A 72,089-nucleotide genomic window follows, 5' to 3' on the forward strand; every position below is an offset into this window, starting at 1 on the left:
TTTTCATTCTTTTTCACCCTATATATCCCATAAGTGGCCAAATCTTGTCATTTCTATCTCTACAACATCTCTCACAATTTATACTTTTTCTCTATTCACTGTAATAATCTTAATCTAGGTATTCGTCATCTCTTACTTAATTTCAATGATGTGATCTAATTGTTCTCCCTGCTTTGAGTCTTCCTTCTTTTTGGTTCACCCTGCACACTGATGCCAAAGTGTTATTCCTAAAACATGAGAAACCATGTAACTCCTCTATTTAAAAAAATCCTACTGACTCAAAATTAAATCTAGCTTAAAGTATAGACTCCTTTCTTAGATTTAAAAAATATATTTTAAAGGCTTTGTCTTGGTAAAGAATAGGGACACATCACTGAGAAAGGGGTGAAGGAAGATATAGTGTCAGAATGTTTCTAAGTGTTATGAGAATAAGAAGAGTGGGAAAGAGAAAATACTTGGCTAATGTCACTAAGTTATTAAATCTCCAACTAATTTTCAATCTTTTCATCAATGGCCTTTGATTTAATATATATTTTTATTACACAATGATCAGTAAAATATGCATTTAATTTTACTGTTTTGTATATTTGTTTCTGAAGTTGTGACAATTAAACATACATACATAGATGGATAGATAAATAGTAGGTAGATCTTTTTTGTAAAAATAAAATGTACAGGTGGGGAATAGTAATTCCCCTTTCAATTCCAATTCAACAATATATATAGGGGCCTTGTATATCTCACTTTTTAAAATTCTATTATGGTCGTTAACTTCTTAATTTGTTTTTGTTATCATAGTTGTTATTGTTATATTTTCTAGTTCTGAGTAGTACACATGAAGGGTTCCTACCTCCCCTCCCATTATTTTACTTATATTGTCTCTTTTTCTTTGTAACTTATTTAGCTTTTTATTTTGCCATTTTATTCATATATATTATGTTGCAATTAGTGCATTATCTCTTTCTTTCAGCAAAAATTAGTCCCCCTGTTTATCTCTTCTAATTAAATCATTTTTCTGGTTGCTTTGTATACAATCATAATTGCCAGCCCTGCTTTTTTTTTTTTTCAGTTCAACTGGCATCAATTTTACTCCAACTCTTATTTCAACTCTTGTGTTATTTCAACTTTATGTTTCCTTTAAAAGAACACCCACACATACATATTCTATCGAGGAAGACAACAAGAACATGTAAATAATTGAGTACATATAAAATATATAGAAAATAGATGAAAGATAATTTGAAAAGGGAGGCATTAACAAATATAAGTACTATGAAAAGCCTCTTACAAAAAGAGGAATTTGAGCTTAATCTTGAAAGAATCAAGAGAAATTAAGAGCAAACAATGAGGGAACAGAGCAGTCTATGCATGAAGTGAGAAACAGTATGAGTATCCCATTTGATGAAGAATAAAGAGGCCAGTAAAGCTGGATTACAAAGTGCATGGAGGTAGCAAAGTATAAGAAGACTGGAAAGGAAAGAAGGTAGTGATGGGGTGCTTGGGATCTATGTCTGTAATATCAGTTTGTAACATCAGTTTTTAAAATAAATTGGTAAAACCAGTTTGTAAAATCATCCCCCTCCCCCAGCCTCAGAGCATTAACTCCGCCCCCCCCCCCCCCCCCCCCGCCCTGCCGCTAGCACTCTGCCCAGCAACAACTCATGAACTGTTTATTTCTGCTTGGAACAATAACAAGCTACACCTATGAATTCTTCACTAAACCATCTATAAGCATTTTAGCTTAGGCAACTGTTATCTCCCCTTAGTAAGTGGCCAGCTGCTCCCATGAATCCTTTAATGCCCTATCTATAGTTTAACTCCTTAGCCAATTATACACATACTGAGTCTCCCTTAGCCTTGGTTCCTAACATCCATCTTGTCAGACATGACACTGATGGGTGGCAGACTAGGCACTTCTCAGTCAGCCCTTGACCACTAGCTGACTTAGTGATGTTTCAGGCCTAAAACCACACCTCCAGGTAGCCCCCTCCTTGGGCTATTTCCCAGTGAATTATGGGCAATACACCTGTGCATTTGACATTAAAAGTGGATGTTCCTTTAAGCACTGACCACTCCTTAACTTCTCCCTAATCCCACCCTTACTCACTTAGTATAATTAGCATCTGATTAATTGCCTATACTCCTTAAAAACTATGCCTATGTCTTCTTAAGTTTGCAGGTTCTCTAAGAACTCTTGCCCACTATTCAGCATAACAATAAACTTGCAGGTCCCTTAAGGACCTTTGCCCACTGTAAAGCATAACAATAAACTTTTACAATCCTGACTTCAAGACTGCTTGGGCCTACTGAATTCTTTCCAGACTGAATCACAGGCATTCTGGTCATTGAAAAGGATCAGAGTTCCTGTATAACCTATTGCCATCCCCCATCAGTAGGAAGGGAACAAATTATGAAATCCTTCAAATACCAAACAGAGTTGATATTTGATCCTGGAAGTCATAGGGAACCAGTGGAACTCTGTGGGCAGGGGTTTGACATTGTCAGACCTATACTTCTGGAAAATCAACTTGGAAGCTGAGTAGAAGATGTATTAAAATGAGAAAAGATTTGAATCAGGGACAATAATGAGAAGACTATTGTCTATTGTTCAGTTGAGAGAATAGTGACAAGAGCCTGAATTAGAATTATGTCAGTATGGGTAGAGGGAAGCCTTATAGAAGATATGTAATGAAGGCAAAAAAGACAAGCTTTATCAAAATATTAGATATACAGTGTGATTGTTAGTTGAGAATGACAGTGAGGTTGAGAGTCATATAACTGGAAAGATGGTGATATCTTTAATTGTGCTGGGAAGTTCAGAAAGAGGAAGAAAGATAATGAAATATCTTTTGGACATTTTGAGTTTGAGGTAATTATAGAATATCCAGGAGGCTGTTAGAGATGAGAAACTAATTCAGGAGAGAGACTACAGGTAAACATAAGAACTAGAATCATCTATATGGAGATGATAATTGAATTCATGAGTATTAATGACAAAAACAAGTGAGATAGCTTAGGTTAAAAAAGAAGAGAACACCTTGTATGAAACCAATAGTTAGAGTCTATGACATGGATGAGGAACCATCCATGGTTTCCAAAGGAAACTGAGTAGGGTCAGATGGATAAGAGGGGATCTGTGAAAGAGCAATGACATAAAATCCTGTTTAGGAAAGAATATGTTGGAAGAGAAAATGATCAGCATTAGCAAATGTTTGACAGATGTGAAGAAAGAAAAACTAAGAAAAGTCTATTAGGTTTGGCAAATAAAACATTATCAAATAGAGGTTGTTTCATTCTTCATATTTGTATTCATAGCACCTAGCACAGTCCTTGGTTTAGAAGACACACAATGTCGATTGATGAATTACCATTTTATGATATATTACACTTTGATAATTTTTGTTATAGACATTTGATACAATTCCAAGACATTTTCTCTTATTAAATATTATTAATTATTTATAATTCCTAAATGTTACTTTGTTGTTTTGGGGAGAATTTGTATTGCTTAATGATTTTAAATACTATTTATTGGTTATATTATTTTTGTTTGACACTGCAATGTCTATACCCAGAAAAGTACTTGGGTTCTTGGGGTCTCTCATGGACATTCCTTTAAATTTGTTTTTATGAGATTTTTAAAATCAATTAACATATATCAATTCTCTTATTTAATATAATAAACATTAATTAAGCGCCTCCTGTGTATAGAATACTTTTCCAGACCCTGGATGGGAGATACATCTGTGCCTTTAGTGAGATTGTATTTTATACCCAGAAGGTGGGTTCCTGTTAGAATCATATGTAAGTTCAGCACAAATACCTGTATAAAGCCCTAATATATGGTATGATTGGGAAGAATGGCTTCATGGATGGAGTATAAAACCTAGAAAGATGGAAGATAGGGTTAGGAAGAGCTGATTTCAAATCCTACTGCTGCTATTCACTAACTGTGTGACCTAGGGCATGTCACTTAACTTCTCAGTGAATTGCAATGAGACTTATTTAGGAAGTCATGGATTCATTGAAATATGTTCTGGTAGAGTGTTTTTTTGCCATCGATAAAATCATAGAATTTTCATGTAAAAGTAAACAACAAAGTAACAATTAGGAATTCTAAGTAATTAATTTCATTTAAGTACTACTCTATGCTACCCTGGGGCTAAAACACATTCTTTTTTTAGGGCATAGACTGTGTTAGGTTTAAATGTTTTGGGATTTTTTTGTTTGTTTGTTTGTTTTTCTTCCAACATTCCTTTTAGTATGCTTTTAGGAGAATTCAACATTTGATTATTTCAAAACTGCTGATATATTCACTGGGCAACATGCACCTGGCCTGTATTATTTTAAAAATCTATTTAACCTTTTTTGTGTTACCATTTGAATTGATTTATGTGAAATGGTCTTGAATGCTCCCTGAGAAGGATTCATTGTAGTGCACATTCTTCAGGACAAGATATGTAATTGAGCTGTTTCTGTAGTGAGGTGGCAACTTTGAAGAAAAACAATGCTGAAAATGTTATGCCATATTTGAAAAATAAGAACCTTCAGGTAGAAATCACTTTGACATTAGTTTCAATTTGACCTTTGCTGTTAAAGGTCACAACTGAAAACCACTAACAGATCCCTAATGTATTTACAATAGAATTTTGGTGAAAAGGAGTTTGTAGTTATTCTCTTTGGGGGAGTTAATCCCCATTGCTGTGTGTGTGTGTGTGTGTGTGTGTGTGAAAGAGAAAGACACACAGAGAGAGGTTTTTATTGCTAAATTTATTGATAAACATCTACACACAAAAAGATATCAAACTAATATAATATATATTATTAAAATCTTGGTCTGGTTAAATTCTTTTCATTTTTCCTAGTTTAGGAGGCCGTTCATTTTCTCTCTTTGCAAAGAATTCAAAGTTAAATACAAAGTATTGTTTTATTTCTTTGGCTCTTCTCTGAAAGTAGAATTAGCCCATCTATTCTCACAAAAGTGTCAATTCCTGGATTATCTGTTTTGTTACTCAAATTTCATAGATATACATCTAAAATTAATTTTCACTACTCTGTTGAAATTTTCTTGAGGATGTTATCTTTTTACAACTCTCTGGCCTTGCAGAGAACTTTCAAAATATTTGTATTTCAAGGCCTCTGAGATCTGTGATTTCAGTGTTGTGAGTTTTTCCTGCATCATTACACATAGCAAATGCTCAACATGCTAGTAGATGGTCTCCATAATTACCATGGATGAACAAAAGCACTATCTGGTGACTTACCTTTATGCTTTGAATCTCTCTTAACTTAATTATAGTTGACAGACAGACATTCAAACAGATAAGTTCATTGTTGACTGAATCCTTACTCAGTGTCTTATCACCTTGGTAGGAAATGTCAGGGCTCAAATTTTTCTGGAATAGATTTTAAAAACCAAGAAACACCTATATGTTATGATGAAGAAATTGAGAACCACTGTAATGGAAGGTCTTGAACACTGTAGTCATTTAAAAAATGTCTGATGAATGAACTGCTACCATTTACTTAAATCATGTGTTGAATACAGTTTTCGTTATTCAATCATTTCTGATTCCTTGTGACCCTGTTTGGTGTTTTCTTGGCAAAAGTGAAGGATCTGTTTGACATTTTCTTGTCTAACTCATTTTACAGATGAAGAAATGGATGCAAACACAGTTACGTGACTTTCCCAGGATCACACAGCTAGTAAAATGTCTGAGATAAGATTTCAACATGGGTCTTCCTGACTTCAGGCCCTGGTTCCATCCAATGAGCCATCTCCCTGTCCTTTTATTATAGTACTTCATTTTAATCTTACTCCTCTGTAGTTTATATCCCAAAATTTTGTGAAAGTTTTAAAGCCTTTTTTTGTTTATTTGTTTTTACCAATCCTGATTTCAAACACCTATTCCTTCCCATATAAGGCATCTTCATGGGGCAGTCTCACATCAATTTGAGGTTTTGCCCCTCATTTCTCTCACACAATAAAGAGCAAAAGGAATCATTTCTTTCTTTCAGTTGGCATAAGCCTGTGCACATTACTGACAGTGGTATCATGTGTAACATACCTTCCAGGGCTACTTTCCCAATTGCTACCAATGTTAAGAATCTGAGTTCACAAAGAGTATCTTATAACTAAAATTTGTATATTTTTCAGAAGCAAACCCAAGGGGGTGGTTTTCTAGTTCTATCATTCATTCATTGACCACATCAATGTGTTTCCCAATAATAATTGACTAACTAGATTAATTAAATTTTAACAAAGATGTTTATTGAAAAAAATATGAGAACAATAATTTAAAACCCCAAAGTCCATGGAGAGAATGAACACAAACAGAAGTAGGGGATATACATTTCAAAGAGGTAACTCAAAACTGCTACACATATATAGAAGCTATGTTGCCCTGAATACAAGCAATGCATTATCCCTCTAATTCAGGTTGTATAAAGCCACAAAGGGGTATGCAATTTTTTTTTTGTATACATCTATATGTGTTTTCCCCAAGAGATATAATTTTATGGTTTTGGTCTATATTTGGATATAGCTAATTCACCTCAACATTGTATCTTCTGTCCTGGAAGATAAAGCTGACTAGAATCACACAAAGAAGGGATGCTTCAAAATATTCAAGCACACGTTTCCTTTACCTTTACTTTCTTGCAAAATATTTCTTTTATACCTTCTTCTACTAATATATTTTGGCAGTAAGAAGGATCAAAGCAGTAGTTCTTAATGATTCATGTTTATATTCAATGGTATTATGCATGTATATTGACTATTTGAAGTTTAATTTGGCATGTTGTTTTGCTCTATATGTGGACAGTTAATCGTGAGTTCTAGGTCATAAAATATCACACACTTTCATATTCTTGCCACCTAAAACAACATGGAAAAATTATTTAACTTTTTTAATAATTACTTTTCTTTAATTTTAAAGTAGCAAATATACTTTTATACAGGATATAAAAGGGTCCAAATACAGGAAGGAAAATAAAGTATTTTATGGTTGCATAGGTACCTTGTATATTTTCCTCTGAAGGTATTATATCCTGAATCTATAACCTGTGTTTTTTTTTCATTACTCTTCCTAAGGAAGCGAGGAAGAAAAAAGTCAGTAACTTCTTTTTTCTTCTTTTTGATCTTCATAGGACAACAGCTATGTTGTTGAAACTGTTAAAATTTCTCAGAATCCTAACATTTAAATATAAATTCAAAACTGGATCAAAAATTGATATAACAGAATTATCTACCATTCTGCATTATCTCTGAAATTGTCTTTCCTCTCTCCACACATGTTATTGTTATAAGTCTCTTGTACTTTCTGTTTGATTGGCACATCTTTCTTAGAGAATGTATACTTCATATCCCAAGTGTGCACAGTAACCATGAGGCTTAATGTGCCAACATCACTTTGTTATTGTCTGTATGTTATTGGAAAAAAACAAAACAAAACAAAAACTGTGACTACTTCTTTATCATAAAACTAACCTTAATACAGAGTATTTTCATATTTATATGACAAACCCACTGAGTAACCTTGAAGTTGTCCCATTTTTCAAACAGTAGAACCATCTAGTCCAACACCTTCATTTTATAGATGAGGAGACTGAGACCCAGAATAGGAAAGTGACTTGCCCCTTAGGTCACAGAAGCTATGAGTACCAGAGCCAAGCATTTAATTCAGGTCCTCTTTTCTCTGATGTGGTTCTCCCCACCCTCTACTTCCCCACATTATACTCCTTTTTTAATATAAAGTATTTTCACTTTCATATGTTAATAGTTTCTGGTGAAAAAGGGATCAAAGGACTTTCTCATAGAAAAAGCAAAACAGCTCATAAAATAAACAAGGAAAGAAACATAGTTTCTCTGATAAAATGTTGGAGAACTGGGCTGTAAGAAGGCCCAAACAGAGAATTGAATCTGATGGATCTATTTAAAGGACCTATTTGAGAGTATTGTTGTCTCTCAGCTCAATTACAAGTAATTGTTTTTATGGTTTGAGAGATTAAAATTCAGAAAGTGGTAAATCAAATACCTGCTTGAAAACTTGTGGGAAGATTACTTTTGGACTGTTGCTTCAAAATTAAAAGATGGGTTTCAAAAGTTTTACCTCATAAGCGAAAGTTTGAGTGAGTAACTGACAACCAGGAAGTTGTGATTTGAGACATTGTAAGTAGTGTAAAGTCAGCTTTGAAAGACCTGAGTTAAAAAGCCAGCAGAAGAGTTAATTGGAATGAATGAAGGCTTCAGCTGCTGTTGATGGAACTCTGATGATTAGCTGCTGCAAGACTAGAAGCTCACGGGAAGAGAGCTGAATTTTGCTATAGTTTTAGCTATTATCCTCCAGAACTGTCTAATGCTTCCAGATATTCTTGGTTATTTTCTAATTCCCTCTCTTTTAAGGGAGAAACAGAGGGGGTACGGCAATTATTTTAATGGCTTTACTGTAAGAAGAGATTTGGTCTGGACTGGATAAAGCAGATTACAGTTGAGCAAAGCTCTGACTGGGCTTGTCTGCATGGCCCAGACAACCAAACTGAGGAGTTGTGTTGTGAGTTCTAATTTGCCATAACATGGTAAAAGGCTATGCTGACAAAGAATACTTTTGAGTCATGAGCAAGCTGGAGTTATTTATCTTGTCCAGAGAGCCAAGCTTGGGAATCGGCTGCAGCTTAAGAGATGATGTCATTACAATACCGTGACACTTCCTCCGATTCCTTTTAAGGGTGATTGTGAGTAAAACATTTATCACTATTTCATCTGCTCAGAAGTAGAAGAGGAACAGATTTGATAAGTAGAAGGCTAGTGAATGATAGAGGAGGCATAGCGGGAAGATAAGCAGCTGAGTAACTATGATATAATAATTATTTTTACTATTACTTTATTTTTAAGTAAATATTTCCAGTTTAAGGAATGGTGTCATGGTGGCTGATTTTGTATAAATGAGGGAACACACTGGTAGGAGCTCAGGAGGCAAAAACATGAGTAGTAGGAGTCTAGGCCCTCCCCTAAAAATCCCCTTTAAGGAGTCTGAGAAAGTATGAGTTGAAGTTTTACAGAGTGGTCTCTCTCTGGGGACCCCAGATCTGACAATGCAAGAGCAGATCAATGTGAATGAATCACCCCATTAACAAGAGTGGCAGCCACACTGATGAGGTGCTGCACTAATGGTCTATTTGCCTAGGACTGAGTGTGTTTGCTAACACTGCTCGGCTAAATCCAAGTGTAAGTTATACATAGCTGCATTGCTGCTGAGAGTCAGGATGCCTTGGTGTAACTACTTTTATCATGTTTTTATAAACCATAATAAATCTGAACAAATGGATTTTTTGGTCCTTGTGTAATTTGTCCACAGGAATAAAGATATGAAATAGTAAGCATTATAAATATCCCCACATCTGTAGGCATACTTTCCTATACCTCCTTGATTTATAGGACCAGACTATTAAATGGAAAACTAGGAAGTAAATGATTTGCCTCATTATACCCTTACTTCTTTCAGTGCTTTATTCTCACTTAGCTGGATGTAAACTAGTCTGAAGTATGATTCTATTCTATGACATCCTCAACAAAATATTATCCACCCTGTGCTTGAAGACCTCCAGAGATACAGAGCTCACTGCTTTCATGACAGCCTGTTATAATTCGAGAGCACCCTAAAGGATAAGAAATTCTTCTTCTTCTTCATAATGAGATGAAAGGGACCTCTTGTAACTTCTGCCCATTGGCATTAGTTCTGAATTCCAAATTCAAGTTAAATGAACCTAATCTTTCTTCCATGTAACATTTGCCTTTCAAATGTATAAAGACAGTGGTAGATGTTCACCTTAAATATTTTATTTTTTAAATCATAGACTCTCAGAGTTAAAAGAAACCTCAGTGATCACCTAGTCCAACCTAGATCTGACCATGAATTCCCTTTTCAAAACTCTCTACTGTCAACTTCACCATTTCCTTCAATCAACCTTCACAATGATATAGTTTTTTAATTCTCTGAGAATCCTGAGTATATTATTTTGCATGCTCTTAGGCTTCTTAATACCCTTCATAAAATATGGCCTGCAAAACTTAGATTTGTGATGACCTCTCAGCTAGCTGATGAATGAATGCCGGATAAATTGTTAAGTAATTATAACTTTGTCCATTTTCCCATTCAGAATATTTGAACTTTTATATGGCAACTTTGAAGCCTGGGGAACTTTTGAGCCTATATCAACAGTGGAAATTCCTGCACAAAGATACCATTTAGATAATAAGGTACTCCAGTTACTTAAAAAGCAGGTAGGAAAAATTTAATACTCCTGGGGAATTCCAATTTAACATCCAAAGAATCAAACTCTCTTATTAAAGAATAATTTCTACTTTGATTGAAATAATTTGAAAATTGAAAGTCTTTTTCTCTTCTCATATTCAGAAGCCTCCTTAGGAAACTGTTTTACCTGCAATGTGCTGCTGAATTCCAAAGCCTTGTGATTTACAAGGGAATTGTATTACTTTTCCATTTTGTGTGGAGTAGCTTAAGCAACTGTTTCCTGATATTAATATACCATAAATTCTTAACCCTGCTAAGAGGAGTAACATACCTCATATATAGAATAAAATGACTATTTCAGAGTCAACTAAACTCTCTCTTTGAAGAAAATGAGCCTCTTTACAAGCATGGTCCATCATAAAATTCATGAGAGTTAGATTTGGAAAGAATTAGGTATATTAACAGCATTTATACTTAATCCTCATGACTAATATATTCTAGGGTTCATAAGAGAAGCTTGAAAGCATGCTATTTTGTGTCTATTTTGTAAAAAAATACATATGGTATAGATGACCAAGAAAAAATTATTATATCATCTTTATGGAATTTAAAGATATATGATCACAACAGAATTATGTGTATATTTATTCCACAATGTTCTTCCCACACAGCCTCCAATTCTGGGATGAACTTATTTTTTTTTCTATTCCTGTTAATTCACATATACTTCTAGAGGCTTTATTTTATTTTTTAATAAAATAAAAATAATATTTATGTAAGCCTCTGCAATTGGATTCAAAGCCAATATTCATTTAATGACAGGCATGAAATACATAAGAACTTGGAGTACAGTTTGGATTAGGAGAGGTACAGAAGAGAGTGAATCATTCACCCCAAAACCACTGAAGTCATTGCCTTTCTCTTTACGATGAGCATACATATCTCATTTGATCTCTTTAGTTATGTTAGGGATAGAGAAATGAAGGTTTTCTGAGGATTTGAATGGAGAGAAGACTGGCAGAATTTAAAAAATAATAATGCATACAACACACAAACATACATATAAAGGTTAGGGGTGAAGCAAGATTAGAATCTAGGCTGGGAGGAGAAGAAGGGAAATGGAGGAGTTTGGGCAAGGAACTTATCTCCTCTGTCATCTTCCTATAACATATAAGACCTTAGTTTAGGTCTTCCCAAACTATTATAATAGTTCCAAATTGATGTAATTGATCACCTTGCCTCTAATCTCTCTACACTCATCCATCATAGGAACAACCAGAGTTTTGGCACACATATGCCACTCTGCTCAAGAAGATTCACACATTCTATTGCCTCTGGAATAAAATACAAGCTCCTCTTTGATACATATCCTCCTCTACAATCTGAATACAAATTAACTTTTGAAATCTAATTCACACAATTCCCACATTCTATGTTTAAACCAAACTAGTCTATTTGTTGTTTAAAATACTCTACATTCTATCTCTTACCTTCATAGTTTTTTTTTTTTGTAAAACTGGATCCAATGCTTGAAATCAATACCCTCCCTTCTCACCTCTTGAAATCTCTAGTTTCCAGTCAAGACTCAAGTCTACCCAAGTGCTACCTCCTTCATGATGTGTTTCCTTAACCTTCCAAATTGTGTTCTCCCTCCCCCCCCCAAATTGTATTTACTGGGAATATATTATATGTTTATTTCTCTATATATAAGTTGGTTTGTTTTAAAAGAATATAAATTCCCTTGAGAGCAAGGAATATTTCTTTTTTTGTTTTTGCATCCTCAGTTTCTGGTATAAGGATTGGCAAATATTAAGTTTTTAATAAATACTTCTTGAATTGTTTAATTAAATTACAAGCAATTATAACTACAAATAGTTCTTTATACTATTTTGCCCAAGAGGAGGATAGAAGAATGAAGATATATTATAATAGAATTTTTGTCAGAGAAAAGTAGACTTAAAAATAATAAAACTGAATGTGAATGGCAAGAACTCCCAAATAAATACAAGAGAATGGCAGAGGGTTTCAGAAAGCAAATTCTAATAATTTGCTTTATATATTGTGATAGTAATGGCAATTAAAGATTCCCCTGTATTGGCTTGGTTTTCAAATTGATTGTGTTAAAACCCAGAGCTTGTTAATCCCACCTGTGGGATGGACTTCTTGATGTGAAAAGAAAGTCCTGAACTGGGAGAGCTGGTGACGTAGATTTGGAGAGACAAGAGAGAGGTGGAAGATCTTTTTTGGAAGCAGCACCTCGTGGAGAGAGAGAGACTAAGAGAATTGCTGGTGGCCGCTTTGAATTGCCCTGGACTTTTGAGACCTGACCCCTGAGCTGCCAAGGACTGAGGAGACATGGCTGTTTTGCTGGTACTTTGTCTGTCTGTTTTGATGTTGTTTTGCCAGATTTGTCCACTGGTGAAAGACAGTCCTTTTGTTGAAGAAGTCCTGGAACCTGGCTGTTCGCTAAGAAGCCCTGAGACTGTCCTGCAGACAGAGAGTGAATACTGTCCACTGGTGAAGGACAGTGCTGTTGTTGCAGGGGTCTGGAGACTGTCCTGCAGACAGAGTGAATACTGTCCACTGGTGAAGGACAGTGCTGTTGTTGCAGGGGTCTGGGAACCTTTCTGTTCGTTCAGAAGCCCTGAAGAAGGATTTTCTTGTTGCATGTTTACAGAAATCCTGGGAGAGGGTTTTGCTAATGTGTTCAGGGGTTCTAGGACTGTTCTACAGACAGAGGATGAATTCATGAAGGGACTGGCAATGTATCTTATGGCCTTGCTAAGCCTTGTCTCCCCAAGAACTAAGATTGCTGAGAACTTGCCTCGTGTCAAGATGAAGAAAAGACCTCCATTTGGGTATTAAGTGCTGTGTTTAAACTTGATGTAACTCTGGGGTAGATTCAGTTGTGATCCAGGGGTGGGGAACTTTTGACCTTATGTTTGGAAACTAATCTCCATTTGAGAAGAGGTGCTTTGTGGTGGACTTAATTAAGGTATAGCCTAGGGGTGGAGAAGTATTTAGAACAGAGACTTTGTAATTGATTGAATGATTGGAAGGTCCTGGGGTGGGGTAGTCCTTGGAGATTATTTAATCACATTTAGTAAATGCTGTATTTGGAATGATGTCATGTTTTGATCTTCTCTGTTCTTGGTTGGTCACTGAATAAAATGGAGAGCACCTATGCTGGTATTCTGAACCTTGGGAAGTGGCCTTTCCTTGGCATTATATTACATATATGAAGCACATTTAAAACATAGATGCATACTCTTTTAAATGAGGATTTGGAGTAGAATGTTATGACTCAACTGATATTTTAAAATAGTACTCCAATCATATGCTCAAAGGAGGAAACAAAAAATAGATATAGCATAAAGATGAATAGGGAATTGGAAGAATACTTATATACATTGTATAATAAACAATGAAATTTTATATATGTAAATACTAAAAAGAAAATTAATTATAAAAAGAAAATATTCCTCTTTATGCTTAGATAATTCTAACATAAATATAATTGAAAAATAGGATAGTTTTTGGTCAATTATTGAATGGAAATCTTATGTATACATATTTTTCTACATCAGAATCTCTGATTTAAGCATAAGCTAAGGACTTATATTTAAATGGTATTTAAACAATGTTCTCCTTAAAAAATATTGGTTCAAAGAACAAATGATAACAATAATAAATACTTATAATAAGGAAAAGTATTAACACAAGATAGTATACCAGTATTTCTGTGATGCAGCTAAAGTAGTTCTTAGGGGAAAATTTTTCATCCCTTTACATATATTAAAAAAAACAGAACAATCACTTAAACATACAATAAAACCCCTAGTAAATCAATAATTTAATAACTCTGCACATATAAAACAAAGAATAAATTCTCAAAATCAAACAAGAGAAAAACAATTTCAAAAGTAAAATTATTATTGATTTAATATATAAAATAGTTTTAAGAGGGCAGGGCAGAGTCAAGATGGCTGAGTAGAAACAGGACTTACACCAGGCTCTGGCTTCCACCTCCCCAAATTAACGTAAAAGGGGACTCTGAACAAACTTTGGAGCTACACAACCCACAAAATGACACAGAGAAGCTAACATCCTATAGAGGACAGCCCGGCAGACCAGCAGGAATTGGCCAGCACAGCACTCTGGGAGCAGAGCCCAGCCCCAAACAAGCCTCCAGCAGCCCTCAGGAGCTGGAGGTTTTAGCCCCAGGGCAGGCCTAACCAAGCAACAGCTGGAGGGACTTCAGATCACCACCAGCTTATGGAGGTTTCTGGAATTATCAACACATCAATGCTAAGGACAAAGTGAGAGGAAACTCCAGTGTGGACTTTGTGATCCAGCAGTTGGGAATGTGCGAAACCTTTGCCCTTGGGGCAAGAAGCTGCTGAGGCACCGTGGCTGTGCAGCTGTCCCCACAAGGGAGCTTCAGCTCCTGGCCTGCAAAGTAAAGGGAGACTAAGCACAAGTCTGAGGGGTAATCGCTCTTGCTTTAACCTGCTTGGATCTGGATTGCAGTCTAGGGTCGAAGTCCTTGGGTGTGTGTCCAGCTTGCCAGAGCATGTGGAGGCTTCAGAGAGGGCACTCAACTAATACCTTTGGCAACTGAGAAAACCCTAGCATTTCGGACAAAGCTTCCCTGTCAGGTGGCAGAGTCCTACTGTAGCAAAAAGACCAGGGGTCAAGCGACTGAGGGGCAACATGACCAGGCAAAGGAAACAAAGCAAACAGAAGATTCCAACATTAGACTCCTATTTTGGCAACAAAAAGGATCAAAGCATGGAACAGGAGTAAGACAGTGAAGTCAGAACTCCTGCACCAAAAGCTTCAAAGAAAAATACAAGTGGGCCATAGAGGACCTTAAGAAACAAATAAGAGAAGTGGAGGAAAAATTGGGAAGAGAAATGAGAACGATGTAAGAAAATTATGAAGAGAGAGTCAACAACCTGACTGAGGAAAATCACACCTTAAAAAATAGACTAACTCAAATGGCAAAAGAGGCTCAAAAAGGCAATGAGGAGAAGAATGCCTTAAAAAGCCAAATTTGCCATTTGGAAAGAGACTCTCAAAATCTCACTGAAGAGAAGCATTGCTTCAGAATTAGACTGGAGCAAATGGAAGCTAGTGACATTATGAGAAATCAAGATGCTGTTAAACAGATCTAAACAAATGAAAGAATAGAAGGCAATGTGAACTATCTCATGGGAAAAACCATTGACCTGGAAAATAGATCCAGGAGAGATAATTTAAAAATTATTGGACTACCTGAAAGCCATGATCAAAGAAAGAACCTAGAAATCATCCTTGAAGAAATTCTCAAGGAAAACTACAGTGATGATTTAGAACCAGAGGGCAAAATAGAGGTTAAAAGAATCCACCAGTCACCTCCTGAAAAAGATCCCAAATTGGGGGAGGCTAGGTGGTGCAGTGAATAGAGTGCTGGCCCTGGAGTCAGGAGGACCTGAGTTCAGATTCCAGCCTCAGACACTTAACACATGCAAACAAAAAACCTAGCCATGTGACCTTGGGCAAGTTACTAAAACCCAATTGCCCTCCAAAAAGCAAAAAAAAAAAAATCTCAAAAAGAAACCTCCTAGGAATATTATAACCAGGTTCCGAAATTCCCAGATCAAGGAGAGAATATTGTAATCAGCCAGGAAGAAACAATTTGAATATCGTGGAAACACAATCAGGATAACCCAGGTTCTAGCAGCTTCTACACTGAGGGACTGAAGGCTTGGAATATGATATTCCGGAGGGCAAAGGAGCTGGGATTAAAACGAAGCAAAACTGAGTATCATGTTCCAGGGAAAAATACGGTCATTCAGTGGAATAGAGGACTTTCAAGTATTCTTGATGAAAACCAGAGTTGAACAAAAAATTTGACATTCAGATACAAGAAGAAAGAGAAGCATGAGAAAGTTAATAGGGAAAAGAAATCATAAGGAACTTATCAAAGTTGAATTATTTATTTTCCTACATGGAAAAACAATAATTGTAACTTATGAAACTTTTCTCAGTATGAAAATAGTTGAAAGGAGGGTATATGGGCATATGAATACATATGTGAATATATATGTGTATATATATATACATATATATGTTTACAGGTATACATAGATAGAGGGCACAGAACCAATTTAATAGGAAGGGATGATAATTAAAAGGTGAAATTAAGATGTAAGACAGGAATATAATGGGAGGAGATAGGGAGAGACAGAATGGGGTAAACTATCTCATAGAGAAGAGGCAAAGGAAAATGGTTACAATGGAAGGGAAGAACAGGAAGGCAAAGAGAATGGGTCAACCGTACTCTCATTGAATTTTGCTCCGGGAAAGAATGACATGTCCACTAAATAGTGTATCTCACCCTACAGGAGAGTTGGGGGGAAGGGTATGAGAAGGAGAATGATGGAAGGGAGGGCAGGCTGGGGGGGAGGGAAGTGGGAAGCACCCAGTTTTGAAAAGGGACAGGATCAAAGTAGAGAATAGAACAAGTGGGAGGTGGGATAGGATGGAGGGAAATAGAGTCAGTGTTTTACAATATATCTACTATGGTAATGTTTTGCATAGCTACACATGTATAACCTATAGTGAATTGCTTATCTTCCCAGTAGGATGGGTGACAAGGGAGGAAGGGAATTAATCTGGAATTCAAAGTTTTAAAATCAAATGTTTAAATATATACTATTATTAATACTATTTTACATGTAATTGGTAAATAAGATATACAGGCACTGGAGCATAGATATCCACCATGCCCTACTGGAAAAGTTGAAAGATGTATAGGAGAAGATATGGAAGAGAACAGACTGGAGGAGGGGATATCCTGTGGGACTGCTCCTTTGGAGTAGTGGGTAGGGGAAAAATGGGCAGAAAATTTGTAACTCAAAATCTGTTGGAAATGAATGATGTAAACCAGAAATTAATAAAGCATTAAAAAAAAGACTTGTGAAGACACAATTACAATGGGCTCCTTAAGGAAATTAAAAAAAAACAAACACTTAAAATAGCTAGAGGAATATCCAATATATCCAATGAATATGGCTAGACTGTGCCAATATAATAAGAATGAAAATACTATCAAAATTAATTTCCTTAATGTTAAAGATGACACTATGAAAATTTAAAGAGAAATAGATCATATCCTTCTCACAGCTTTTCACAAACTATGGGTAAGAGAAGTATTCTTAACCAAACAAGAGACAGAGGCAATTACAAAAAATAAAATACATAAATTTGATTACTCAAAACTGAAAAGCTTTTCCATAGACATCAATTCATCTAAGATAATAAGGAAAGTGATCAAAGGGGGAAAAATCTTTGTATTAGATTTCTCTGAATAGGGTTTGGTATCCAGGATATAAATGGTCAAATGATACTGACATACACTCTTATATTATCTCTGGATTTCTGAAATGATACAGCCATTTTGGAAAGCATTTGGAATTATGCAAAGTGACCAAAATGTCTATACCCTTTAAACGAATGACTCCATTCCAAGGAATGGTTTATATTCCAAGGAAGCCATCAATAAAAACAAAGTCCCCATACACTCTCCAAAATATATCAGCACTTTTTGTGATAGCCTAGAATTGGAAGCAAAGTAGATGTCCATCAATTGGAGAATGGCTGAAGAAACTGTGGTGAGTGTAAGGGAATATTACCATGCTGAAAGAAATTATGTGTGTGATGAATGCAAAGAAATAGGAGAGGATCTATATGAATTGATGGAGAGTATAATAAGCAGAGCAAGAAATAATATACACAGAAACTACAACAACTTATTCAAGGAATAACAACACACCAGAAAATCAAAAGTAAAAGTAAAAAAAAAAAGAAAATGTAACAAAATTATAAAATCAAACAGGACTTGGATGAAGAGATATGAGAAGACACCTTCAAACTATCCCTTTGTAGGTGGGAGGGGAAATTCTACAGGTGTTATACATTCCACATTATTTTTTACTTTTTTAATGTATCAGTAAGGTATGTTGTTTTCTCTCTCTAAAAATACTGTATATTTTATGTTATACCCACACTCCTCCAGACACACATATATGTGTGTGTGTGTATGCATATATATACATATATATGTATATATATATATACACACACACACAAACATATGGTGGCTCTCTGGAAGGGAGAGGGGAGGAATACTTGGGATAATTACAATGACGTAAGAAAAAAATGCCAATTAAAAAAACTTATTTAAAAAAATAAAATAGTTTTAAGACCAAAAAATTAACCTTATTCAATTTCAATCATTTTGTTTAATCCTGAAAGTTGATTAAGAGTCCAGTCCAACTGAACTTTCTTAATAGCTATCTGGGACTTCACTTCAAAAATGAGTAGGGAGTTCTGTTTTGTTTTGGTGGGGAGGAAGGACATTTCTATCTATGTACTGGTACAATTACTGGTCATTCTACCTTGGGAAGTAATGATAAATGTCATTTATACAGTAATTTAAATTTCACAAAGCATTTTACATATATAATCTCATTCGATTCTCATATTTCACCAGTGAATTAAGTATTACTATCACAAATATAAGGAAACTTATGCTTAGAAAGGTGGATTTGTTTATGTTCACACAACTAATTAATGTCAGAGGTGGGATTTGTATCTGTCTTCCTGATTTAATATTTAGCATTTTTGGCCCCTATGATAAACTGATCCCCTAAACTATCATTGTAAAAGAGTTTAGAGCCAAATCGGGATCTCCCATACCTGTGTAAATGCTATTCATGTCACTCACATCAATACCTATTCTGTAAAATAGTTGTTTGTTCAAATTTTTCCTACATATATTCTATAAACATTTCTTGACTTTTAATGTGATCACTTGGGGTGTGTACATGGACATCAAGTAGGGTGTGGTAGTTACTAAATTCAAGTTAGTAGGGTTTCCCAAATAAACTGTAATACTTGCATTCATTGCAGGATGAAAAATCAGTGCTTGTTAGTATTTGTAATAAAAAGTAAGATTTTGACACTATTCAACTGGGAACACATATTGTGTAATCGTCAGACTTGGAACTGTATCCTAATTTATGTGTATTTGTGGTTCATTTCAGAATCTACACCTTTGAATTAATCTCAATACCACTACATATGAAATGGTCTAGTTCCATGCTGAGAAAAAAAAAGAAATTCATTCAAGCTAAACACGATTGGAGGAATAGTCTGTATACTTTTCAGCTCAAATGATGGGACTATTCATACCATGCATTTTTAACTACACATGTATTTTGTAGATCTTTTTAAGACGCAATGGGTATCATTGATGAGCAACAGTACCTGCACAGACGGTATAATCATCACAGCTGTCAGTAAAGCCGACACTAATGTGTCCTGAAAGAGTGATTAATGGGTTTTGACAATATCATTGCATTGCATATTTAATCAGATTATACATCTGTTAGAAATGGTGTGCTTTTAACATCTGCAGTCAAAACCCACAATCTGTATTCAGATCATAGCCTCAACAGAGGCACGCAACACAATCTATGTCAGTCTTTTGTTGACAAGTTAAAACTGCATGCCAGAAACAGATGAATCATGACATTTTCTGGATTCATTTAATTTTTTTTCTAAATTTCCTAGAGGTTTATTCTCTCCTTAGTTTATGTACATTAATAATGAGGATGAGATCAAGTATGTAGAGGTGTGTTAGACTCTAAAGTCAAGAGAAGCACAATGATTTAATTTTCGTAAGTAAATTGGCCCTAATTGGCCATAATTTTATAAACAAGCATTTCAAAATGATATTAATTTAAGAAGGAAATACAGTATGGGGCAGATTGTCATCTTACTAACTCTATGGTGGTAATTATCATTGTCATTTATGATATAAATCTAATGTATAATTTTATAGGATTTAATTTTATCTTCTCTCAATATTATTAAGTGAGTTCTTTGGGGAACTTTTGCTTTTTCTAAAGGAACATTAAGGACTGAGGTGCTGATATACCAGAAAGTGAGCAATGCTTATTAATTTATTGATTGATCAAATATTTAAACATGGTGGAATATTAGGAGTTGTACTGCAGCACAAAACAGCATGTGTGTGTGTGTGTGTGTGTGTGTGTGTGTGTGTGTGTGTGTGTGTAGGGTGTGGGAAGAACAGATTTTTTTTTTAATCAGAAGAATAGCCAGATGTGACCAAGTCATAATGGAGGTGGTCCAGGCTGGAAGTGACACAATTTTGAGGGCATTAAGCAATTGTTAAAATCTCAGAAAAGTGAGGAATTCAAGTGCATTGAGGAAGATGAAGGGATTATAAACTTTATGTTTACAAAAAAAGAGTAAAAATCAAACACTAAATCCATCTCTATGCTTATTTTTCCATTTCTATAAAGTTTTTGAGAAGAATATATGTGTGTGCCAGTGTATGTGTGTACATATATGTGTGTGTGTGTATGCGGACTGAGATCATGCTTCATGAAGGTATGAAAAGGGAATAAACAGGATTTTATAAATAATATTCTACAATAAACTACATCTTTGAGGTCACACAATTGTCTTAATTTTGCAGAAAGTAACAGATCCCATGGTATTTACAATTTGTTGACTGTTTTAAAGAGAATGTTTGTTTTGGAAGAACAAAACATTATCTTAAAGGCTTTTCTGCATCAAACAGTCTCCTTAATGACCATGTCCAAGTCATATAAGAACCTTTGATAGATTTATGACTAGAAAAGGATTCTGAATTACCATGCAGTATAAATTAATAATAACCAATGGACAGCTCAGTTACTTCACTGGTATCCTTGCAATATTGAGAGAGCAAGAGAAAGACTTCTTAGTTCAACCCTTTGTGAAAGATTTCTAGAAGGCTGTAGCCAAGATTTGCATGAGTAAGAAGGCATGGATAGGGTATTATATACAGAAGTAAAAAAGGAGGGCGTAACCATATTATTGTGATTATAGATCCAGATAAGTATCCAAATTAGCATTTTACTTTATTTGCACTTAAATTATCTTATTAGATCTAAGTTTGCCTTGTGGTTCATCTTGGTAGACCTATTTTTACTCTTAAAACTATATCAAATTAAAATAAGAAACATGTGCATATAAACATATATATATACTTGTATACATAGATAATACATAGTATATATTATAGACACATTCTATATGTGTCATTTATGAGTAACATATACAATAACTAAAGTTTGGGGTTTCTGGAAGACCAAGATTTAAGTTCTGCTTTTGATGTATTCTAGTATAGTTGTGTGATCTAAGAAAAATTATTAATACTTTCAGAGTCCTTCACAATCTGCATTGCTGGAGGAATAGAGTTTCTGTACCTGAAGTTGTTCACAATGATGAAATAATGGATCCAGATATGAACTAATAAAATAGAGTGATATATAAATAAATAAGCAAACAGATAAATAAATAACTAAATAGATGGATAATTAGACAGAAAAGAAAATGAATGAATAAATAAATGTAATAAACCAAGATATTAGTACACTGGAAAAATAAAATATGTAGAAAAATGACCAAAAATGAAAACACTTTGATATGGTGTGATCATAGAAGTTGAAATTTTAAAAAGTCTCATTATTAAGCAATAGTTTAATGGCAATCTTTAACACAAAAAAGGTTTACATAAAGAATTATAATCTATGTTTTAAACTGTAAAATTTTTGAGAAATTAGGGGCAATAAAATATGAGTAATATATAGCATACAAAATATATGTAAAAATTAAAGAACAAAAGCTGTTACTATATTTTTATAAAATTAGAAGATTTCTGTAAAATAATATTCCAAAAATTTCTCAGAGTTAAAGTGAGGCAAAACAGAACTACTGATGGTTCTCACATTAAAACTTTAAAGAAAGGCAAAATAATACAAGTTCTCCTGACTTCAAAACCATATCTCTACCTACCTTCCAGGTGTCTCCACATGGATAAATAAGTATGTTGTTCAAAATATCCAAAAGCAAACGCATTCTCCTTTTCCTAAAAATTGTCCCTTTTGCTGACCTTGTATTTTCTGTCAACAATACACTTATTCTCCTAGTAAATCCACCTTGAAACCTTGAAGTTATCATGACTTACTTTCTCTTCTTCTTCCCCCTCAATACCTAACTAGATGCCAGAAGAAAAACAAAATCAATCAACAAGTAATTTTATGTAGTGCCAACTATGTGTGAAGTATTTATTAGATTTGGGAGATACAAAGACAAAAGCAAAAGACACTTACCTTTACAGGGCTTTTAAATTTTTTTAGGAGGAACTTCTATAATATTTCTTGCATCCAAAACTTCCTTTCATTTTTCACCACTGTAATACTACTGTAGGTTTTGAGTAATTCTAGCTTGGGCAAATTACAATAGCCTCAGCACTTTCCCTAGTCTCCAGTATTCCCTGGCCCTACATTCCATTCATTCTACAAAAGAATTGTGAAGTTTCACCTGCATGATCTTGGGCAAGATAATCTCTTTGTTCATCAGTAAAATAAGGTTGTTGAGTTAGATGACTTTCAAGTTTGCTTCTGACTGTATGTATATGACCATATTTTATTTCTTTGCTCAAAAATGTTAAGATGTTACCTACTGAAGTTACCTTACTCTTCATTCTGCCTTTACTCATGCCATTTCCCCAGCACAGAAATCTCTACATGAGGAAAATGTTCCCATTTTTCAAGATCTTCAAGATCTGGTATCATGAAGTGGCTGAGGTGCCACTACCTCCAGGAAGATTTTCTTGATTTCCTCAACTCTAACATTCTCTATAGACTAAAACTTTCCATTACTACTAGGTTTCTTACAGGGCATTTGCATATCTCCTAAGCACTTGACATAATCAAAATTTTCTATTGTAATTATTTGCATATATGTTCCTATTTCTACTACCAGACTGCAGGTAGAGAAGGTTTTATTCATCTTTGCATGACTCAGGGGCTAAAACCTTTGTGCATAGGTATAGTGTTGTTGTTGTTCAGTCATTTCAGTGGTATCCAAATCTATGTTGGATTTGGGGTTTTCTTGGTAGAGATACTGGAGTGGTTTTCCATTACCTTCTCCAGTTCATTTTAAAGATGAGGAACTTAGGCAAACAGGGTTAAATGATTTGCCTGGGGTCATACAACTAGGATCTGAGGATAAATTTGTATTCAGGAAGATGAATCCTCCTGAATCCAGGCTCAGTGTTCTATCCACTGTGCCAATGAATAGAGTTCCAGACTTGAAGTCAAGAAGATCAGAGCTCACATCCTTCTCTGAAACTTAACCAGCTGGGTGATCATGGACAAATCATTTCATCTGTCTGACCCACAATTTTTTCATCTGTGAAATTAAGATAATTTCACTTACTTTGCAAGGGTTTTGCAAGAGACCAAATCAGACAAAATACGTAAAACCATCTATATAGCTTAAAGTATTACATAACTGCTAGTATTACATAACTACATAACTGTTCAATGTTTGCTTGTTTGTTTTATTTGGGAAAAAAAAGTAAACAGCAATGATAAGTTAAAATCACTTATGATATCTGTAAGTGAAGATATTAAAGTACAATGATTAATACATCACAAACACATTGATCATATTGATGAGGTACAGGATCTGGGAACCTCCTCTGAGCTCTCCTTGAATCTTCCCACATAAGGCATTTGCCTGGGGCCATAGGCCTTTCATTGTGGCTCTGCCCAAATTTTTAGCCCAACTTTGTCCAGCAATTTCCCACCCTTGATATCTATACCAAATACTATTTCCACCAAAATATCTATACCCAAATCAACTGTTAAATCCTTGAACTGGCCTAGCCCACCATCGTCTGTCTTCTCCAGGTAGCCTCCAGCAAATTCCCACCCTTAACCACTCATTTACTGGAGACCAATCTCATTGATTCCTCCTGAAGACCCTCCCCAAACTCATTACTGGAAACTGACCTCATCTGACTCCTTCTGAAGACTCTCCCCAAACTCCTCCCCTAGAGTCCTCCCACAACCTTTCTGTATATAATACCCCATTTTGCCTCCATGTGGTATTATGATAGCACCATAGAATTTTCTAGCACAGACTTACTCTGTGTCAGATGATTCTGGCCCACCTGCCTAAGAAAGCATCAGATACCTAGGTTCCTTAAGAGTCTACCCATCATGGTGAATCTTTAATAAACTTTGCTTTTCTTTGGCTGAGAGAAGACTTGAGTTGAATTCATTCAGCAGGAACTGGTGCATTGGTGTTTTGGGGTCTAGCATACCCCTAACCCTATACCTCATAACTTTATGGTAAAGCTCTTCATTTTTATGGTTCCTTGATCCTCTTCAATATTATCTGATGATAGAGAATGACAAACTTTCAGGATCGATATTTTTTTTAAAGGAATAGTCATAAAATTTGATATATGTGATTTGGGGTGAAACCTACAAAAACCCACCATGTTTTTTCCCCACTGGCACTCCTTCAGAAATTACTCAATGACAGGTGCTACATTTTTTTTTAAATCAAATTTGTATTTTCTTATTGGCTGATTCATTTTCAATTTGAGAGACAGATGTATTAAAACCTCTGAGACCCCCTTCTAATTTATCACTACCTTTCCTCTATTAACATTTAACTCCTTTTTAATCCCTGTGGATATAATTAAAGTGAAGCAAATTTCATGTCTGAAATCTCTTTTGAGAGATATAATGGGGTCTATTTGATGGCAATCTTATTCTAAAGTTAGATACACTTGAGTTCCAAACTTAACTTAAGCCACTGAGAGATATTGCCAACAAATGGCCTGATCATCGACTTAGTTTCTCCTTTGTGAAATTGAAAATAAAATACTATTACTAATAAGTAAAAATAATCGTTTTCAAAGTGATGTTTTAGATATATTTGATAAAAAAAATCATTCAATACCAAAATTATCTAGGTAATTAAGTGATATCTAGACCTAAAAAAATTTGATTACAATCCAAATAGTGTGGATTGGGCCTACTCTCAGCATGAACTAATTTTCTAATGAACTGTGTATCAAAAAAGAAAAAAAAAGCTATTAAGCTTCTCTAGCATGTCTGTTCTTAATAAACCTCATGCTGCTTAATGTTCAAAATTCCATTGTTCCTTAATATGTTTATGCATTTTTATAGGATCAAATATTGATGGTGTGTTTAAAATATGATTGTTTCCAGGCCCACTTTCTGAAAAACTTCATCCGACATTTTGTTTTTCTCCTCACTCAATAAAAATATTCTTCTTTCTTACTTGTCCATGTGCTTTCACAGAAATTAAATGTCATTTCAGAAAATACATTCAAATTCCAGGGTGTGGCTCTCAGACTAATACCCTAATCTCTTCAGCATATGTTCAAATTTCCCAAAGTTTTGTTAAATAGCATGTCTAGTCAATGTTTATCTTTTTAAAAATGCTTTTAGTTTATAGCCTTATTTGATTTCAGGGAATATCTGCACAAAGTAATAAAATATGTGGCACGTAACACAAACCACCACCACTATTTAAACATACCTTATACACCAATAAAGCTTAGGACGTTGGGCCCAAGAGCCCAGGGATTAGCAATGGCATTTTGGTCATAGGTCTACTTCCAACCTGGCCCTTGCAGCCATTATCTAGGGGAGCAAGCAACTTTTGTGGAGAACGCATCAACGACAGTTGGTCAGTAGTTGGTGTTAGTGGTTCCAAAGTTGGCAGGTGCATATGCCTGTCAAATTAAACCCTCATATCATCTTGACCATCATTTCTCCTTAAAGAGGGACCCTCAGTGAGGGACCCTGAGATCAGGAGCTTAGGAAATACTAGTACAACCCTGCTACCCCCAGAATCTTTAAACAATCAGTTTTGCTTCTATCCCAATCCATGCGGCCATTGACCAGAGAAGCAACTCTTGTGGAGAAAGGACCTGTTACTGCAGGTTCTTTAAGCACTTTACCTACTCTCACCATTCTGGAAAACAGGGCTGGGAATATCACATTCTGGAAGGCAAAGAAACTAGGATTATATCACCTATCCAGAACAAAGAAGCAAAAAACAACTGAGTAAACTCCTCCAGGGGTGAAAATGGACATTTACTGAAACTGAGGATCTGCAAGCATACCTGATGAAAAGGCCAAAGATGAATAGAAAATCTGACTTTCAAATACAAGATTCAAGAGAAGCATAAAAAAGTAAAAATGAAAGAGGAATTGTAAGGGACTTAATATTGTTAAAAGGTTTACCATTCCTATATGTAAAGATGATTCTTGCAACTTCTAAGAACTTTAGCATTATCAGGTAAGGGGAAAAGAGTATAAAGAGACAGAGGGCATAGATGTGAATTTAATATGATGGGATGATAGGCCAAAAAATAAAATTAGCAGTTAGGAAAGAGGAATGCACTGGGAACAAAAAGGAAATAGAAATAAAATGGTTGGTAAATTATTTCACATGAAGAGGCATGAAAGACCTAGTATATTAGAAGGGAATGTGGGGAGATAGCAGACAATACTTGAACCTTAGCCTTGTCAGTATTGGTTCAAAGGCAAATAACATACACACTTAATTGGGCATATAAATTTATCTTACCTTACAGGAAAAAGAATTGGAGAGAAATTACATTATTCTTTTTAAAGTCTTTATACAAATAAATGTAATCAATATCAGAAGGAAAGCAGAAGATTGATGGGGTGGGGATTGTAGACATATTCTCAGATAAAGGTCTAATATCATAAATATATAAAGAACTTTGTCCAATCTATAATATGAAGCATTACTCAACTGATAAATGCACAAGTATATAAACAGGCAGTTTTCCTATTAAGAAACAAAACAATCTGCAGTCATATAAAAATGCTCTAAATCATTATTGATTAGAGAAATGCAAATTGGGTGGAGCCAAGATGGTGGCATAGAAGCAGGAAAACTCTATGAGCTCCCCCAATAACCACTTCAAATACCTATAAAATACGATTCTAAACAAATTTTAGAGCTACTGAACCCACAAAGTGACAGAGAGAAACAAATATCCTGCTGAAGGCAGCCAGGCAGGCCGACAAGAAGGGCACATCACAAAATGCTGAGAGCCGAGCCCAGCCCCAGGTGAGCCAGTGAGTTTAGCCTCAAGCGGCCCCAACCCAACGAGCAGCAGCTAGAGTGGACTTCAGGAGAGTGAATCACCAGTAGCTGTGGTGGTTTCTAGAATTATCAACCCATAAATGACAAAGAAAAAGTGAGAGGTCAGTGTGGAACTCTGTTGGAACTGGGGGACATGGAGGAATGAGGTCTGGTTTCTGCCCCCAGAGCAAGAAGCAGCAGAGGCACTGTGGTTGCACAGCCACCACCGCATGGCTGCTTCAGAGCTCCTGCCCTGTAGATCATAGGGGAGGCAAGCAAAAATTCAGAGGGTAATTGATCTTGCTTTAACCTGCTTGGATCTGGATTGTTGTCTTGGGTGGAGGCCCTGGGTTGTGTGACCAGTAAGCCAGGGCTTGTAGTGTCTGTAGAGAGGGTGCTCAACTAATAGCTCCAGCAGCTGCAAAAACCCAGTGATTTGGGAAAAGCTCTCCTCTCTGGAAGCAGAGTTCTACTGTGGCAAAGAGCTCAAAAGTCAAATAATTGAGTGGCAACATAAGCAAGCAAAGGAAGCAAAGCAAGCACATCAATCAAACCTTAGATTCCTTTTTTTGTGACAAAAAGGATAAAAGCATGGAATGGGAGGAAGACAACGAAGTCTGAACTCTTGCATCAAAAGCTTCCAAGGAAAATATGAATTGGTTACAAGCCATGGTGGTGCTCAAGAAGGATTTTGAAAATCAAGTAAGAGAAATGGAGGAAAAATTGGGAAGAGAAATGAAAATAATGCAAGAAAATCGGGAAAAAGTCATCAACCAGACTGAAGAAAATAAAATGTTAAAAAAATGGAGTAATTCAAATGGCAAAGGAGGCCCAAAAAGCCAATGAGGAGAAGAATGACTTAAAAAACCAAATTTGCCAGATGGAAAAAGAATTTCAAAAGCTCACTGAAGAGAATAATTCCTTCAGAATTCGATTAGAGCCAATGGAAGGTAATGACTTTATGAGAAATCAAGATACTTTTAAACAGATCCAAACAAGTGAAAAAAATAGAAGGTAATGTGAAATATCTCATTGTTAAAATAACCTTGAGATACCATTTTACACCTATTGGACTGACTAAAATGATTGAAAGGGAAAAAGACATATAACTGAAGGGAATGTCAAAAAATCAGGACACTGATTCACTGTCAGTGAACCTATGAACTGATCCAACCATTATGGAAAGCAATATGGAATCATCCCCAAAGAATTATTATGACAACTTTAAGTGACAATGTCATTTTTACTATTTTAAATACCCCAATTAACTACAAAAAACATATGGAGGAAGATCAAATCTATAGCCAAAAAAAGAACTGATAAACAGATTATAGAATGGTTTCACACACACACACACACACACACACAGATACATAGATATATTTGTATCTAATGGTAGCCATTTTTAGGGTGAGGGAGGGTGAAGAAAAAAGAGGAGAAAAGAAAGTTACATAAAAGCTTTATTATACATTTAAAAAGAATAACAACTTGTACATAGTAGATTTGCATGTTCATGAAAAATCATGTTATGGACATGTATGTTTTGTTTCTTAAATCTTGTGTTATCCTCACTGTGCCTCCGCAAATCTGAATTATTTCTTTCTGCTCCTTTAAAATATTTTATCCTCGACCTGGGAGTTCTGGAATTTGGATTTAATATTCCTGAGAGTTTTCATTTAGGGATTTCTTTTAGGAAATGAACACGGATTCTTTCAGTTTCTATTTTAATGTCTACTTCTAGAATATCAGGGCAGTTTTCCTTGATAATTTAGGATTCCTTAATATCAGATCCTTGATAATTAGGAACTCTTGACCATGGCTTTCAAGTAGTGTGATAATTCTTAAATTATTTGTCATCAATCCTTTTTTTAATGTGAGTTGTTTTTCCAGTGAGATATTAAATTTTTTCTTCTATTATTTCATGTTTTTGATTTTGTTTTTATTGTTTCGTGATGTTTCATGGAATCATTACTTTCCACTTTTTCAATTCAAATTAAAAAAAAAAATATTTTCTTCAGTGAGTTTGTCTATCTTCCTTCCCATTTGGTCAATTCTGCTTTTTAAGGAATTTTTTTATTCAGTTAACTTTTGTGCCTCTCTTACCAGCTGACCTATTCTGATTTTAAAGGTGTTATTTTCTTTTTTGTTCTCCTTTAGCAAGCTGTTGACTTTTTTAGGGATTTTCTTGCATTATTCTCATTTCTTTTCCCAATTTTCCTCTGTCTCTCATATACGATTTTTAAAATCCTTTTTTGAGATCTTCCAGTGCTTGAGAGTATTGCAGATTTTTATTAAAGTTTTTGCATGTATCTGCTTTGATTTTATAGTCTTTTTCTGAGTTTGTGGGTTGATCTTCTCTGTCAACATAACAAGTTTCTATGATCATTTTGTTGTTGTTTGCTCATTTTCCTGGCTTATTTTTAGACTTTTAACTTTATATTAAAGTTGATCTATGCTCTAGGGGTGAAGGTGGTATTGTTCCTAACTTCAAGTTTGCATGCCAATGACTCTGGGGGTCTACAACTTCTCAGTTCTTTCAAAATGGTTTGATATAAGGAGGAGGATGGTCACTGCTCTATTGGCTGGTGCTTTTGTTTGTGAGTGACTGTAAGTACTCTTTTCTGCCCTGGAACTGTGACCAGGATATCTGCTCCAGCTTGTCTTCCATTTTTGTTGGAACTGTGATCAAGAACTGTCTAAAGGCAATGCAATAGAGTCCTGCTAGTGGCAGCATCAGGTCTTTGATAATCTCCTGCTCATCAGTTATTACATTTCCTTACTGTATGTGGAACTAATGTGCCTGAAAACTGCCACCATCATCTAATCATTCATTTTAATGCCTTCTGCTGTATTGATGGGCATGCCCTACACTGGTGTGGTCTCCACTGAACTTTGCTCCACTTTCACCTCAGTGAGACAGATGTTTTCTACCAACTTTTCAGGTTGTCTTAGGCTAAGTGGAAACTGTTTCACTCCACATCCTTTTTTTGTTGGCTCTGTTCCTTAAGAATTTTTTTGCAGCATTATTTTAATATTGTTTGAAGATGAATTGGGGAGGGCATAGGTGAATACATGCCTTTACTCCACCATCTTGGCTGTGCCCTGAAAAGGATGTTCTTGACACAATTTCCTTGACACTGCTGAACAGTTCAACACTAGAAATTCAAAAGTTATTTTATGAATAAGAATAATATTAAAGATTATGCACTATAATCTGCTTTGATGCTATATACTAAGGACTATGAATCCTTTCCTTCTGAAGCCCCGTTACATGTGTTACTACTCCATTAGAATTAGTTCTTTTAGAGCAGGATTTATCTTGCTTTTCTATTTGGATATATAGCACTTTGCATGGTGCTTTATATATAATAAACAATTATTTTTGAATTATTCATTGTCAATCAAGCAATGAAAATATTGCTTATTCTAACCCTGAGTATAATTTAAAATTAAATATTCATATGTTTCATAATTCAGTTCAAAGTTAGCAGTATAGAAGAGAGACAGGATTTTAGAGCTGAAGATTCAGACAGTATAGGTAGAATTTTAGAGATACTTGAAAATATGAATGTGATCAGGTAATATAGTTCATGCCTGTAGTACCTGCTACTGACTGATCACTTGAGTTTGTGAATTTTAATCTGCATCAATGCAAATTGTGTGTCTACACTATTTCTGGCATCAATATGATAAGCCCCCTGGGAATAGAGGACCAAGAGCCCAGTTAAGAAAGGGTAAACTGGCCTACTTTGGAAAAACAGAGAAAGTTAGCACTTCTATGCTAACAAGTATTCAGAGTAGGTCCATTAGTGTACTCAGGTACTTTTTGCCTAGGACAGGGACAGGAAAAGGAAAAGAAACTGATTTTAACTGAATCTTTGCTACTACCTCGACTTTATAAAACCTGGTGATATTTCTTCGTATTTCTCTTAAAGATAGAAGCTATAGTCATCCTGATACAATAAATTAAAGTGATGTCACAAATAAATGTCATACTTTAAAATTTGAATTTCTAATTGAATTCTAATTTGAATTCTTCCTTTGTCCATTTAATTTATTTTAATACAATTACAAAAAAAACCCACCATTCTCTTATAATTACTGTAGGTCAACAGAGGGTCATAAATAAAAGAACTCATGTATGCATATACCCACAGTGAGGGACCTATTCAAAACAATAAGCTATATTACAAATGGAAAATATGTTCAAGGCTTATGATTTAAATATTTTCAAGCTGTTTTCCATGTGGACGTCCAACATCTATTGTTATTTTAGCTAATCCACAAACTGTTTTTCCTAAAACATTTCTATTAAAAAAGGATTAAGAGTTAGGTGTTCCATATTGCCTTTGCATGTTGCAAGGTGTTTAATCTTTATCCAATATCGGGTCTTAGTTGAAATATTCCATATTACAATGGACAAAGAGTGATCCAACTGCTTGCTTTTCCCATGATATTTCACCTTTCATAATGATTAGTACCATTGCTCTCTTGAATATATAATTCTTTTATATTAGAATATGACTGTAAGCATTTATTGAACTTTATACATTTCTTAGAAATGTACTAGGGCTAGATAATGGATCCAGGAAGATAAATCTTAGTTTTTCAATTAACAAAAAGTAAAAACGGTAATATGATGCTTTAAATAGTCTTCTAAAATCTCTGATACTACTTCAAACATTTTCATTTTTTTTCTTTAGTGTTTTAATATCTACTACAGAATGTTTAAATGGATTCTGGTTATGTCTAATGTCATAGTTTAGACCTTTCTTAGACTAAGGCACACTGAAAACCAAAGAACTAATCACGATTCAGATGCCCTTCTATGACATCTTCAATCTCCGAGAAAATCTCAGTACAAAGATACGGACACTGGTCTCGACATCCCAGGACAAATAGGCTTCAGTTGTATCCAAAGATTCCTTGAGTACAAGCATTGATAGTGTATTATATATGAGGAATATAGTTTTTTGGGGGCAAAGTCATAGGGGTCTTTGACAGAAAAACATTTTCCTATTATTTTAGAACTAACCAAAATTGTAGATAGCTGGAGGTGAAGCAGGACAACTGATATTCAATGAGATGAAACTTGTAGTTCAGACATGTCATTTGGCACCGAAGACAGCTAACAGTTTCCAACATCTAATTAGGCTGAACCACTGTCTCAGGAAAAAGTAATAAAGTGACACTTTCTCCTTAGGAAGAACCAAAAAGTAATGTGGTGACACTTTCTCAGGAAGTACCAAAAATGACAAAAACTCCTCATTTTTAGATGCCCTGGCTAATAAGTGAACACAAGTCTTGTACTTATATGCCCTGGCACAGAAGCTAACAACGCCTTCTCAGAAGCCCTTAACACAAGACCTAGTACCTACAGGCAACACTGTGTGTGTGTGTGTGTGTGTGTGTATGTGTGAGAAAAATAGACTTTACATAATGACCCAAGTTATTTCCCACCTAAGAGTCCTATGCTAGTCAATTAACTCCTGGTATAATCCAGTCAGTGGCAGAACCTCAGCAGCATGGGGTAGCCATGTTTCTTTAGCTACATAATGCAGGTACCCAGTAGCCTGTTACTGTTGTTTTGGATAAGGTGCTGCTCAGAGATTAAAGAGCATCCTACAGAGTTTTGGGGAGGACTAATTGAATGCATAATTCTTAGTACATGAAGTACTGTGCCCAAATGCTTAGCCAAATGAACATTGAGGGACCTATGCTGGCCAGCTTTTATTGCCATTTTATCTCTGCTTCAGACTCTTAGATCTTTGATGCCATGTATCAGCTGCAGTCTCACTCTGGGACTTCCCTTAGCAGCTGGGCCCCCTTGACTCTGGAATAGCAATAGAATTACCAGGCCCTCTTTTCCTATTAGAACATCCCTCCTGGCGATTCCACTTTAGGAATGAGCACAGGTTGAACAACCTTTATTCGCCTCCTGACTATCTATACTTTTGACTTTCTGGAAGTTGACACCATACCAACATGAGAGTACTTTACCCAACCCCTTTTCAGCTACTTGAAAGGAAAGCAGGAACTGCTTTTCTTTTTTGCTTATATTTGTATACCCACAGCTAAGCAAAGTGTGGGGCACATAGTAAACACTTCATTCATTGGCTTAACATCAGCTGACATGTCTTATGTAAGCTGATGTTAAGTCAATGAATGAACTGACTACAGTGAAATATAACAAATAACTCGTCTTGTGATGTGTTAACATTGGAAGCAGTGTGACATAATTAAGAGAGTACTAAATTTGGAGACAGATGACTTGGGTTCAAAGCTTGTCTTTAGCACTAATTAGTTATCTAATTATGAGAAAGTACCTTAACATTTTTTATCCTTTTCCCTCTTTTGTAGATTGGAGAATATAATAATGGCATCATTTACATTACAGGGCTTTTATGAGACCCCAGTGACATAATTTTTATGAAATATTCTGCCAACTTTTTTAAAGCATTATAGAAATGTCAGTTATTATTAATAGAACCTAAGCATATGAAATAGAACCATTCATATTCCTACAAAGTTCTCCTTTGGGATAGACAATGTTTATTTTCATTCATTCTTTTAACTACCAAAATATTTAGAATGTGTGTATGTATATGCATACATACATGTATATATGTGAGAAAAATATTAGATAATGAATATATGTGTGTGTGTAAAGTATGACAACAGAAAAAGTAAGCTGGTGAGGGATGGCAGAAAAGGTACATATACATACAAATATATGTGCATATATAGAAGAAGAAGAAAAGGAGGAGGAAAAGAAGAAGGAAGAGGTAGTAGAGGAGAAGTAAGAAGAAGGAGGAAAAGAAGAAGAATCAGGAAGAAGGATGAGGAAGAGGAGGATGAAATTAAACATTTATATAGTGCTTAATATGTACCAGGTGCTGTTAACTCCTTCACAATTATTATCTCATTTCCTAAAACACAGGTCTGACCATATCACCCTTCTACTGAATAAACTCCAGTGGTAAATACAAAATCCTCTTTTTGGTATTCAAAGCCCTTCATAACCTATCCCTCTCCAACCTTTCTAGTCTTCTTACACTTTACTCCTCAACACATACTTTTTAATCCAGTGACACTGGCCTCCTGGATGTTCCACAAACAAGACAATTCATTTCTCAGCTTTGGGCGTTATTTCTGGTTGTCTCCCATACATGGAAAGCTCTCCCTCTCTCTAACAACTGACCTCTCCGGTTTCCTTTAAGTCCCAATTGAAATCTGACTGTCTATATGAAACCTTCCTTAATCTCTTCATTTCAGTGTTTTCCATCTTTTAATTATTTATTATTTATCCTGTATATAGATTGTTTTGTTTCTATTGGATTTTATGTTGTCTCCCCCATTAGATTTTAAACTCCTTGAGAGCAGCTCTTCTTAATCCAAGGCTCTGTGCTTCCCCCCCTCCAAGATTACATAGTTTCTTTTTCTATTTATAATATAGTCATCTTAATTCCTGTGAACTCACAGTATAGAACATTTCACTAAGCAGTCACAAATCTACTATACATGAGACTACTACAAATGAATGGTTTTATTTTTGTTGTTATTATTGTTTATATGTCATCTTTACTATGTAAATCAATAATCATTTTATGATTTGTTCCTATCAACAATGCTAGGGAAATATTTGGAAATACTATGCTCTGTTCATATAGTGCGACTTACTAGGAACTGGGAAACTGAAAGACTTGCAAGAAATTGTATAGTACATTTGTGGTTGGAGTGTGACTAAAATAATTCATCCAATTATTTAGCCAAATTATATTGAGGACCCCCTATGCTTAATGCCAGGCATGCTGCCAGATACTAGAAGTACAAAGGCAAAGGCCAAAATACCTCCTGTCCTCAAGGACCTTACATTTTACTTTCTACTGAGAAATTTGTTTATTTATTTGTACCTAGACATGTCCAAGGAGAGATGCATTTGCAACAGACCTGACCTGCATCTGTATACTACAAAAGACTAAAAATGACTAACCTTCTCCATTTTATATGGCAGAATACATAGACAACTTGCTTGGAGTCTTGATGAACTGAATGACACAATACTGGCTTTTGATGTCACAGTCAACTCTTTGATACTCAAAATCACACACTAAATGTTCATTTTTGTTGGCAGATGGAGTTTCCTTACTATAATTTAACTTTACCAATGAAATCATTGGCACAGTATAGTAACAATAACAATAGCTGTTGTGGTACTACTACTACTGCTGCTACTGCTCCTGACCACGACTATGACCACGACTATGACTACTACTACTAGCCTATGAGGTAATAAAATTCCACTTCCTCAGGAGAGAGATTTCATGCTTACTAGACCTTGCTGAAATAATGCACTATTTTAATACTGGCTGTCATCTCATTACATTCATCTGATTAACTATTCCAGCAATGTAGTTTTTCTGACTTTTTATGGCTTTTGAAAATTTTGAAAATAGAAAATTGTTACTCATATGAGAAGAAAAATGAAGCATACAGTTTGGAGATGTGTAACGGTTAGGGAATTTGAAGATCTTCCCTGCCCCTTAATGGGCTTCAAGTGGAACCCAAGAGGAAGGGGTTGAATGAGGAGAGAATTGTTTTTCAGGAAGGCCCACACTTCTTGTTACTTTGTAATTAGGCAGTGGGTCACAAAGTTTGTGATGTCCTCTGACCTTGAAGAAGGTTATATACACCCTGAGGTACATATTTTACTTTGGGGCTCACTTATGGGAAGAGTTGTGTAATTTGGTCAAATGGGACTCTGAGTAGCCATTAAAGCCCTCCTAGCTTTAAAAACCCAGATGTTGGTACCTCTCTCTCTGGTACCTATGTATGTATGTAATGGTCAGACAGCTAGAAGCCCTGTCTGTTGGTCTGTTGAGCTGTTATTTTCTGCCTGTATTTTTTTGTCTGCTTTTAATTTTTGTTTGTATTTTCTGAAGTTCAGGGTGCTGACATTTTCCCCTGAACTAAGTGAATGATATATACACATACACATAAATACACACACATATGTGTATAATATATATAATATGTATAATCTTTATATAATAAAGATTACTAACCCCTTTAAAGTTGTTTTCCTTTAGTAAAACAGAACAAATTACCTATACTAGCAGCCATCCTGGGTATGCTACAGCAAGCACCCTAGGAAAAAAAAAAAAGGTAAGTTTGTTCTCACCTATAAGATAAGATATTATTGTAAAGGCAAATTAACAACAAACTAGGAAATGGGACCAATACCCAATCTTTAATATAATCAATCTAGCCTTTGCTTACTAAATTAAACATTACTGATCACATGTATATAATCTTCTGATTAAAATTAAGTAGTCTTATTCTTGGTAGCTTAAAATTTGTTGGGTACTTAAAAATACATCTTCATGTGCCTAAAAATACAAAATAAAATATCACACTGCTTAATCTTTCCTAACTATGGTTGGGAAAATAAGTTATAATTGCTTAGTATTTAAATCCTTAAAGTACTCTCCTGAAATGTAAATTCAATACAAGTGTTTTCACTAGCTAAAGTGACACAAATCTGATTTGTATATAGTAATGTATGAGTTAGTACCTGTAATTCCATCCCATCTCTAGTGGAACCACAGTACTTAAAGGGACCATGGATGTGCATTTAATCAATTCTCTTCTCCTTAGACAAAACCGTATATTATTAGTCAATCACAATAACAATTTATAAGTATGGGATAAGCTATTATTATGATTGATTAGTAATTAGCTTGTAGTTTTGGGATGGAAAGCTAGGTGGAACAGTGGCCAGGCCTCAGGACAGGAAGACTCATCTTCTTGAGTTCAAATCTGGTCTCAGACACTTGCTAGCTATGTGACGCTGGGGCAATCATTAACCCTGTTTGCCTCACTTTCCTTGTCTGTAAAAGGAAATGGCAAACCACTTTAGTATCTTTGCAAAGAAAAACCAAAATGGGGTCACAGACCCAACTGAAAATGATGGAACAACAATAAAAATTATATATGGATGGAACTGATCTATAATTTCATGGGAATAGGAACTCCAAAAGAGGAAACTTCACATCTCTATTCAGATTGTCATCTGTTCTATAATTTGAAATCTTAGATCTGCTTGAAAAGCTGTAAGGAAATGACTTGCTCATTTTCAAACAGCCATTGTATGCTAGAACCCACATTTTCCTGAATCCAAGGTCAGATTTCTATCTATGAAACCACCTTGCCTTTAAACATTTTGAAGCTTTCAATCTTTTAAGGTAGCTGGAGCTACCCAGAGAGTGACTGGTCCATAATCACAGAGGTAGTAATTAAATCTGTTCTTTTTCACTTTTTATATCTTCAATAATTATCCAATCAAAAGAAACCAAATCAAAGGAACTTAAAGACTAATCTCAGCAACAAAGTAATTATCTCACTCTGTAAATGTTTGACTTTTTGGAAGAATCTCACAGGAAACCTTTTTTGCATTTTCACATTACATGTATATGATTACGTGTGTATATATGTATAAACATATGTATGTATACACAATACATTCATGTGTACATATGTACACATAGGTACACCATGTATAGACATATAATGCATTTACATATATAACAGACTCAAATAAATAATATAGTCTATATATATAATGCTAAGATATTATACATGCATAAGTGCGTATACCATAATATAATAAGGAGAGATATTTTTACTTTTTAACTATGCACAACCACTTTCTTCATTCCATAGTTCTAAGCCATATCCATGCTATATATTTAGATAATGAAAATGGAGGTAATATTATTATAGAGTTGGTTCACAAAGTAACACAACTGACTAAACTTTGGAATATTTGGAACAATGTGCCTGATGAAATGAAAAACATCTTGATATGAATATATAATATTGTATTTTTCCTAGGAAAGTAGCCTCCAGAGTAGTATATTTTTCACTTGTTGCTTTTATTATGCACCTCTCTTACTTGGAAGCAAATGAGAGAAGAAAATTAAGAAAAAAGTATGACAAAATGGAAAAATTCTGCATTAGGAACAGTGATGTCCCAAAAAAGCTACCTCTTTCAAGTTTTAGAGCATTCATTCTAATTTTTTTGAATACTAGGTTTTTTAGGTTCATGAAAATAATAAAAAAGAACTATTTTTATTTTCAATAAAATAACATAAATTCAGATCATAGAGCAATAGTGATACATGCTTTAAACTTCTGTGAGAAGAGAATAACAATGTATCATTCAGGGACACTAAATTCAGAATAACCACATCTGTTCCAAGTTATTTTATGTTCTCTTAGAGGTTTTCCATTTTAAAAAAAAGGTTTCTTTCTTATTATTCTGCTACTTACTGTGCTGGAAAACTTTGAAAAAGAATATGAAATAGATTTGACCTTAGAAAAGAACATGATGAATTAGAATTATGCTTAAGAATTCAAATTAGTTCTACAGAGGAGTTAACTTGATATTGAGCCAGGATGAGCTGGTAGATGATGGGGAAATGACAGGGGAAGGTTCAAAGTGTGGTTGTTGGACTTTCCTGAAGGCATTTTACAATGTGCTTCTTTTGGTAGATTTTCTGGGAATACATGTTATAATATGTCATCGCATGCCCTATGCCTTTTCAATAGGTATGAGGGATATCTTTTTTCTCTTCCTAGAGGACAGGGGGTAGGCATCTATTCTGCAGCATTAAGATTTTATTGTACTCATCAAAATGGTATGATTTGTGAGCCATTTTTGTAATTAACTTTAGAAATATATGCTTGATTTGAGTAAATGGTAAAGAAAGAAAAGTAATTTGGCCTTCAAAACTTTCAACTGTTGTTTCAGCCAGTTATTGCAGCAGTCTATTGGGAGAGATCATCTATTTTGGGCACTCTATTGTGACATCAATTTTGGGGCTCTTATATATGTGTATCTTTTTTTTTTAGAAATATGATAAGAGAAGTAAAAGTAGGTAAAATTCAGGTATCACATGTATATTAATAGTTCTGGCTAAGATCTGGGAGAAATATAGCTCCTTTAATGATACAGAAGAACATTATTTTATATTAAGCATGTTTCCCTCAGTAATACCCATTCTCTCTCTCCCCTCCTCCCTATAACAATCCCGTCCTTAACCATCTCTCTTTCTCTCACTCTTCTTTGTCTCTATCTCTACCTTTGTCAGTTTCTCAGTCTCTGTCTCTGACTGTCTCTATGTAAATGTCTGTTTTGTTTCTCTGTCTCTGTCTTTCTGTTTCATTTTCTCTGTGTCTCCTTATCTTTGTTTCTGTATCTGTCTGTCTTTCTCCCTCAACTTCAGGCTTTTTTCAATCTGTCTCTGTTGGGTTTTTTTCCCTCTGTGTTTCTGTCTTTCTCTCTCTGTCTCTGTCTGTCTGTCTGTCTATCTCTCTCCCTCCCTCCCTCTCTATTAGAGTCTTAGACATTAAGAAGGTATACTAGGAGGTTAAGCTACTTACTCAGGGTCACACAGCCAATATGTATAAAAATCAGAAATTCTTCCTGACTCTGAGGTCAGTTTTCTATCCTCTACACAATGCTGCCTCTGAGTCATCTTCTCAAATCCATATATTCATTAGAGGAATACCATTTTAGTGAAAAATAATTTATCAGAGAGTTCACCTCACAGGCTTGCAACCTGACAGTACTGACTGGGTCCAGTCTGAGGCTGGTTGGTGGAATACAGAAAATGGGTAGCATCACTAGAATACTTCCTCTTCTTCAAAATTCTGTAATGGGTGAGAAAAATGAAAATGAAAGTAAATACTGAAATTAACAAACAACTGTTTGGAATATGTATTAGCGACGTCACCTTCTAAACTTTTTTTCTCCCAAGGTATGTGATTTAGACTGCAATAACAAGCAATAATCAGACATTGAACCTGTTTTTGCTCAATCTCCATTTTGTCATGGTTGAAGAAATACTTTAAGTACCACGTATTTTCTCCTTAAGATTGGAACTTAGAATACTTTTAAAATATGACTTTTTTTTTCTTCCAGGAAACTATTTTTAGTTATTGATAAGGATAAGCTGTATCTGTAATGTAAATCAGGAGTTGAGATAGACAATTTCAATTGGAAGATCAAACTGAACATGATTCAAGTTGAAGTTTTTTGTTTGGTCAAGAAGAATATATCTAATTGCTCACTGCAAGATGTAATAAACTAGAATCTCACCCTAATCAACTGTGAGACAATAGTCACTGAATTACAAAAAACTGAATGTGGCACAATTTTAATTGGCCCCTTTGTTCCACAATTAAAATTTTGAATCTTTTGCTTTATAGAAATGTGTGTGTGTGTGTGTGTGTGTGTGTGTGTGTGTGTGTGATATATCACTGGTCAAAAACTAACTGGTAGAAAATACAGTCTGATTATATAGAATTTTTATTTTTTGAACATTTTATCTTAATGAAAGCTATATACACCATTATAAAAGAACATAAACTTAAGAAACTAGTAATAGGTTCTCAAATCAGGAAACTATCATCTATACTACCAGTTTTTTAGGCCTCTTTCTTTTTTTACAATTTGTAATATTTTATAATGATCTGAATTTTATCAGACAGTTAAAAAAATAACTTTGACAAGTCTCTATGTTAAGAAAAAAATATTCGACAACTTTAATAAATCCCTCCAACATGAGTTAGGTTTATAACACCTCAATTTTTATTTTTAACTGACTGTTATCTCTTGAAAATAATAGCAATATATTGAAATATTTCATCTTAGATTCAGAAAAGACATTTCTTGTCCCTTCATCATATTTATCATTTTCTATAACACTCTATTTACCAAAAAATAATTTTTCTGGATCAGAATATGATCCAATATTTCTATTTCATTTGTGGAATTTATTGACTGTTTCCACATGACTTCAAATTTCCAGAAGAAAACAACCATTCAATCATCTGAATATTTGCCTAAATCTGAATGTCTTCTGCAGGTAGCTATTAGAGGTTTTTTTTTTTCTTGTAATACTCAGCAACAGGTAAATATAGCCATTGTTCAGAGAAGATTGTGGATCTGTAAAAAGGATTTTTCTGTTGCAGTGTAGAATTGCAAATGTGAAAGTGAATTTTTAAAAGGCAACATGGAAATAGTACATAACAAAAGAGATGAAAACATTAATGGACAGGACATTAAAATACCCGATTCCAATGATTCTCAAAGTGAACTTTGGATAGGTAGAGCAAAAATGGAGGAGAGGAAATTGCCCGAGATATACCAAGTTCCCCTCAGAAATAATGTTAACTCAAGCCCTAAAGAGAATTTTGGAGTAAGAGAACTCACAAAAAGATGGAGTGAAACAATTTTCTAGCTTAAGATTACTTGGAAGGACTTCAGGAAAGGGTCTGACTTGGGTGTAAAAGGAGAGCAGCCCAGTGTAGTTGATGCCCAGGAAAGCCAAGAGGAAGCTCTTAGCTGCAGCACAGATCAGCAACTAAGCCCCTGAAATTCTGGCTTAGCAGGTCTGCAGTGAGGTCTCCAGCCCAAGCTCAGAAAGCAAATTGTGAGCCCCAGAACCCCAGCACAACAGGTATATGTAGGTGGGACCTCTCCCAGCACAGTAGTTAAGAGGCAAAGGACCAGAGGCCTTGCATGAAAAACCAGTGACCACGTCCCTGGCCCCCAGCATAAGAACCTTGGGATAGTGCTCCATATGCCTAAGGAGCAGAGCTCAACTTTAAAAGTCACGAAATAGGCTGAAAAATGACAAAGAAATAGAAAAGAACCCTGACCATAGAAAGTTACTGTAGTGACTGGGAAGACCAAAAGACAAAATCAGAAGAGAAGGTCAAAATGCTTAACAGTGAAGCCTCAAAGGGGAATGTGAATTGGGCTCAAGCACAAAAAGTTCTCTTGGAAGAGATCAAAAAGGATCTTTAAAAAAAAAAGTAAGAGAGGTAGAATAAAAATAGGAAAAGAAATGAGAGTTATACAGGATAGTTACGAAAAAAAGAGTTAACAGCTTGAAAAAGGAAGCACAAAAAATGACTGAGGAAAAGAACTCAAGTGAAGAAAGCAATTAACTAAAAGCTAGAACTGGGCAAGTGGAAGCAAATGAATCTGAGAGAAGTTCAACAAAATAAAAAGAATAAAAAAAAGAAAATGTAAAATATGTCATTAAAAAACCTGGAAAATAGATCTAGGAGAGAAAATTTAAGAATTATGGCCCACCTTAAGGACATGATCAAAAAAAGAACATGTACAGCATTTTTCAAGAGATTGTCAAGGAAAAAATTGCCCTGAGAGCAAAATAGCCATTGAAAGATTTCACTGATCACCAACTTAAAGTTATCTCAAAATGAAAACTCTAAGGAATACTGTAGCTAAATTCCAAAATTATCAGGTCAAGGAGAAAATACTGCATGCAGTCAAAAAGAAACAATTCAAATGTCAAGGAGACATAGTCAGGATTACACAGGACTTAGCAGCTTCTACCATAAAAAGATCAGAGGACCTGGAATATGATAGTCTAGAAGGCAAAGGAGCTTGGATTACAACAAAGAAGCAAATACTCAATAACACTGACCATAATCTTTATGGGAAAAGATGAAAATTCAGTGAAATAGGAGTTTGAAACTCTCCTGATGAAAAGACCTGATCTGAACAGAAAATTTGCTCTTCAAATAAAAGACTCAAGAGAAGCATAAAAAGGTAAAGAGAGAAAAAAAATATTGTTCAGTAAGGTTGAAATTATTTTCTCTACATAGGAAGAAGATACTTGTAATTCTTGAGAACAGTATCTTTATTGTAACATTTGGAAGGTGTACATATAGACAGAAAGTATGGGTATAATTTGACTTTAATGTGATGATAAAAAAAATTAAGAGGTTAAAAAAAGGATTGTAGTAGGAAAAGAAGAATGGGAGAGGCAGAATAGGGTAAAATGCATCACATGAAGAGGCACAAAAGACATATTACAGTAGAGAAAAAGAAAGGAGAGGGTGAGATTTTTTTAATCTTACTCTCATCAAAGTTGTCTTAAAGAGAGAATGCCTTACTCATTCAGTTGGGTATAGAAATTTATCTTAACTGGGGGTGGAGTCAAGATGGCAGAGTACAAAAACAACTTCTGAGTGGCTCTGGCTTCAACCTTCCCCAATCAATGTAAAAATGGGACTCTGAACAAACTTTGGAGCTGCAGAACCCATAAAATGACACAGAGAAGCTAACCTCCTGCTGAGGCCAGCCCGGCAGGCCAGCAGCAAGCGGCCAGCCCAGAGCTCTGGAAACTGAGCCCAGGCACAGGTGAGCTGGAGGTTTTAGACCCAGGGCAGGTCTGACCAGACACCAGCTGGAGAAACTCCAGATCACCAGCAGCTGTGGCTTTTTCCAGAACTATCAACACATAGATGCAAAGGACAAAGTGAGAGGTGAGTGCAGTCTGAACTGTGGGACCAAGTAAGTGGGAGTGCATAGCTTTTGCCCCTGGGGCGAGAAGCCCGCTGAGAAACCAGCACAGCCAGCCAGCACCACTTAGCAGTTACAGCTCCTCGCCTGCAGAGTGTAGAGGGACCAAGCAACCAGTCTGAGGGATAATCACTCTTGCTTTAACCTGCTTGGATCTGGATTGCAGGCTAGGGTGGAAGTCCTGGGGTACCTGACCAGCTTAGCAGAGTGTGTGGAGGTCTCAGAGAGGGCACCCATCTAATACCTCTGGCAGCTGAAAAAACCCAAGCATTTGGGATGAAAGCTCCTCTGTCTGGTGGCAGAGTCCTACTGTGGCAAAAAGACCAGGGGTCAAGAGACTGAGGGGTGACATGACCAGGCTAAGGAAACAAAGCAGACAGAACATTCCAACATTACACTCCTATTTTTGGGACAAAAAGGAGCAAAGCATGGAACAGGAGTAAGACAGTGAAGTCAGAACTCCTGCAGCAAAAGCTTCAAAGGAAACTATGAGCTGGTTACAGGCCACAGAGGACCTTAAGAAGGAGGTAAGAGAAGTGGAGGAAAAATTGGGAAGAGAAATAAGAACGATGCAAGAAAATTATGAAATGAGAGTCAACAGCCTGACAGAGGAAAATTACATCTTAAAAAACAGACTGACTCAAATGGCAAAGGAGACTCAAAAAGGCAATGAGGAGAAGAATGCCTTAAAAAGCCAAATTTGCCAGATGAAAAAAAGAATGTCAAAAGCTCAATGAGGAGAATTATTGTTTCAGAATTAGACTGGAGCAAATGGAAGCTAATGACTTTATGAGAAATCAAGATGCTGTTAAACAGATCCAAACAAATGAAATATCTCATGTGAAAAACCACTGACCTGGAAAATAGATCCAAGAGAGATAATTTAGAAATTATTAGACTACCTGAAAGCCATGATCAAAGTAAGAACCTAAAAATCATCCTCCAGGAAGTTCCCAAAGAAAACTGTCCTGATGTCATAGAAACAGAGGGTAAAACAGAGGTTGAAAGAATCCACCAATCACTTCCTGAAAAAGATCCCAAAAAAGAAAACTCCTAGGAATATTATAGCCAGGTTCTAGAATTCCCAGATTAATAAGAGAATATTATAAGCAGCCAGGAAGAAACAATTTGAATATTGTGGAAACACAATCAGGATAACCCAGGTTCTGGCAGCTTCTACACTGAGGGATCGAAGGGCTAGTAATATGATATTCCAGAGTTCAAAGGAGCTGGGATTAAAACCAAGAATCACCTACCCAGCAAAACTGAGTATCATGTTTCAGGGGAAAATATAGTCATTCAGTGGAATAGAGGACTTTTAAGCATTCTTGATGAAAAAAAAACAGAGTTGAATAGAAAATTTGACATTCAGATAAAAGAAGCAAGAGAAGCATGAGAAGGTAAACAGGGAAAAGAAATCATAAGGAACTTATCAAAGTTGAACTACTAACATTCCTACATGGAAAAACAATAATTGTAACTTATGAAACTTTTCCCAGTATGAAAATAGTTGAAGGGAATATATATATATATATATATATATATGTATGTATATGGGCATATGAATACATATGTGAATGTGTGTATGTATGTTTACAGGTATACATAGACAGAGGGCACAGGACCAATTTAACAGGAAGGGATGATACTTCAAGGTGAAATTAAGAGGCGAGAGAGGAATATAATTAGAGGAGATGGGGAGAGACAGAATGGGATAAACTATCTCATATAGAAGAAGCAAGGGAAAATGGTTACAATGGATGGGAAGAATAGGAAGGCAAAAGGGAATGGGTAAAACCCTATTCCCATTGAATTTGGCTTGGGAAGGGAATGAAATACACACTAAATAGGGTATCTCACCTATAGGAGAATATGGGGGAAGGGGATGAGAGGGGGATGATGGAAGGGAGGGCAGGCTGGGGGGGAGGGAAGTTGGAAGCACCAATGTTTGAAAAGGGAAAGGATCAAAGTAGAGAATAGAACTAGTGGGGGGGTGGGATGGGATGGAGGGAAATATAGTCGGTCTTTTACAATACATCTACTATGTTACTGTTTTGCATTAGCCACACATGTGCAACCTATACTGAACTGCTTATCTTCCCAGTAAGGGTGGGTGACAAGGGAGGAAGGGAAAGAATCTGGAATTCAAAGTTTTAAAATTAAATGTTTAAACATATATATACATACATATATATGTGTGTTTGTGTGTGTGTATACATATACTATTATTAATACCATTTTACATGTAATTAGGAAATAAGATATACAGGCACTGGGGCATAGAGGTCCACCATGCCCTACTGGAAAGGTCAAAAGGGGTATATATGGGAAAAAATATGGGAGAGAGCAGATTGGAGGAGGGGATATCCTGTGGGACTGCTATTTTGGGGAGGTGGGTAGGGGAAAAACTGGAAGAAATTTTGTAACTCAAAATCTGGCAGAAATGAATGATGTAAATCAGAAAAAAAATTAATTGAATTGAATTAAAAAAAGTAATTTATCTTAACCTATAGGAAATTAGGAGGGGAAAGGGGAAAGAAAAGGGGGACTGATAGAAAGGAGGACAGATTGAGGGATGTGGTGGTCAGAAGCAAAACCCTTGGGAGGACAGGGTAAAAGGAGAAAGAAAAGTACAAATGGGGATGGGGGGAAATAGGATGGAAGGAAATACACAGTAATCGTAAATGTGAATGTGAATGGCATGAATGTTCCCATAAAATGGAAGCAGATAGAAGAATAGATAGAAAACGAAAATCTTACAATATTTGGTTTACAAGAAACACATTTGGAGCAGAGAGACACACAGATAAACGGCAAAAAGCTGGAGTAGCATACATTATGTGTTAGCTGAAGTAAAAAAAAAAGACAGGGGTATTGATCCTTATTTCAGACAAAGGAAAAGCAAAAATAGATCGAAGTCAAAGAGCTTATGGAAACTACATATTGCTTACAGATACTGACAATGAAATAATAACAATAATAAACATGTATGTATCAAGTGGTATAGCATCCAAATTCATATAGGAGAAGTTAAGAGAGTTACAGGAAAACAGACAGTAAAACTATACTAGAGGAAGACCTCAAACTCCCCCTCTCAGAACTAGATAAATCTAACCACAAAATAAACCAGAAAGAAGTTAAGAAGGTGGATAGAATTTTAGGAAAAGTTAGATATAGTAGAACTCTGGGGAAAATTTAATAGAGACAGAAAGGAATATACTTTTTATCTATAGTATATGGCACATTTGCAAAAAGTAACCATGCACTAGGGCATACAAACTTCACAATCAAATGCAGAAAGACAGAAATATTAAATGCATCCTTTTCATATCGTGATGCAAAAAAATTACATGTAATAAAGGATAATTGGATACTAAATAATCTAAACCTAGAGAATGACTGTGTCAAATAACAAGTCATAGAAACAATTAATAATTTAATTTAGAAAAATGAAAATAGTGAGACAAGTAAAGGTTAAGGGATGCAACCAAAGCAGTCCTAGAGGAAATTTTTATCTTTAAATGTTTACAAGAAGAATGTAGAGAAAGAGGAGATAAATGTTCAAAAGAACAAACTAAAATTACTCCAATTAAATGGCAAATTAGAAATTCTGAATATCAAAGGAGAGATTAATAAACTGGAAGAAAACTATTAAACTAATAAATAATGCAAAGAGCTGGTTTAAAAAAGCAATAAAATAGATAAGCCTTTGATTAATTTCCTTTTAAAAAGAAGAAAAGCAAATTACCAATATGAAAAATGAAAAGGTTGAATTCACCACCAATGAAGAGGAAATTAATGCAATAATTGGGAGCAATTTTGCCTAACTGTATGTCAATAAATCTGACAATCTAGACTAAATGGATGAATGTCTATAAAAGTATGAAATGCCAAGATTAGTAGAAGAGGAAATAAAATACTTAAATAATCCCATTTCAGAAAAATAAATTGAACAAGCCTTTAATTAACTCCATAAAAAAATCTCTTCAGGGTCAGATGGATTTACAAGGGTTTAACAGCAAGCACCCTAACATACCCAGGATTGCTGCTAGCACAGGTTCTTTGATCTGCTTTACTAAAGGAAAGCAACTCAAAAGGGATTAACAATCTTACTTTAAATACACATATATATCATTCACCTAGTTGAGGGGGAAAAGTCAGCACCCTGAACTTCAGAGAAAATACAAACAAAACGTACAAGCAGACAAAAAACACAGACAGAGAAAACAACACGATTCAACAGACCAACAGATAGGCCTTCCAGTGGTCTGATCATTAAATGCATACACAGTTACCCGATAGAGAAACACCAACATCAGGGTTTTCAAAGGTGGGGGACTCAAGAGCAACCCAGAGTCTCATCTGGCCAAATCACACAACTCTCCCCATAAGTGAGCCCCAAAGCAAAACCTCACCTCAGAGTATATATACCCTTCTTCAGGGTCAGAGGACATCACAACCTTTGTGACCCACTGCCTAATTACAATGTAACAAAAGGTGTGGGCCTTCCTGAAAAGCAAGCCTCCCCTAAGCAAGCTTCTCTTGTTGGGCTCCAAGTGAGGCTGATTAAGGGGCAGGGAAGATCTTCAAATTCCCTTGCCATTACAAGAAGTGAATTCTACCAAACATTTAAAGAACATTTAAATCCAATGCTACACACACTATTTGGAAAAACTGGTTAAGAAGGAGTCCCATAAAATTTATTTTATGATGCAAATATGAGGCTGATGCCTCCACCTGGAACAGCCAAACCAGAGTAAGACTAATTTCCCTCACTGCCAAAATTTTAAATAAAAATATTAGTAAGGAGATTACAGCAATATATCATGAGAATAATACGATATGACCAGGTAGGATTTATACCAGGAATGCATAATTGAGTCAAGAGTAGGAAAACTATCAGCATAATTGACCATATAAAGAACAAAACTAACAGAAATCATATGATTATCTCAATAGATAAAGGAAAAAAAAGTTTTGATAAAAGAATTCTATTAAAAACACTAGAGCACACAGGAATAGATGGAGTTTTCCTCAAAATGATAAGCAGTTTCTGTCTAAAAGTTGCAGCAGGCATTATATATAATACCTGTAGGGTAAGATACACAACTCAATGTGTATGTTATTCTCTCCTTAAGCCAAATACAATGGGAGTGACTCATTCCCTTTCACCTCCTTTGTTTTCCCCTCCATTGTAACTGCATTCTCTTGTCTCTTTTATGTGACGTAATTTATCCTATTCTATCTCTCCCTTTTTCCTTCTCCCAATATATTCCACTCTCACCCCTTAAATTTATTTTTAGATATCACCCCTTCATAGTCAACTCACCCTGTTCTCTGTTTATATGTACATACATAAACACACACACATATGTACATACATATTCCCTTCAACTATCCCAAAACTGAAAAAAAGTCTCATGAGTTACAAATATCATCTTTCCATGTAGGAATGTAAACAGTTCAACTATGTTTCAGGTCAATGGTTTTTCCAATGAGATATTTCACATGGACTTCTAATTTTTCATTTGTTTGGATCTGTTTGATAGTATTTTAATTTCTCATAAAGTCACTAGCTTCCATTTGCTCCAATTCTGAAGGAATTATTGTCTTCAGTGAGCTTTTGAGATTCTTTTTCCATCATTCTGGTTTCTCTTCCCAATTTTTACTCCACTTCTCTTATTGGGTTTTCAAAATCCTTCTTAAGCTCCTCTATGGCCTGTAACCAATTCATATTTTTGTTAGAAGCTTTTGGTACAGGAGTTTCGACTTCATTGTCTTCCTCCTGCTCTGGCTCTGCTATGATTGGGTCTGTGTTAGTATAGCCCACACATTCGGTGCTATGTACTCTGTGTTCCCCTCACCTGATGCAACAAATCCTATCAGTCGATTTTCTGCAATTTCCTGAGGTGGAAATTTGCCACACTCCATCTCCCAATGGATTCTATCAATCTAAAATTTGTTTAGATTCTATTTTTAGGGATAACTGAAGGAATTCATTGGTAAGCTTAGGAAAGTCACTGCTTTCACTTCCTCATATTGGCTCTGCCCCCCAGTATTCTTCCTGCTTGCTCATTTTCCCAGTCAATTACTTGACTTTTGAGCTCTGTGCCAAAAACAGGACTCTGCTTCAGGAGTGGAGAGTGCTCTGTCCCAAATTTCTGGGGTTTCTACAGCTGTTTTCAGAGCTACTTCTAGGCACCTGTAAATTTTCAGTTCTCATAAGTTGATATGATCAAAGGAGAGGTTCTTACCCCTCTCCTGGCTGTGGTCTGGACTGTGAGTGACCACAAACATTCTTTTCTGCCTCAGAACTATGAGAAGGACTCCCTCTCTGTAGCCATCACAACCTCTGCCATGCCATAACTCCTCACCCCAAGACTGCCAACCACGACTGTGACCCAGATCCAAGAAAGGCAAAGCAAGAGAATTCTGCCTCAGTGCTCAAAGAGATCCCTACAACTGTTCTGTAATAATTTGTTTCATCTCCCCACCATTTATGGGCCTGGAACTCTGGAAGCAGCCGCTGCTGCCACGGCTACTGCTGCTGATGCCACTACTGTTGTTGCTGCTGCCACCACCACTGCTCCCCCCCTCAGCTGCCCTGGGTTAGGGTCCAGACCACACTCTTCTTTCACCCAGGTCCAACAGAGTTTCTACACTGACATTTGTAGCAGCAAGGACCCCAGCATCCCCAGGGTGGCTGCCAACACAGGTTGTTGTATCTGCTTTGATAGAGGAAAGCAACTCAAAATGGGTTAACAAGCTTACTTTAATCAGTCAAACATATATCGTTTACCTAGTTCAAGGGAAAAAGGTCAGCACCTCGAACTTCAGAGTATACAGACAGAATTATCAAGACAGAGAAACAGATCAAGGAGACAGGTTTCAAAACTGTCCAACCATTACATCCATACCAAATCAACATCTGGGTTTTTCAAAGCTGGGGGGCTCTCAACAACAGCTTCCCATAGTCTCATGTGATCAAATCCCAGAACACTTCTCAAAGTGAGCCCCAAAACAAAACCTCAAATCAGGGTTTATATAGCCTGCTCCTGGCTCAGAGAATGTAACAACCTTCTGGACCCACTGGCCAATCAAAAAGTATCTACTGAAAAACAAGTCTCCCACCCCAGGCTCCAGGTGCACTTTAGCCTAGGGGCAGGGAAGATCTTAAAATTTGCATTTCCATTACAACACTTGACTTTGTCTTTGGTGTTTGTGGGTTGAAAAGTCTAGAAACTTCCACAGCTGCCAGTGATTCAGTCCCTTGAGGCCAGCTCTGGCCAGGTCTGCACTCTACTCCCAGTCTGGTGTGAGAGACCCTTCGTGTTGGCCTGCCAGGATGTCTTCAGCTAGAGATGTATTTTACTCTGTCATTTTGTGGGTTCTGTAGCTCTAAAATTTCTTTACAGTCATTTTTACAGGCATTTGGAGGTGACTGGGGAACAAGTTCAACAAGTTTCTGCTTTTACTATGGCATCTTGGCTCCATCCTTCCTCCAGGTCATCTTTTAAGCAACCATTTTACCACCAGGTTTGTTTCATTGCCCCCCCCCACTGCCCCTATATAGTTCCAGAATCATAATTATATCATTCTTTTCATTGTTGCTTGAAAGCATCTGTCAAATCTTCTCTCCAATGGGTCTATTTATACCCTTAACCTTCCAAACTTGCAAACCAAAATATTCCTTCTTAACTGCTCCTTGAGGACAGGGACCATCTTTACATTTTTTTTATTTTTCTTTTAAATTTGTGTCCCAAGTGCTTAGCATGTAGTAAGTGCTTATTTAAGTGTTTTTTTAAATGAATCAGCCTATAGACCTTCTCATCTGCTGTTCCTTCTTTTAAATGTGCAAATTAGTGATTAACTGGGTAACAAAATCTTATGGATACTCTTTCCCACTTTCAAGACAAGTCACTTCACATTTCTCTCCAAAACTTAGTCACTTTTCATAAGTGATTTCTCTCTGACGACTTCCTATACCCAGACAGAAGTGGGAACTTAGAATTTAGTTAGGTCCAGGCTGAAGCTGAAGTTACCAAAAGAACTAATATTAATATACCTATCCTACACAATTAGGGCACTAGACCTATTTTGACTCTGCAAAAGCCTCCTCTGCTATGGACAAAGCTATGGAATGAGGATTGAATTTATTACTAGGGAAGCCTGCTCTCCAATGAGATGAGATTTGGATTTTGTTTTTCATATTTTTTGTCTGTTTAAATCCTTATCCTGGATGATTTGTTTATAGTTTTAGGATTATGAACATGGCTAAGGTTTTCCCAAAAGGAGGGAATAGAAAGGTACTTTATGTACATTATATATCAGGCAGGAGACAAGAGACAAAAGGCTCTCAAGAAGCATGCATTTACAGCAAGACTTACACTAGACCAGGAGCAGTACTATCTACTACTATACATGACCAGAAGGTTGATACTTAAAGTCATGTAAAAATAAAGTAGTATGGGTGATGGCTAATAAGAATGGGTTGAGATCTTAAGAGTCTATGTGTGTATATGAATGATTGTCTCTTTGTAGGGCTATGACCTTACTTTTCCTCAAGTAGACCTTGGTAGCCTTTTAAAATTGCTTCCTTTCAGTATATCTACTAGTCATAGCTTATGTCTGTTCCTGACTCCACTGTGTCATTCACTTGAATTCCCTTTTATTAAAAGGAAAAAGAAACAATATTTATTATTAAGTATCAACTAGATGAAGGTAAGGCAATGGTTACCAAACCAATAAGCAGCAGAACTAGACCTTGAACCCAAGCCCTATGTCTTCCACTCCACAATATTGATTTATCTACTTCATCAATTTGCTGCAAAGATCAAATGAAATATTCTCCATAATCCCCTTTGCAATTATATTGCCCTATGTAAATATGAATATTGACTAACTGCATTTGGGGTCCAAAGGCTAAAGATTATAAGAGGAGTTGCAGTAGTGGAGAGACTAGAAGCAGCAGTGGGGAGTAAAGAGTGTAGTCAATCTCACTTCTAGTTCTTTGAGATTGAGGAAATAGGAGAAGTAGTGGCTTCTACTGGAGAAGGTTAAAAAGCCCAAAACCTCTGTTGAGAAGGACCAAGATTCAGGTGACAAGAAAAGTGGAAAGAACTATGGTAAAGTTCAAATATGTGTGGAGATATGTTGGAAATATAACCAGAGTTGCAGCAGGTCCAGTATGATGGCCTTAGAAATAGGTTATCTGCAAATGTGTGTGTCTGGAAAGGAATAGGACAGATGAGAGAAAGAGTGAGACTTCTTGGTAATATTGTTAAGTAGGCTGCTGGTACACATGGCATGCTGTTTAAGCAGAATTTAACCTGTAGAGAATTTGTAGAATTAATCCACTGCAGAATTCAAAATCAAACTTGCAAGACTGGTATCACAGAGCATACCTCTATGGAATCTCTCCCCGGGTGTGCTGCTGCTGGCACTCTTTAATGGTGGGACATAGAAACATCCCCTCACAGGAAGGGTTATTAACCAAGGGAAATAAGAAAGCTGTAACTTACCAGATGGGCCTTCCTCTGCAGGCACTCAGCCCTAAAAGGACTGACTTAAAATGCATATTAAATAACAATTGCTACACTGGGTCAGACCCAGCCCCAGGCTTGTTTCTGGCAGTAGCACCAAGGGATGATTTGGAAAGAAAAAAAGAAAGAAAGAAAAAAAGGTGGGTAGAAAAACCATGGTTATCTTTTCTAAAGTCAATTCCAAAATATGAGGTATGAATCCCTAAATATTGTAATTTTCCTCAATCATTATGGATTTATTTATCATCCATCAGTTTCTCTAAAACCCTTTTTAGAAATTATATCAATCATTCAGTAATTATTTATTTTATGGCACAATGGACCAGGTACTATTGTAGGTAATGGCAACTAGGTGGCACAATGATCCTGGGTTCACGGTAGCTTACACTTCATGGTGACACGCCATCTGGAGTGTATGCAGTAAATATCCCAATCAAGGTCATGGACTTCCCTACCACCACCATCACCTTCGGAACATGCTTAAATATTCTCTGACTGATTTTTGTCCACCATAATGAGTCAGGGACTTATAGTGAGGATGAAAAATCTTTTTATGGGATACTGAATCTGAAATCAGTGGGTATATGTAAGAGATGACCCAGACCTAAATATTTTTTTTTTCTCTTTACTTATAAGCAAGAAACTGAGAACTACTGGGAACTGCATTTAGGAGAATTGGATCAGAGGAACGGTATAATCCTTATTCTTCATCCAGTACCATGTAGTAAAAACTTACTACACTTAGGTAAGCTGCTGATCAATATATGGCCACCTCCTTCTTGCATCTCCTATCTTTTCGACTGGAACTTGTGACATATAGAAAGTCAACTGGAAGGGCCGGCTAGGTGGTGCAGTGAATAGAGCACCTGTCCTGGAGTCAGGAAGACCTGAGTTCAAATCCGACCTCAGACACTTAACACAAAAACTAGCTGTGTGGCCTTGGGAAAGTCACTTAACTTCCATTGCCCTCCAAAAAGCAAAAAAAAAAAAAAAGGAAAGGAAAGGAAAGAAAAGAAAAGAAATGAAAAGGAAAGAAAAGAAAAAAAAAAAAAAAAGAAAAGAAAAGAAAAGAAAAGAAAGGAAAAGAAAAGAAGAGAAAAAGAAAGTCAGCTGGCACCTTCCCACCTTCCCCAGCACCAGAATAGCAAGCAGTGGCAAGAATGGACTGACCCTAGGATAGTGGCTCCTAGTCACTGGGTCATGCTACATTTATTAGATATTTTTACATATTAAGCATGAATACAAAGAAAAGCAAAAATAAGGAAACTGCCCTCAAGGATTTCACATTTTAATGAAGATTCAACATGCAAACAAGGGTGCATACAGGATATATATGACATGAATAGAAGATATTTTCAGCAGGAAGCCATTGGCCATGGGGGGAGTCTAAGAAATATATCTTTTTTTTTCCTTTATTTGTTTTTAGTTTTCAACATTCATTTCCACAAGATTTTGTGTTACAAATTTTCTCCCTGTCTTTCTGCTGCCCCACACCCCAAGACAGCGAGCCTATTGAATACCTCTCTCTTCTATCCTGCCCCATCCCCCCTCTAACTTTCTAGGAGGGCAAGATCCATTTCTATACCCCAGTGCCTGTATATCTTATTTCCCAGTTGCATGTAAAAAACATTTTTTAACATTTGTTTTTAAAACTTTTGATTTCTAGATTCTTTCCCTTCTTCCCTCCTCACCCATCTCTACCAGTAAGATAATCAATTCAATATAGGGTGTACATGTGTAGTTACACAAAACGTTTCCATAGTAGTTATATTGTGAAAGACTAACTATATTTCCCTCCATCCTGTCCCACCCTGCATTTATTCTATTTTCTCCTTTGATCCTGTCCCTTTTCAAAAGTGTGTGCTTATAACTACCCTCTCTCCCTATCTGCCCTCCATTCTATCAAGCATCCCCTTATTTGTTTCCTCCCTACTTTCCTGCAGGGTGAGATACCCATGAGTGTGTATGTTATTCCCTCCTTAAGCCAAATTCAACGAGAGTGAGGTTGACCCATTCCCTTTCAACCTTCCTACTCTTCCCCTCCACTGTAACATTTTTCTCTTGCTTCTTTTATAAGAGATAATTTACCCTATCTCTCCCTTTCTCCTTCTCTCCTTATATTACTCTCTCACCTCTTAATTTTTTAAAGATATCATCCCTTCCTATTCAACTGATCCCGTGCCTTCTCTCTATGTATACATGTACACACATATACATACACACTCATATATGTATTTATACACATATACACCCTCCTATACATCCATATATATTCCCTTCAACTATCCTCATACTGAGAAAAGTCTCATGAGTTACAATTACCATTTTTTCATTTAGGAATGAAAATAGTTCAACTTTAATAAGTTCCTTATGATTTCTTTTTCCAGTTTACCTTCTCTTGCTTCTTGTATTTGAAAGTCAAATTTTCAGTTCAGCTCTGGTTTTTTCATTAAGTATACATGAAAGTGGGGCGGCTGGGTGGCACAGTGAGTAGAGTGCTGGCCCTGGAGTCAGGAGGACCTGAGTTCAAATCCAGATTCAGACACTTGACACACACACAAACAAAAAACCTAGCCATGTGACCTTGGGCAAGTTACTCGAATGACCATATTTTCCCCTGAAGCATAATACTCAGTTTTGCTGAATAGGTCATTCTTGGTTTTAATCCTAGCTCCATTGACTTCCAGAATATCATATACAAGCCCTTTAATCCCTTAGTATAGAAGCTGCCAGATCTTGTGTTATGCTGATTGTGTTTCCACAATATTCAAATTGTTTCTTCCTGACAGCTTGCAGTATTTTCTCCTTGACCTGGGAACTCTGGAATTTGGCTATGATATTCCTAGGGGTTTTCTTTTGAGAATCTTGTCCAAGAGGAGATTAGTGAATTCTTTCAATTTCTATTTTGCCCTATGGTTCTAGAATATCAGGGCATTTTTCCTTGAGAATTTCTTGAATGATGATTTCTAAGTTCTTTCTTTGATCATGGCTTTCAGATAGTCCAATAATTTTTAAATTATCTCTCCTGGACCCATTTTCCAGGTCAATTGTTTTCCAATGAGATATTTAACATTACCTTCCATTTGTTCATTTGTTTGGATCTGTTTTATAGTATCTTGATTTCTCATGAAGTCATTAGCTTCCATTTGCTCCAATATCATTTTGAAGGAATTATTCTCTTCAGTGTGTTTTTGAAATTCCTTTTCCATCTGGGCAATTTGACTTTTTAAGGCATTCTTCACCTCACTGGCTTTTTGGGCCTCTTTTGCCATTTGAGCTAATCTATTTTTTAAAGTATTATTTTCTTCAGTATTTTTTGGGTCGCCTTTAGCAGGCTGTTGAATCACTTTTCATGATTTTCTTGCATCATTATCATTTCTCTTCCCAATTTTTCCTCCACTTTTCTTGATTTTCAAAATCCTTCCTGAGTTCCTCCAGACCCTGAAACCAGTTCATCTTTTTCCTGAAAGCTGTTGATGCAGGAGTTTTGACTTTGTTGACTTCTTCTGGTTCCACATTTTGATCCTTTTTTTGTCCCCAAAAAAGTATTATATGGTCTTATTGTGCTTCCTCTGTTTGCTCATCTTGCTAGCCAATTACTTGACTTTTAAGCTCTTTGCCACGGTAGAACTCTGTTTCCAGAGTGGAGAGAGCTATGGCCCAAATTACTAGGGTTATCACAGTTGCTAGAGCTATAAGGAGTATGCCCTTTCTACAGACACCCCAAGCTATGGCACACTGGCGTTTCTCACTCCACGTCAACCACCAAGACTGTGACCAAGATTGAAGTAGAGCCAGACCATGCTCTTCAGTCCCCCAGTTCCAACAGAGTTCCCCAATGACCTTATTCTTTCTCTTTGGTATTTATGCATTGAGAAGTCTGGAAACCACCACAGCTGCCAGTGATTCACTCTCCTGAAGTCTGTTCTGGCCATTCTGGCCACTGGTCAGGGCCAACCCAGTTTTGTGACTATGCAGCTCATAGAGGACTCCACTTGGCTCCCAGCCCTATGTAACAGACCCTTCCTGCAGGCCCGCCAGGCTGCCTTCAGTAAGAGATTTATTTCTCTCAGTCACTTTCTGGGTTTTGTAGCTCTAAAATTTATTTAGAGTCATATTTTACAAGTACTGGAGGAGGTTGGAGTGGGAGCTCAGCCAAGTTCCTGCTATTATTTTGCCATCTTGACTTCACCCCCCCAAGAAATATTTCTTGCAGAAGGTTGGGTTTGAACTGAGACTTGAAGGACATCAATGCAAGGAAATGATGGAAATGAGGAGGGAATACATATGAGGCAAAAGGGACAGGCAGTGAAAAGGCATGAGAGACCAACATCTTTATATTATAGAGAAGACTAGGGATCATACGTTTTAAGGAGACTATAAAGATAGGAGGGGACCAACCTGTGAAAGAATTTGAATGCCATACAGAGAATTTTATATTTGGTTCTGGAGGTATTAGGGGACAATTTGTATTTAAAAAGGAGTGTGTTGTGATAATACCTGAACTTTAGAAAAAACACTCTGTCAGCTGAATAGAAGGAAGATGACTTGAAATTGGGGTGGGGTGGGAGCTTGAGGCAGGAAGCACATACTAGAGCAGTTGTGGCAACAGTAGCATCAGTAGCAGACCGGCCTCAAGGAAAAGGCTGGCCATCAGAGTATCATGCTTTGTTGTGTGATTTCACAATTTTAGTACAGGGAAGAAATTTAAAATGGTTACCGTGTAGCCTAGGTTCTATTCTAATCATTAAATATTTATTTATTATGAGAATAAACTTCCAATTATCATATCTTTATTATGTAGAAATAAACTATTCATGTTTACATATTGGACATTTCCCTCCTTGAGAAGTTTTATCCTACACATTTTCTCTTGATAAACAAATCAACTTCTATTGTTTCAATTATTAACTCTAAGCAGCTATCTGAGACAGAAATACACACACAAAGAGGTCTATACATATATATATGTGTGTGTGTGTGTGTGTGTATGTGTGTACTCCCTACAATCCAGTGAAATGGGTTTCTTTTCTGCTACTGAAGTTGACATGTAATTTTCCCCATTTCAGATTTTCCACAGGTGGGCCCTCAACTCTGCAATGAAATCCCACCTCACTTTTGCCTCCCAGAATCCTTTGCTTATATTAAGATTCTGCTCAGTTGCCACTTCCTAATAGAATTTTCCTTTGATTCATCTAGTAGCTACTTTTCTCTCACTCCTAAAATCACCTTCAATTTAATGACCTTGTTTACATTGTATCTCTTCTAAATCATTCTTCTAAATAATGGAGGTGTTTCTATTTCTGTGTTTGATTATCCAGCACTTAAGTGAATTTCTTGTATCAAATACCATGCCAATACTACTGAAGGACCTTAATACTCATTGAACTCAATTAAATTGAAGTGTATTTAGAAACTTGAGGTCTGGAGGTTGAATCCTGATTCTCTTTCTTACCACTTCTGTGACCTTATCCAAGTTTTTTTTTTTATCTTATCTGGTCCTTGGTTTCTTTAATTAATAAGTCAAGAGAGTTGTACAATAAGGCAATTATGTGGCAAAGAGGATAGAACACTCAGCTTGGAATTAGAGACTCATTTTTTTTTTAGTTTAAATCTGGCCTCAGATACTTATTAGCTGTGTGACCCTGGTTACAATTTGCCTCACTTCCTCATCTGTAAAATAGGCTGATGAAAGACATGGCAAACCACTCCAGCCAAGTGGTAATATCTGAACTTTAGAAAAACCCTCTGTAAGCTGAGTAGACGGAAGCTGACTTCAAATGGAGTAGGGTGGGAACTTGAGGCAGGAAGCACATACTAGAGCAGTTGTGGCCACAGTAGCATCAGTAGCAGACAAGCCTCAAGGGAAAGGCTGGCCATCACAGTATCATGCTTTTGTTGTGTGATTTCGCAATTTTAGTACAGGGAAGATTTTTTTTTTCTTTTTTGCCAAGAAAACCCCACATGAGGTCACAAAGAATTGGAAATGACTGAAAAGACTCAACAATAACAAACACCCAGGGAAATCATTCAAATTTTCAGTTTCTATTTCCTCATCTATAAAATGGGTATAATAACACTAATGCAGTTTTTGAGGCTAAAATGAGATATCACACACAAAGCTCATAAAAGCTTAAATTACTATATAAATGCTAACTGAAAAATGTTATTATATTCTGAATTTATGGCATATTTGAGGGATAAAGACTTCTTCAAGCTGCTCCCCAATATGTAAAATGGTATTCACATTCACTTTATTCGTCCCTTTTTCAAAATTAAAAAGGTAACCCAATTTTCAATGTTTCAGATAAATCTGATTAACACACTTTGCTCATATCCCCAGTTCGCTTGTTTCTTTCCTGATCAGAACTACTGTCTCTAGCTGTCTGGTTATTGTGTGGAATAAGCTTCATAAACCTTGTGCTGTTAGCTATATAAAGGTGAGTTATTTTTATCATTATTTTGATTTTCCTCATTAGATTGTACTGTTACTCTTACAACCATCTAACAAAATCTCCAACCTCTTTTTAAACAATGTATTCACAAATCAATATCATATATGAGATAACCTTTAGATTCAGATTTCATGAATTTCTGGATCATTATACACACTGGACATGTAATATTTTCATTGTTTTTTTTAACCCAAAACATTCCCATCTATATAAAAACTATGTTTTCCATTTCAAATTCTAAATCTTCTTTAACACTTTTGTGAGTTTAACAAATAAGAAATGCATAATCATGTAAAGAAAGGGGATAAAATAGTGTTTCCAGTGCAAAAGTTCTGAGAAACCAAAATTATAAAACTGGAAGGGATTTTACATATTGCTCTATTTTACATATTACATGATTTTACATATGATTTTTACATATTGCTCTAACTCATTCCTTTTATAGATCAAGAAACCAAAGTCTAGATACATTGGTATTTGCCCTCGGCATATTAGCTGGTTGCATAAGCAGGATTATAAATCAGGTTCAGTATTCTTCCCACTAAAACATGCCACACGGGGGGAAAGTTTTGAAAAGAAAAGGGGAGCTATCATTAGGAAATGTATATCATGACAAAGTTAAAACTATATAATTTGCTCTGCTGATATATTTCAGGTTATTTTTCTCGGATTATAGATTCAAGTAACTGAGAATGGTAGTACTGTGGAATTGTGAAGAATCGTTGAGATAACTGACTACATCCTGCTGTTTTTATAAATAAAGATTATGGAAACAAGAAATTTCAGGTACTCATTGCTTATTGAATGGAGTTGACTTGTCCAAAGTCCTACTACACACCTCTTAACTCCAATCAAACATTCTAATTATTATCCCCACAAAATATTTCAGTCATGATAATTGACTTTTGCTTATCTTAATACTAAAAATCTTATGATCATTTCTATTTGGGAAGTTGTATGTGGATTAATTTGTTTTATACTATGTGCTGGCAGTTTCTGCCATGCTAGCAAAACTTCAAGATAGTTCTAGCAATAGAATATAAATGCTTTCAGATTGTTAGCTTAACACAATTTTCCTTAAAACACACATTTTTTCTTAAAGGGCAGGTTCTTAGGGGGAAAAAACTCATAGGGGACTGAAAATATTATTTAAAAAGCATTAAGAAAAAAATTAACACCAATATTGGAAATGTATTATAGTATGTCTGTTGCTGCTAAAAATATATGGATAAAAGGATATTTGCCATTGCCTCATGACACTTAAGGAACATAAACTGATTGCAACCACAAAGTGACCAAAAGAGCCTGGGAAATAGATCAACCAAAAAGCACTCCTTGATCTCCTTGCCTAAAGAAGCTAACTGGAAGCAAACATCAATTTAGAATATAAACTCATTTGTAGAGCCAAATGGAGGAGTAAAGAAATCACTCAGCAGAGCTATCTCAACATTCACCACTAGACAATTTTAATGTAGTAGCTCAATTTGAATTCTGGAGTGGAGGAGACAAAAAACGTTTGATTGAGACATTCTTCCAACCAAAGACAATTTAGGAGATGGGAGGAGAGATCTTTGACAATGGGAGTAGAGGCAGGTACAGAGCAAACACCAATGAAACACCAGTGGTAAGATTAGATTGTGGTAACTGTAGCTTTAGCAGATCTCAAACAAGAGATTGTAAGAGGACTTGGCAAATAATCATAAAAATATTATAGGAGACCCTTGTGGTAGCACTGGATACAGGATCATGTAATATTCATTAATTCCCATTGACTATACCCACTTCTGGGTTATAGATCAAGGACAATGAGGAACACTTGCAGTCAAGAGGGGATGGAAGCCCTGAGAAGAAGTACTGGTTTTGGACACAAGGGATCAGTGACCCTCAGGAACAGTATCAGTTGAAATCCTAAGAGATCAGGAGACATTCCTGGACAAGGACCATAGGGCAGACATGGAAAGTAGTACACCACCTCTCTCTAGATCACGTAACTTTGGAAGCAATGAAACATCTCAAATTCCCAGAACTAGCATTGAAAACAGCAGTGGTTAAAATAAAAAAATCTCATTTTGAGACACTGCCCCTTTATTTCACAATCTGGTAACAGAGTCCAACTTTAATATAAAATTCCAAACAAAAAATACAGCAGAACAATGAGCAAAAAACAAAAGAGAATATGACTATAAAAATCTACTATGATGAAAAGGAAGATAAACATATAAACTCGGAAAACAGTTGAGTAAAACAGCTATAATCAAAGCTATAAAAATGTGAATTGGACACAAGAAAAACAAGAATTCTTAAAAGAGCTAAAAATTGTTTTCAAAATCAGACAAGAGTGGTAGAGGAAGATTTAGGTAAAGAAATATAAACAAAGGAAGAAAACTGTAAAAAAAAAAGTAATAGCTTGGTAAAAGAGGCACAAAAAGACTGAAGAAAGCAACACTTTAAAAAACAGAATTGACCAAATTGAAAAAGAGATACAAAAATTCACTGAATAAAATAAGTCCCTAAAGAGAAAAAATGAATGAAAAATGAGTTACAAAAGATCATTGAAGAAAATTATTTCTAAAAAAAAATAGAATTGGTAAAGTAGAAGCTAATGACTTCATTAGACATTAGAAAACAATAAAAGAAAGTCAAATACAGAAAAAAATATAGAAGACAATGTGAAATATTTCATTGGAAAAAAAAACTGACTTGAAAAATAGATCAAAGAGAGATAATTTAAGAATCATTGAGCTACCTTAAAGCCATGGTCAAAGAAAGAGCTTAAACATCAGAGCTTAAACATGAAATTATAATGGGAAACTATATTATCATGATAGAAACAGAAGGTAAAATGGAAACAAAAAATCCACTGATAACCACTTGAAATAAACCCTAATATGAAATTTCCCAGGAATTATAATAGCCAAATTCCAGAAATCTCAGTTCAAATAGCACATATGTCAATCAGCCAGAAATAAACTATGCAAATATCAAGGAGCCAGAGTCAGGATCACCTAAAATTTTGCAGTTATCATATTAAAGGATCAAAGTGATTGGAATTTGATATTGTGAAAGGCAAAAAAAAAAATGCTGGGATTACAATTAAGAACAACCCACCCAGTAAAACTAAGTATAATCTGTCAAGGGAAAAAAAAAATAGATGTTTAATGAAATTGAGGATATTCAAGCATTAATTATAAAAACCAGAGTTGAAGGGAAAAATTGATTTGTCAAATACAAGCATCATAAAAAGGTTACCATTATAGAGGAATTACAAGAGACATAATAAGGTAAAATTTTTTGTTTACTTTCTATATGGCAAGGTGATACACATCATTTCAAGAAATTTATAATTATTAGGGCAGGTAGAAGGATTCTACATAAAAAGAAGGTATGAGAGTGAATTGATTATTTAAGCATGATACAGACAAAAATAGATAAACAAGAAAGAAGGATGTTCTCTTAGAAGGGGCAAGGGAGAAAAAAGAATGAGGAAAATTATCTAACATTAAAGAAGCATGCAAGTAAGTGTTTTTATAATGGACAGAGAAAATGGTGTGAATGGGTGAGGACAGATAATATTGAATGTTACATCTAAACTGGCTCAAAAAAGGAATATATATACACATATGTACATTTACATGTTTTATGTATGTGTGTATTTTTGTGTATACATTTAACAGGTAATAGAAATCAAAAGGGGAGAAGAGTGTTCAGAAACAAAATAGACTTTAGAGGAGGCTTAGGGTAAAAAGATAAAGAGAAGGATAAGGAGAAGAAAATAGGATGAGGGGTTATGCACAGGATATAATAATCTTTGTGAATATGATTAGGATCAACTCACCCATAAAATAGAATTGAATAGTAAAATGAATTAGAAATCATCATCCAAAAGTATGGGATTTTTTTTGCAAGAAATGCATTTGAAACAGAGTTTCACACAATATTAAATAAGGGGCTGGAGCAAACTCTTCTCTACTTCAGCTGAAGTGAAAAAGACAGGGGTATCAATCATGCTCTCACACAAAACAAAAGCAAAAACATACCTAATTAAAAAGGATATGAAGAGAAATCAGATCTTTCCAAAAGGCACCATAGACAATGTAGTAATAATCAATAGTAAACAAATATACACCAAATGACACAGTATCCAAATGCTTAGAAGAAAAGATAAATGAGGGCCAGCCAGGTGGCTCAGCAAGTAAGAGCACTGGCCCCAGTGTCGGGATGACCTGGGATTGAATCCAGGCTCAGATACTTAGTACCATACCCAGAAATAAATGGCCATGTAACCTTGAGCAAGTTACTTAACCCCAACTGCTTTAAAAAAAAAAAAAGAAAAGAAAAGATAAATGAAGTACAAGAGAAAATAGACAGGGAAATTATACCAGTGGGCGACATCAACTTTTCCCTTTCAGAGCTAGACAAATCTAACCATAAAGTAAATAATAAAGTAAAGGAGATAGATAGAATCTTAGAAAGAATTATATATGATAGTCCTTTGAGGGGGGGGAATTGAAAAGGAATAAAAAGAAGTATAACTTTTTTTGTTTCTCAGATGTACATGGAAGCTCTACAAAAACTGATCACATATTAGGGTATAAAAACCTCACAAGCAAATATAGTAAAGTGGAAATGTTACATGTTTACCCCTTTTCAAACCAATAATGAAATAAAATTACATGTAATAAATGGCTGTGGAAGCATAGATGAAAAATTAATTCAAAACTACATAATCTAAACCTAAAGAGTAAGTGGATCAAAAAGAAAAAGACATAGAAAGAATTAATAATTTCATCAAAGAGAAAGGCAAAGGAAATAACATTTCAAAATTTGGGGGATGCTGCTAAAACAGTACTTAGTAGAAAATTTTCTCTTTAAATGTGTGCATAAATAAAAGAGAAAGAGTAGATCAGTGAATTGAGCATGCAACTAAAAAACTAGAAAAAGAACAAGTTAAAAATCCCAATTAAACATCAAAATTGAAATCTTAAACATCAAAGGTGAGATTAATAATATTTTATAAGTGAAAGAAATTAAAAATGAAAAGAGAAACTTTTTATTAAAAAGTCAATAAATTATGTAACATACTGGTTAATTTGATTAAAAAACTAGATGAAAACCTAATTACTAGTATCAAAAATTAAAAGGGTGAATGTGCCACCAATGAAGATAAAATTAATACAATTATTAGAAGCTATTTATTTAATTATATGCCATAAAACTGACAAAGTGTTATGCATATTTGCAAAAAATATAAACTGCCCAGAATAACAGAAAAATAAGGAGAATATTTATATGAAGAAAAAAAATTTGGGCAAGTCATTAATGAGTTCCTTAAGAAAAAATCCTCTGGATGTACAAGTGAATGTATAAGTAACTTCTATCAATACTCTATAAGCTATTTGAAAAAAAAATAGGTAAAAAAAGAGTCCTATCAAACTCCTCTTATTACATAAAAATGGTTTTCATAACTAAACCTGGGAGAAGAGAGAAAAAAGCCAATTTCTTTAATTAATACAGACGCTTGGGGAGGCTAGGTAGTGCAGTGAAAAGAGCACCAGCCCTGTAATCAGGAGGACCTGAGTTCAAATCTGACCTTAGACACTTAAACACAAAACTAGCCATGTGACCTTGGGCAAGTCACTTAACCCCAATTGCCTTCAAAAAAAAGTTAATATCTATGCAAACATTTTAAATAAAATACTAGCATGGAGACTGCCAAAGTATCACAAAGGCCATACACTGTGATTTGGTGGAATTTAAACCAAGAATGGAGAGTTGATCTGATATTAGGAAAACAATAAGCATAACTGATATCAATAACCAAAACAACACAAATAATATGTTTGTATCAATAGATACAGAAAAGTTTTTGACAAAATATAACACCTATTCCTATTAAAAATAGCAGACAACATAGGAATAAATGGAGCCATTCTTATAATGGTAAGTAGTATCTATCTGAAACCAAGGGAAAACATTCCATGTAATCGGGATAAATTTGAAACCTTCACAGAAAGATCAAGTGTGAAGTAACGTTGCCTGTTATCAACACTGTAATTCAATATTGTAATAAAAGTGCTAGCTATAATCATAAGACAAGAAGAAGAAATGAAAATAAAAAATAGGCAATGAAGAAACAAAATTATCTCTCTTTCTGGATGATATGATTACATATTTAGAGAATCCTAAAGAATCAACTAAGAACATAGTTGAAATAATTGTTGATTTCAGCAAAGTTGCATGATATAACCACATAAATCTTTAGCAATTCAATAAACTACCAACAAAACCCAGCAAGAAGAGAAGAAATAGAAAGAGAAATTTCTATTAAAATAAGTGCAGAAAGTATAAAGTTCTTGGGAGTCAACCTACCAAGACAAACCCAGCAAGTATATGAACAAAATTACAAGATTACTTTTCACACAAATAATGAGAGATACAAACAACTGGGGAAATATAAATTACTCATTTGTAGGCCAAGTCAATGCAATAAAACGATAAATCTACACAATTTACTTATCCAATTCTAAAACAATCAAACTTCCAAAACTGTTTGACAGAACTAGAAAAAAAAATAAAATTCATCTGGAAGAACAAAAGATCAAAGATATAAAATTTGAAGAAAAAAAGGCTTGCCATTTCCAGATTTCAAACTATATTACACAGAGTTAATTTTCAAAACAACCTGGTACTGATTAAGAAATAGAGTGGTGAATCAGTGGAATAGATTAAGTACATAACAGGTAGTAGTAAATAAAGATAACATTCTAGTGTTTGATTAACTCAATGACCCAAAATTGGGACAAGAATTTGATATCTGAAAAAAATAGGAAAACTGAAAGCAATTTGGAAGAAAACAGTTCTAGGCGAACATTTCACATAGTATGCCAAGATATGGTAAAAATGGATAAATGATTTAGACATAAAGATGGATATCATAAGTAAATTACATCTGACAGGCACATTTTTTTTCACGTGTCCCTAATTTACTTATGATACCCATCTTTATGTCTAAATCATTTATTTACCTATGTGCTCTGGGTAAGACCTTTAAACACTTGGAGTCTCAATTTTCTCATTTGTATGTAATTGTGGATTGAGAATTGACTGGCATTTTGGGATTTGTATTTCAGAGAGAGGGATTCTCAGTCCTGAGGGTATTTGAGACAACACTGATCTCTGAGCTAAAAGACAGACTTGAGTCACTCTTGAGAATTCTGTGTAGAAAACATAGAGCTCTACAAAGAACTGGTGTGAGAAACCATTTTGGAAGGAGGAAATATGACTACTCTGAGTTAAGCAACAGTTGGCTGGGTGAAGGGAAGATAGAAGTAGGTGACAGAAGGAAAAGTTTGCTCAGACTTGCCCATGACTTAATAACAGACTGAAAAGGTCAATTACTGAAAGGAGACACTTAAAAATAGAAAATGAAAGAAAGGCTAAGCTGTAGCAACAAAGGGAGAGATTAAGGTTTGCCATACTGTCTTGCAATCACTTGGGGATCAGAGGACTCACAGTGAAGATTTCAATTCTACTCAACTTTTCAAAAACTGAAGGAAGTTCCCCACAAAAGAACTAATCTTCCTCCAGTGCCACCACCTTGGGACTGTTTAGTAACTGAAACTGTACTATATTCTGTTCACTTCCTTACAAAAATGTTTCCTGTATCCTAATTTGGCCTGAAACATAAAGAATCCAGCAGTTAACTAGTAAATACATAATTCTTTAAACTAAAACAGAAAGCCAAAGCTATAAATGAATGTTAAGAATTTTTCCCCCTGAGGTCTCTCAATTATTGTGACTGTACTAATGATGTTTCATGGAACTACATAAAAGTATGAAAGAATGGAAGGAAGGAAGGAAGGAAGGAAGGAAGGAAAGAAGGAAGGAAGGGCCATGTGAACCTGAAGAACATTAGAATGTCCCCACATTAACGGTTAATCAGAGGGTAAGTTTAATTAATTAAATGTATAGCCTTCAATATAAGGAAAGTCGAAAGTGTGGGTAAAGCTTCAGTAAGATTCAGCTCTACTCCATCCAGAAGAAAGGAGGGAGTAGAAAAGAACAATTATGTGTTGCAGTGGCATTCACTGGTATTTCATATATAGTAAATAATCAGTTATTAAGTATTGTGAAGTTCTAATAAGTTCCTGACATTTTACTAGTTATTATCAAATGACAGGCTTGGACTAGATCACTATCAGGTCACCTAGCTGTAAATCTATACAAATTATGAGCAAAATTAGCAAACAATGGCTGTAGTTCCAGACTGCTATGCAAATGAGGGTATTGAAATCACACTAAAGAACAGCACCTTAATTAAACTTTGAGAAGACAAATGATAGAAGCAATTAGACTATTGAGGTTGTAATTCCAAAGCATTCTGAAAGAAGAATGACAAAGACTTGGGGGGGAAACATGGCTCTTAATTGAGTACTAAAAAAATGTGACTGTGCAAATACTTATAACTACCAACCCATATTCCTATTTTCCCATCTTTATAAAATCTTTATAAGAATACACATATATTCATAACATCCTTGATGAAAATTTGAGAAAGGAACAGGAAGGCTTTTATAAAAAATAGTCTACTGCAGTCTATATCTCAATAGTCACAAAGCTGACTGAAGATATGGAAAGATATAAGCTCTCCTTTTTATTGCTAATTACTTTTAAAACAAAAACAATGAGAGAATATAAAGTACTTATCAAACTTTAAAGCACTATATAAATACTATCATAATTTATAATACTATAATGAAAATGGGCAAGTAGGTTGTCTGGTGGATGGAGCACCAGACTTGGAGTCAAAAAGATTTATCTTCCTGAGTTTAAATCTGGCCTTAGATACTCTCTAGCTGTATGACCCAGGGGAAGTCATTTAACCCCGTTTGCTTCAGTTTCCTCATCTGTAAAATGTGCTAGAGAAAGAAATGGCAAATGATGCCAGTATCTTTGCCAAGAAAACCCCCGTAACAACAAGCACCATAGCATACCCAGGATGGTTGCTGGCACAGGTCCTTTGATCTGCTTTTCTAAAGGAAAGCAACTTTAAAGGGGCCAAAATCATTCATTTAGTTCAGGGGGAAAAGTCAGCACCCAGAAAGTCAGAGAAAATACAAACAGAAATTACCAGCAAAAAAAAAAATACAGAGAAAATAACACAAACCAACAGACAGGACTTCTAGTTGTCTGACCAAAGCTTTACATACATAGCAGAGAAAGAAGCATCAACTTCTGGGTTTTCAAAGCCAGGGGCCTCCTTAGTGGCTACCTAGAGTCTCATCTGGCCAAATCACACAAACACTCTTCCCATGAGCGAGCCCCAAAGCAAAACCTCACCTCAGAGTATATATATCATTCTTCAGAGATAGAGGGCATCACAATCCTGGTGACCTACTGCCTAATTACAAAGTAACAAAAGGTGCGGGCCTTCCTGAAAACCAAGCGTCCCCTAATTAAGCCTCTCTTGTTGGGCTCCACATGAGGCCTATTAATGGACAGGGAAATCTTCAATTCCCATTAACATTACAACCCGAAAAGGGGTTAAGAATTGGATTTAATTGAAATGGCTGATTATCAACAACAATAACAACACAACTAATAAAACTAATGAATATCAACAAAGCAATAAGATGATGATGATGATGATGATTACAATGACAACAACTCAAATTTTCAGACAGGGCACTCAAAATCTGACACCTTGTAATTTCATTAAGTAGTATGATTTCATTCAGTTTAACATTTAATTTCATTAAGTGGATTGATTAGAGCCTCCCCTGATAAACACCTTAACCCACCTATGTCAAAATTTTAAACCACCCCTTGGAGGCAATAACAAAAGAGACATTTTTTTCTAGTGTCCTCTCTCATCAACATCATCAAATAAAGAATAAATTAGGGAGAAATATGCTCATGACAGTTGTGAGCTATCGTGGGAGATATTCAGGGAAATGCCAAAATGGATAAAGGATTTTCCATACATGGTGAGGTCTTCTAGACGTTTCAACTCATATATCATATTTTTTCTGATTGCATGAAGTTCTGAATATTACAGTCAATTAAATGATATCTATCATCAGTCAAAAGTTATTTGCCCTAACCATCTACACAAGGAAAACAAAGTGGATAAAGAATATCTGTTGTTCAGACTATAATTTTCAATTGGGTAACCCTTAGAACTAGTCAATATGTATATCTATCTTGTATAGGTATTTTTCATTAGTGAAATGAGTTCAAAATTTTATAGAAGGACAAAGGTAACTGGATTTCTTGGGAAATTATATAGTACTTTCAATTACTCCTTTAAAATGATAGCTTTATTTATTTATTTATTTTTATTGGAGTATCTATCTATTTGGCTGCACATTATAGAATGTCATACTTTCCACAGAATCAAGGCTGTGGGTCACCTGAAAAACATGCATAGAAAATGTGTATTAACCTTTGGGTTAGGTTTGTACTGTCTCTCCTCCCTACATGGATTTCCTTTCTATTTCCCTTCTACTTTGCAGATTTTGTTGTTTCCTAAAGCAATACTTTCTAAACAAAGCAACACTTTCTAAATAAAATCTAGCTAGAGGGTGCTATGGATACTGTGTTGGACTTTAAGTCAGAAAGACCTGGTTTAAATCCAGCCTGAGACACTCCATAGTTATGTAAACCTGCTCAAGTTGTTTAACTTTTATCTTCCCTGGTTTCTTATTTTTAAAATGATGGTGCTAAAAATAGTACCTAACTGCCAGGTTTTTTGTGAGGATCAGATAAGAAAATATTTGTAAAGTACTTTATAAACCTGAAAACACTATATAAATGATAGGTGTTGCTGCTGCTGCTTGTTTCCTTCATCTGACAGTCTCTTTCTTTCTAAAAATTATCTATTTACCTTGCATTTGTTTATATAAATATGTCTCCCAGATAGCATTTACATTTCTTGAAGCAGGGGTTATTTCATTTTTGTCATTATTTCCCTAATGCTTAGAATAGGGCCTGATAGGTATCAGGAAATACTTAAGAAATACTTGTTCAATTTTCAGTCACTCGGTCATGTCCAACTCTTCATGAGCCTATGGAATTATTCATGGGGATTTCTTGGCAAAGATACTGGGGTGGTTTGTAATTCTCTTCTTTAGTGTGTCCCCATATTACAGATGAGTAACTGAGGCAAATAGTGGTTAAGTGTCTGAGGTCACATTTGAACTCAGATTCCTGACTTCAGGCCTTGTACTTTTATTGACTGCACCACCTAGCTGTCCCATTATTACTGTTATTAAGCTACAAAACATTGCCAATGGAGAATTGTATAGGTAAAGTGTCAAAAAATGTTCATCAGAGAGAAGTGTATCATTGAAACTAGCAGAACGGGGTATATGGAACAGGTAGCTCATGCCATTCCTTGGTGTCCATACTGCCAATAGATTTAGAAGAAGGTTACTAGCATGGTTTTGGATTCCCTGTGGAGGACTTATGGGAAGACATAAACACAAGTAACAAAGGATGAGGAGGTATAGATGAGTTGTAGTCTTCAGTATTGGAGGGAGAACCTTATTTCACCAAATTCAAATCCATTCATAAACATTTATTTAGTGTTTATCATGTGTCAGGCAATGCACTAAGTGCTGGGGATACAAAAAGAGGCAATAGACTTCCGACCTTCCAGGAGCTCTCAATCTAATGGTGATAATGACCATCAAATACGTACACACAAGGAAGTCAGACACAAGAAAAATGGGAAATAATTAAAAGAGGGAAAGCATTAGAATTGCTACGTATTTCTTGTAGAAGATGGGATTTTAGTTGGAACTTGAAGGAAGCCACAGAAGCCAGTAGATAGAGATGAGGAGGGAGAATATTCCAGGCATGGCAGACAGCCATCCTGGAGTCAAAAGATGGAGTGTCTTGTTGGAGAAACAGCAAGGAAGCCAATGACACTGAATCAAAGAGTACAATGCAAGGACTATGGTGTAAGAAAACTAGAAAGGTGGTGTGTGTGTACGTGTGTGTATGCGTGCGTGGGTGCACGCGTGCCCATGTGGGCATGCAGAATGGGGGAATAGGTTATGAAGGGCCTTGAATATCAAACAGAGGAATTTGTTTTTGATTCCTGAGCCAATAATTCTCTTTCTCTGTCTCTTTCTCTCTGTCTCTCTCTCCCCCATCTCCCTCCCTCCCTATCTCTTTCCAGAGTCCTTTTAAGTGGGATATCTGCATTTTTAAAAAGGTAACAATCAATCTATCCACAGCAGACAATGACATTGTAGTTTGCAACCACAAGTCAGCACTTATTGAATACAATGTATTGAATGACCTCAGTGCAACCAGAACCAGTGCAACCAGAACCTGAAGATGAAAGATCACACTGCAC

The sequence above is a fragment of the Petaurus breviceps genome, unplaced genomic scaffold, assembly GCF_028583685.1.
Source record: "Petaurus breviceps papuanus isolate PSGF00001 unplaced genomic scaffold, PetGlider_PUasm1.0 76, whole genome shotgun sequence".
In the NCBI taxonomy this organism is placed as follows: domain Eukaryota; kingdom Metazoa; phylum Chordata; class Mammalia; order Diprotodontia; family Petauridae; genus Petaurus; species Petaurus breviceps.